Below are 50,947 nucleotides of genomic sequence, written 5' to 3'. Positions count from 1 at the left end.
GCTTACAAGGTGCTGCCAGCCAACTGGACAGGTAGCTGTTATATAGCTCATGGAGTTCCTCATCTTTCCATAACTGCCACACTGCCCAAAGGAAAGATTAGAAATGCCTGAGACACCTCTGTTGAGTCACGAGAAAAGACCCTGCGGCGACTGACTACGGCATTGGAGGGCAATATGAAGAATCCCCTCACAACCGAGAAGGGTTGTAGGGTGCTCTATAGTGGGAATAGCGCCACTGGTTTCCAGATCAGCCATGGCATGCATAGGCCGCTATACTATAAGGCTGCAGATGGTACTTGAGAAGGTGGCCTTAGAGTTAGAGGACTCGGTTAGTGATTTAGGGTCAGCAGTAAAAACATTAAATAAAGAGGTACAGCAGCTCAGGACGTTTTCCCTCCAAAGCAGGCTGGCTGTGGACTATCTCTTGGCATCCCAAGGAGGGGTTTGTGCCCTTGTCGGGCCCCGATGTTGTGTATATGTAAATGATAGCAGTTATGAGATCTATGAAAAGGTGGTACAGGCTGAGGCCCATGCCCGAGCCGGAGCACAGGTTGCCTATACTGCCCCAGAGAACGATTGGTTGCAAACCTTGTTTTCAGGCTGGGGTTTGTCGTCTTGGCTTGGTGGTTTATTTAGCCTGCTATTGAAAATTCTCTTTCCTGTATTGCTTGTATTACTGGTATTATGCTGTGCAATATCATGTGTTAGGGCCCTTTTGCAAAAGTTAATAAGTCATTCTCTTCAGGGCTATCACAAAGTGCTTATGCAAAGAAATTGTATTGTAAAGAAATAAGTAGCCCAAGTGAGAAAACTCAGAGCCAAGGTTGTTGAGTGTTCTCAAAGGGGGGAGTTGTTGGGGACACTGGGGCATGGCCACTAGGTAACTCGAGGGGATGGAAGACCACGAGTGTCAATGAAGCCCCCTCGCACTAGGCCCAAGTGTCCTTGGCCCCCCCTCCCGCCTGGAGGCACTCGCAGCAGCTCTGCGTACTAGGCCCAAGTGTCCTTGGCCCCCCCGCCTGGAGGCACACACAGCAGTTCTGCTGAGGATCTGCAACAATATGCTGCAGAGTCAGATTGCCTGAAACTAAGCAAGGCCAAACAGGGCAGATATGGAAGAACAATGCTGAATAAAGCAGCTTTGTGTATAGTTTAACAAATGATACAGAGAACCAGGGAACTAGCTGGAAACTGGATTGGCTGGCTATATGGATACTTGGGGCAGCTTGCTATTGGATAAGTATGCTGGGAAAAAGGATGTATAAAAGCCTGTGTAACTTCCTGCTCTGTGTGCAGGATTTGAGATTTTATTCTCCCTGCACCTTTTTGCAGCTGCAAATAAACTTTTCTGCTTCTCCACCCCGTTGTGATTATTGGGTGTAGCACACCGGGTAACGAACCACTCAAGCTGTTGTTCAGCCTCTCGGCACTGGGTGCCGGCAACAAAATGAAACATTTCAATTCACCCCAAATTATTAATTTTTGTTTACCATTGCAGGATGGGTTTTTTCATTCTGATTCAGTACAAAAAATAAAAATGGAATTTCTCACAAAAAGGACATTCTTGTTCCTGACCCACTCCAGTGCAAAGCACCAATTCCTTCTCCATGTTACTAGACATATCCAGCACACGAGCCACATAGACAGAAACATCTAAAGACCTGTGACTGAAGTTCCGAGCCCACATCTCTAGCTACTCCTTTGCACCTCCTTCAGTGAGACAGCCATGGAATCCTTTCCAGTAACTACACTGCGTGCAGATCTGGTCACCCCTTAGCAAAAAATATTTATTTGAATTGGAAAACGTACAGAAAAAAGCAACAAAATTGGGCAAAAAAAGTGATTAGGGGTATGGAATGGCTTCCATATGTGGAGTGATTAATAAGACTGGGACTTTTCAGCTTGGAAAAGAGACAGCTAAGGGGGGATATGATAAAGGTCTGTAAAATCATGACTGGCATGGAGAAAGTAAATAAGGACGTGTTATTTATTCCTTCTGGTAACACAAGAACTCGGAGTCACCCAATGAAAGCACGTTTAAAACAATCAAAAGGAAGTATTTCTTCACACAATGCACAGTCAACCTGTGGAATTCTTTGCCAGAGGATGCTGTAAAGGTCAAGGCTATAATAGGGTTCAGAAAAGAACTAGATGAGTATGGGGAGAATAGGTCCATCAATGGCTATTAGCCAGGATGGGCTCGGATGGTGTCCCTAGCCTTTGTTTGCCAGAAGCTAAGCATAGTTCTTAATGAATTGATTTGGTTCCCCTGTGAAATAAATGGAAAGATTCCTAGTCACTTCAAAGGGTTTTGGACCAATCCCTAAGTGACTTGGTCAGTCACCCAGAGTGAAATTTACTTCACTCCAGCAACTGGGCTCTCTGTAGATAAAGCACGGGGATTAGGAAGGTGAAACACACTCCCATAGGACTGCAACATTAGAAGGCTGAATGCAGCCCATTTGTACTTGTTGGCAGTGCTGGGTTCCCGCATCCATGGTGCACTGAGGCCGCTTCCCCCCAGGTTTGGGGTTAAGTCAGGATGGGGGTTGCACTGGCTCTCCAGGCTGTGGGTGGGTTTCACCCAGGGGGGCAGAGCAGGAACTAGCACCCAGGGGATCCTTCGTCCTGTGCTCAGGTCGATACAGCAGAATTCCTCCTGAACAGAGCACAGACTCAGCTTCCAAGCCCAAGGGACAGGGAGATGGAGAACTCGTTAGGTACTGCACTGCTTGAAAGTGCTAGAAACTCCACAGTAGTTACAGGCTCCCTAGGAGATCAAGTCGGTCCAGAAGTTACCATGTTAGTGAAGGTGTCAGAGTAGCAGCCGTGTCAGTCTGTATCTGCAAAAAGAAAAGGAGTACCTGTGGCACCTTAGAGACGAACAAATTTATTTGAGCATAAGCTTTCGTGAGCTACAGCTCAGCTGTAGCTCACGATGAGCTGTAGCTCACGAAAGCTTATGCTCAAATAAATTTGTTCGTCTCTGAGGTGCCACAAGTACTCCTTTTCTTGTTAGTGCAGTCTTTCACTTTTATCCTGAGCTGTAAATTGTCTCAACTGAGCGTCCGGGTCCATCTGTGCTCAGGATTTTACCTCTAATGACTTTAATCAGCGGGTGAATGCCCCCTTTGTACTGCAGCTAGTGCGGTGAGTGTGAAAGAGCAAAGATTGAAATCAGTTAGCCAGCGTTATCCTATGACAATCCTGGTAGGAAATACCAGCCTTTGTTATAGAAACACTAATGTTTGGATGTTTTTACCATATGTTCTGGTTACGAATGAACAGCTGCACTAGGGGACAGACGGATGTGGGGTGGCAGGAACACAGAATACAACAATTATTTCAATGTAGTTTGGGGAGAAGGTGGAGTCCCCCACACCTGCCCCTCAAGTCCCCTCCGCTCCTCCCGGATTGAATTGGCCTCGTTAGCACTGACCCCCCCCCCACTTGGTAAGGCAACTCCCATCCTTTCATGTGCTGTCTATTTATACCTGCCTACTGTATTTTTGACTCCATGCATCTGATGAAGTGGGTCATAACCCAACGGAAGCTTATGCCCAAATAAATGTGTTAGTCTCTAAGGTGCCACAAGGACTCCTCGGTTTTTTTGCTGATACAGACTAACACGGCTACCACTCTGAAATCTGCTCCTCCTGCAGCTCCAGGGGTTCTTCACACCTCCCCCTCCCATCTCTGGGGCTGCAAGAAGAGAGGAAGAGGGGCTTGCAGAGGTCATAGAGCTCAAAGGTTGGGTAGACAGGAGTCTTCCCGGGTCATAGAGATAAGCCAGAAGGCTGGGTAGATGGGAGTGCTCCAGGTCACAGGGGCTAGGAGGACTGTGGCTGGAGAAGCCTATTTTTCCACTCCCAGTGGGCTGTTCTCCCCGTGTCTCAGTGACACCGTCTGACTCAGGATCCCCAGAGTCCTCCTGGATCATAGAGGACAGTGGCGAACAGGCTGCACAATGCCTGGGGGGGACAATGAGATCAGCTTCTCTACCTCGCTCAATGAATGCTCTCTGTGGATTGACAGTGCACAGGCTGAGACCCAAAGCCATCTCCAGGGTCACAGAGACGGCACTGTCTGAGAGTAGAGAGGCTGATCTCAGGGTTCGCGGTGGTATCTTCACCCCCCTCCCCCAGTACCAGGTTTACCATGGCTCCAGGCCCACGCTCCAAAGGGGCCCCGGCCTGACCTGCTCTTCTTCGCCTCCCCCCACCCCTGGGGCTTCTGCTGCAGGCCACGCGCCGCTGGCAGCCAAGCTCCCCCCTTGGGGGAGGAGCCGGAGATGAGGTGTGGGCGGGGCCATGGCAAAGGGGGTGGAATCAGGGAGTACCCCCTCCAGCCCCCTGCTGTGAGCCGCTCAGGGCAGGGGGGTGGGAGCACCCCCATGACCCCAGCCCACACCCCCAGCCCCCTGCCCTGACTCCTGCACCCCCCTCACACACCCCCATCCCTGACTCCTGCACCCTCCTCACACATCCCCACCCCCACCCTGAGCACCAGACAGGAGCTCCTGCACCCTCCCCCGACATTCCCACCTGCACCCCTCACACCTAATGGGAGCTGCCCCAGGTAAGCGCTCCACACCCCAACCTCCTGCCCCAACCTGAGCCCCCTCCCTCACCCTAACTCCTGGCCAGACCCTGCACCCCAAACCCAGCCCGCTCCTGCACCCTAACCCCCTCCCAGACCCTGCACCCCAGCCCTGACTCCTGCACCCCCCCCCCACATACCCAGCCCTCCCACACCCCATACCCTGACTCCTGCACACACATCCCCATCCCCACACCTCGCACCAAACAGGAGCTCCTGCACTCCCCCGCCCCCCGACATTCCCACCTGCACCCCTCACACCTAATGGGAGCTGCCCCAGGTAAGCGCTCCACACCCCAAGCCTGAGCCCCCTCCCTCATTCTAGTTCCTGGCTGGACCCTGCACCCCAACCCCCAGCCTGCTTCTGCACCCTAACTCCCTCCCAGATCCTGCACCCTGCTCTCTGATCCCCCTTCTGCACCCTAAGTCCTGGCCAGACCCCACACCCCAATGTTTTTTTACATTTTTTTTTATAAAGGGCTCTTATCCAAAGCGCTTTACACTAGTTAGCTAATGGTACAAACAATATTTGGAAAGATCATAAGTGGTCCGCCGAGGCCCGCAGCGATTTTCAAGTGGTCTGTGGAAAAATAAGTTAGCCTACAAAAGCAATCGAGGTACTGCACTTTATTTTCATTGACTTGCTATTACTTTTAGGAGGAGGATGAAGAAAGAAAGAATGTAAAACGGGGGCAGGGGAGAGATAAGAGAGAATGTTCTTTTTCTTGGCGGGGTCCTAAGTAGGAGCCCCCAGAATGAAGCTGAGCACAAGGCCGGGGGGCCCCACTAACTCTAAATCCACCACTGGCTGTCACGCCACCTGGGCTGGGGATACTGTGTCAGCTGATCCCCACAGTCTTCAACCTACCTGGGCACTACAGCAGACATGGCCCTGCCCACTAGCGCCTCTCCACTCCCTAGCCCACCCACCACTTGCTTCCCCACCCCCACCCCCGGTTGACTGAGTGTCCGGTTAGCAGTGCTGACTGGAAACTAGGAGTCCGGTTATAGGAGTAACCACATTAGCCACCTGATCTCTTAGTTCTCTAACACCTTCAGTTGGCACCTTGCAGGGGAGGGGCCCAGGCCATCAGTTGCCAGGAGACAGGGTGTCAGCCATTCTCTGTGCAGACAGCATCACACCTGCCTAGGGCTCTGCAACAATCACACACCCTTATCCCACCACCTAGATACTTAAGAAATGCATAGGGGAAACTGAGGCACCCACACACTATTCAGAGAAAACATTCAGAACTTTCCCACTTTGTCACACTGGAGGAGGGGCAGCTCAGTGCAGAGAGAGACAAAGAGAATGGGCTAGAACCAGGGAGAAGGTAGGTACCCGCTCTATGTGGGCAGGGGCGGTGGGGTGGGATCCTGTTTACCTCCTCCCCAGCCCTGCTGTGCTTGCAGTTTACTCCCGGCCCCTCCCTTGCTCCACGGACCAACCCTAGCTCCCACCCTGCTGAGCTTTTGCCTCCGGCCCCTGCCTTGCTCCAGTCAGCAGGGACTAATCCTCCCCCCATGACCCACTGTGCTCATCTTGCCCCTGGCCCCTGCCTCGCTCCAGCTGGGGACCAATCCTTCCCCCCCTCCCATGCCCCTCTGTGCTCTTGCCCCTGGCCCCTGCTTCACTCCAGCTGGGGACCAATCCTCCCTCCCCCCCCCATGCCCCGCTCTCAGGGTGGATAAAAATCAATGATTGATTTTTTTATTTAAATCAGATTTTTTTGATAAAATGCTTTTTGAGGAAAAAAAACCTATCTAAAGATAGTTTTAATTAAGATATCTTTGAGCCATAATGTATCTCATCATGGAATAGAGATTATAAATTCTAATTCTATCGTATGAGTACATTATTCATGTAATGTTTAAGAAAAGTTGTGTAAATGAGTTCTAATAGTTCAAGGATTAGGGACCCAAACGTATGGGGTTCCACAGGCTTCTGTATAGATTATGTAGGTCAATCTTTCTATCTACCCAATGGGACTCAGTGCTCAGTCTAGAAGATACCATCAGAGATGCTTAGTTTTGCAGTTCTCAAAGTGTGGATTTGTGTCTCCAGAAGTAACATGCTTGTTAACAGCAAAAATGTTTTAAAATAAATAAATAATATAGAGAGGTGAGAAATAACAGACCTCAACTCTATTGTCCCTCTGCAAATTTGTGTACACAGAGTCAATCTCTTACCTCTCTCTAAAAGTGAAAAGTTTAAAAAAGTTCAATGAATAGACGATTGTTGGGGGCGGAATAGATCTGGACCAGGACAAGAAGGCTGGAGATAAATGTGAGAAGTGAGGGATATATGCTTTTTTGTTAAAATATTATATGTTTTCTGTTGAAGAAAAAAAATCCAGAATACTTAACGTTGTTCTTTTAGTTAAATAAAATAATTTAAATGTCTGTCTGGTGATGTCCTCCTCCTAATACAGCCTTGCAAGAAAATCCTCCAAATATTAATGATTAACCTGTTGAACGGGAGATAGTTCACCTCCCAGTGACTTCACAAATATCTGCTTCAATTACCTTTGGAAAATGAAATAACCAAACAATCATTCATTGTCTGAGATAGCTGTAAAACTCACTTGAAAAGTTTTCAAAATAAATCACTGTTTACAAATGTAGAGCGTGCCTTCTAAAAATGAAATCTGCATCTACCTCTGAGTTGTGAAGAATATGTATTAAGGTTGTAACAACCAACAAGAATCTACTTTTATGTAGAAACCATGATTAAATTGAGTCTTCCTGAGTAGTGATTTAAATCAAATCCACCCTGCACGCTGTGCTCTTGCCCCTGGCCCCTTCATTCCCAAGGGGGCCCCACAAATAGGTTTGGCGCTGGCACAAAAAGTCAAGCCGGCCCTGCCCACCCCATCTCAGGAACACAGTCTGAGCCGGGTGTCTGGGTCCCAGACCTGTAGCCAGGGTCGGATTCTCTCCCTATTGAATGAGGCTGGGGGGAAAGTGAAGATTGGGGCCCCATCACCAGCATCAATAAATATCACCTGCCCTCGGTCACAGTCCAGACAAACCCGGATCCTGCTGGGGACCTGGCTCAGGGGCAGGGGGGTCACAGGGGAGGTGAGAGCCCGGAACTGACCCCACCACCGCCGCACAGCCCAGATCCCCTCCTCGGGGCTACAGCTGATCCCTCCCTTCCTCCTCACAGATTCTCTGGCCACCCCCACAGCCCAGAATCGCCCATCCCCCACTTCCACCTCCCAGCAATGTCTCCCTGAGGTGAATCCCTCACAGCCCAGCACACAGGGATCAGAGTCAAATCTTCCAGGGTTTTTGGGCAGATGCTGGCGTGTGTCTCCCCATCTCACACTTTTCCCATCCTTAGACAGGATGAGGATGGGATGAGCCGTGTCCAGATCCAGAGTCACCTTCACTGGGGAGAGAGAATCAGAGTGTTAGGGGCAGAGCTCAGCCCTGGGGGAGACTGGAGCCATTTCTCACACTCCCCAGCAGCCCCGTTCTGGTTGGGACAGGCCTGGATCCCAGGGAGCTGCCTCTGTCCTGGGCACCTGAGACTGAGCAGAGATGTCACTGCAGTTCTTCAGCCTGTTTAATAGGAGCCACTTTATTGGTTTCTCATTTCCTTGCAGGGGTCCCCTGCTGGGGCTGCTCCACTCCCAGCATCAGAGACACAGCAAGGAAGGTATCAAGAAGGTTTTAGCGAGAAAGGAGCAGAGGAGGCAGGCACCAGGCCAGCTATAAACCCCACAGCAGAGGGAAACTATAAACCCCTAATGCAGCCTCCACTCCCAGGCCAGGGAACAGAGAGGAAGGTGCAGCATTGGGGAAGAGCCGCTTAACACCAGTGAGTAGGAGGTGGTATTGGGTGGGGGAGCCCCATCCCCAGCCCAGAGAGAAGGGAGGAGCTGAGCCTCGGAGGGAGAGCGTCTCCCCAATCCAGGAAGCAGTGAGCAGCTCCAATGGGAGAGCCCTGCCCTACCCAGAGGAAAGGCAGGATGTTGGAGAAGAGTGATGGGGAGACCTCTTGCACCAGGGTAGAGCAGAGGGATGTGTCAGCCCTCAGGGCAAAGAGCTCTGTTCAGGTGCTGCTCCATGCCACTGTTTCTATTCATCTGTTTGGGCATGAACGGAGCATCAAAGTCAGTGTCACGAGTGTTTGTGTGACTTCAGCATGGGATTTCCTCCCTGTTTAATGTGTTTATTTATGGGGCTGAGTGTGTCGTGGGCGGTGTCGGTTTGATTGGTAACTTTAGCTACAATCCCATGAAGATGTTTTCACTGGAATTTTCTCATAATTTAAAGACAATCTCCACCTGCAAACTCACCCTGTCTGTGTGCTCCAAGGGGTTCCCCTCTTGATGTCTCCAGTGCAGACAGCAGAGTGTCTGGTGGTGGAAAGGAGAAAAGAGACGAGATTTCAGGCTTTCATATTTATAACAGCATCCCCACTCTGAACTCCTAGACAGTTTTCATCATGACAGAGAAACAGACAGAGAGGCCCAGAGACACACTCACATATTTAATATAAATTAATCTGAAACCTTCTCTTTCCTCTCTCATTCAGGTATCTCTCAGCAATGGAACCAACATCCTTGCAGCCTCACAACCATCCAAAGACACATAATCCATGAAACAGATTTACTTTCTCCTCATCAACCCCTCCCACCCTTCAGATTCCAGCTGGTTTGCTTGCTGCCTTTTGTCGTAACCTAGACCCAGATCATGCAAAGACTTTGGCATAAAAGTAACTTTATCCACTTTGGTCCCTTTGACACTAACAGGATGTTGAGAGTTTGAAAAATCCTGGTTCTAATTGTGAGCTGTTGGGTCTGTTTACTCAGCATTTATACTGACTGACTTGGCTTTGGCCTGATTAGCAGTTTGCTTGACATAAGGGAATCGTTGCCTTAAGTGATCCTCTTATCAAGTGATGTGTTCCTAAGTTACTATGTGGGACAAAGAGGAATTTGGACCACACAATATGCTTAAGGAGAACAGACACCCAAAATGTACTGCCTGGAGCGGTAAGCAAAGTCCAAAAATCCCTATGTGGAGGAAAGGGTCAAAGTGAGCTATGCATAATTAGCGGTAATAAACCAATGAGAAAAGAGAATAACATGAATATATCTTGGAGCACAAAGCCCTGCCAATAAAAAAGTTCATGGAGGTGAATTGTGTGAGTTATATAAGATATGAATATTAAATAACACTCAAAGGTGATTGGAAAAGAACTAATAAATATGTAATTTGGATGTGTAGAATATGTCAGACATTTTAAGGGATAGTCAGAGTTTCATAGGAGAAATCCCCTGTGACCCGCCTATGCCCCAGGAGAAGGGAACTGGACAGCACTTCTTTCTATATGCGATGGCAAGTAGCAAATATCCCAATGGCTGTTGATGGGGCAGTAGATGGGGAGGGCTCTGAGTTATAGAGAATTCTTTGCCGGGTGTGTCTGGCTGTTGGGTCTTACCAAAATGCTCAGTGTCCAACTGACCACCATATTTGGGGTCGGGAAGGAATTTTCCCTGATGTCAGATTGGCAGAGAGCCTGGGGGGTTTTCGCCTTCCTCTGCGGTGTGGGGCATGGATCATTAGCAGATATTAAACTAGAATAAATGGTGCATTCTCTGTATCTTGCAGTTGTTAGACCATGATTTGAGGACTTCAGTAACTCAGCCAAAGGTAAGGGGTCAAGTGTAGGAATGGGTGGGTGAAGTTCTAAGGCCTGCAATGAGCAGGAGGTCAGACTAGATGATCATGATGGTCCCTTCTGTCCTTAAAGTCTATGAGTAATTTCTTACTTTAACAGTAATTATCATTGCAAGGCAGGCTTTTGGTAGAAATAAAGGTTTGAATTAATCAACCTGAATGTCTTGCACCCAAAGTGTGTGGCATTCTCACCCAACAATTAAATAGATCCATCATATAATTATGAACCAATTGGCCAGAGCCATTCTCCTCCCCCAGTCTCAGAGGCTCATCCCAATTTCCCCTCCTAGATCCCTTCTCGGTACCTTTGAACTTCCTCAGAGTCTCCATTACAGCAATAGTTTTCTGGGAGAAACCACTGAGTCTCACTTCCAGTTCAGTAGAAATCTCCATTGCCTGCGGGAACTTCCCCTTCTCACATCTAGGCAGAAACAATGTCACATGGTTTTATTTCATGTAGTGACTCATAAGTTCTGACTATTGAGTCGCTGCTCTAATGGGTCTGGAGTTACAATTCATCTACATCTCCCAGCCTCGGAGCAGGTGCAACACAGCCCATGGCCATGAAACATTCCCACTTAAGGTCCCATTAATATTCTTCAGCTCTTGCCTGGAGAGACCAGCTCTGGAGATAAGAAGGGAATTGAGTCTCCATGCCAATTCACTCCTTGGCCTCCATGCTCTGAGGGACAGGAGGTTCCCATGCAAAGCGCTGTAGAAATCTGTCCACTAGGAACTACACTGAGACACCAACTCCCCCTTCCCCCCGCATCATTCCATACAGATATCAGGGGGGAAAGTCTTGTGACCACTGCTGCCCTGGGCTGAAAGGTGACCAGTGCCCCAGCAGTGACAGGCCCATATTCCATCCCCACAATCCTGAGGCAGCCAGTCCCCCAGGGATGTGACATCGCTAGGAAATACTTGAGGTCAGTCTTTCCCACTGAATGGAGAACTCCCGAGTCTTCTTTAAAAGGGTGAGAACCTGAGGATGAAGTTGATCAGAGAGATTTGTATTCAAAATATGAACTTTCCTCACACATTTGGCTGCAGAGCCCTGTGGAGATGTGGCTCAGAGCTTGGAGCTGGTTATTCTCAGCATTGTGAATTGTGAGGGGGAGTGAGGGAGAGCCACGTACCTGCTCAAGGTGGTTCTGACATCCTAGAGGAGAGAGAGAAAAGAATCTCAGTCCCATCTGACACACACAGGGGATCCTAGGGAAGGGATTTAGCAAGTACGAGGAAAAGAGCCCCTGCCCTGACCCAGAGCCATGAATTAGCTGAGCTAATCAGGCTTTTCCATCTCTAATATCTCTGTGTCTGTAACTCTGTAAAGAACAATAGTCCTTCACATGCCAGGAATGCACACGCCAAGTTACACCGAGATCTCTGACTGCTGGACCCCATCGCTTATGATTCAGGAGCCCTCCCTTCCCTGTGTGGGGATCTGGGATGTTTCTCACTCAGTCTCACCTGCAGGAATTCATTCGCTGGCTTCTGACCCTTCCCCTCCATCTCACTGATCAGATCACTGAGATGGGAAATCTGCTTGGAAAGCTTACTGACATTTTCATTCTGTATCTTCACAATCTCCTCATCCAGCTTGTCCAGCTGGGCCAGCAGGAGTCCCTCTTGTTCCTCCAGGAACCACCGCAGTTTCTGAAATTCAGACACAATCTTCTGCCTCTTTGTTTCTGTCTGTTTCTAGAATAAATAAGGAAAGGGCTGGTCAGGAACATGGATGAAGCCTGAGGGCCTTTCATACAGTCTTACAAGAGAGAGTTTCTTTACAATCACTAAGACATCGGCGTAGGGACCAGGACATGAGCCATCAGGCCTATTGCTCAGAGCTGCAGTTGGAAGTCAGGAACTACAGCCACAGTCAGACCTGAATCAAAGTCAGGATCTCACCAAGGGCTGAGGATGGAGTCAAGACCAGGAGTCATGCCAAAGCCTGAGCCAGAATCAGTGTCTGGAGTCACACGGGGGATCGGGACCGGAGTCGGAGTCAGGCACCCTCGCGAAGGGTCAAGCTGGAGTCAGATAGCAGTACTGCAGGTCAAACCTGAGTAAGGAACAATGCCAGGGCCAAGCCAGAGTCAGGGGCCAGTCCAGCAGCAGATCAGGAGTTCACTCAGTTGTTTGGACAACTTTCCATGACTCCTGCTGGCGTAATTCATGCATCCGAATGTCTGCTCCAATCAGGAGCTTCGTAGGCAGATCTTCTGGTGGGCCAGAGTTCCACTAGCCCCCCCCCCGCCCCCCGCTGGCTCTGGAGAGCGGTCGGGTTGTGGTGACCATCTGGGACCTGTGGACTCGGGTTCAAAATCGGGGGTTCAAAATCTTTCACATTGTGGCACTTGACTCTACGTTCTCATCACACGGGAGAGGATTTTCTTACAGCTTCCCATTTGGCCCCAATGTCTCTTAAAGGGATGTCTCCATATCTGATGTGGTTTGGACACTGTGTCCGATGGCTTCAGAGGGTACATCTACACAGCAGCCGGCCTCCAAGCCCAGGGCAACACTCAGGCTCTTGCAGCTCACGCTGCTGCACCCACAACAGCTGTTTAGACATTGGGCCTCCGGCTGGAGCTACTGGGATATAATCAGTGCAGTGTGGGAGAAGTTTTGTAAACGTCACAAGGAACAGTAATTACCTCATTAATTAAAACACATCTTAGATGCTGCAGAAGATGCTACTGTCTTTCTCTGGGGAGAGAACGTTTGTGATACACACACTTGTGTACACACACACACACACACACACACACAGAGTATCCCATGATCATGGAGAAACACATACACAAACCACATTCACCAAGGCCACAGAGAAATCAACCAAGAAACAACCCTCCCAGCTCCATGTCCCGGCAGGTGAAGAATAACAGGCACCTACCAGATACTCCTGGCCTCTCTTCTCTCCAGCCTCTTTCAATCCCAGCAGCTTTTCTCTCTCTTCCCTCAGAGTCTGCAAATGGGCCTGGATTTTGTCCTGACAAACAGAAATGATTTGGTGGGTTCATTTTGAGGCTGGCTGACTATTTGTAGGGGGCGTTTTTCCACCTAAAACGCAAGATATGTCAGTCTTCCTAGCTAGACTAGGTGGGGGAGGTAACATCTTCTATTGGCCCCACTCCTGTTGGTGAGGGAGGCAAGCCTGCGAGCTTACACAGAGCTCAGCTCTGGGGAACGTACTCTTTCCTAGACCTGAGCTCTGCCAAGCTCGAAGGCTTGTCATTCGCCCACAGAAGCTGGCCATGAGCGGATATTACTTCACCTACCTTGTCTTTCTAATATCCCGGGACCAACATGGTTACAACAACACTGTGTACAACAGTGGGCTCTTCTAGATGTAGAACATCAGCGACACCAAGGAAATGAAACTTTATTTGTGGAAACTGGGAGTGTTTTATATTCAGAGTTGAGTTATTACATCCACTTTTGCCATCGATTTAAACTGGCAGGAAACTGGTGTCACATGGTGGTAAATCTATAAAGCTGTTTTTGAGCAGATTTAAGAAACAGTGATATCAATCCCAGAAGCCTCCGGGGCAGCCATATAAGCTGGGATGCTCAAAGGAACCTGTTGGGGACACTGGGGCATGGCCACTAGGTAACTCGAGGGGATGGAAGACCACGAGTGTCGATGAAGCCCCCTCCCACTAGGCCCAGGTGTCCTTGGCCCCCCTCCCACCTGGAGGCACTCGCAACAGCTCTGCGTACTAGGCCCAAGTGTCCTTGGCCCCCCCGCCTGGAGGCACACACAGCAGTTATGCTGAGAATCTGCAACAATATGCTGCAGAGTCAGACTGCCTGAAACTAAGCAAGGCCACACATGGGAGATATGGAAGAACAATGCTGAATAAAGCAGCTTTATGTATGGTTTAACAGATGGTACAGAGAACCAGGGAACTAGCTGGGAACTGATTGGCTGGCTATATGGATACTTAGGGCAGCTTGCTATTGGATAAGTATGCTGGGAAAAAGGATGTATAAAAGCCTGTGTAACTTCCTGCTCTGTGTGCAGGATTTGAGATTCAAATCTCCCTGGACCTTTTTGAAGCTTCAAATAAACTTTTCTGCTTCTCCACCCCGTTGTGATTATTGGGTGTAGCACACCGGGTAACGAACCAACTCAAGCTGTTGTTCAGCCTCTCGGCACTGGGTGCCGGCAACAAACCCAACTCCATTGGCTTTCAGCCCTGAAGCCTGGGGATTGGACTGGTTGGACAGCACTGATCTAAGGCCTAGGGCAAACCCCATTAGATGTGTTGATTTGTGTTAGGAACAGCTGGGGTTTGCTCTAGTGCTGTCCTAGCCCCTTTCCCTGGCAATGGCCTCTGGGTAGCGACCCCACCGTCCCCAGCAAAGGTCCCGGAAGCGGTGGATTCTGAGAGATTTGCATAAGCTGCAGCATGGGACTAACAGAACCACTCTGGCTAGTCCTTGCCCACATACTCAACAGAACAGGTCAGACTGACACCGGTCAGCTCCAGCCTGGGGTTAGTTTTGCTGCAACCCAGTGTAATCCCAGTGGTACTTGGCATGGACCTGAGCTGTCTGGAACCCTTTCGTGTGTGGACTGAAGGTGCTCGGGGTCCACACGGTGTTTAGCCCAGTGATCTGCTTTAGTGCAGGCTGGCAGCATCTGAGTTTAACCCCTCATGGAGCAACACGGGAGTTCAGAATCCCAGTGGGAAATCTCCTCTCCCTGCTGGGCCTGGGGCCTTTCTCAAGGAGTCTTTCCCTGCTAATGGCCGCACTTCATCACTGCTCAGTGCTGCTGGGGGGGCACTGTAGCCCAGTGGTTAGGATGCTGGACTGGGCCTTGGAAAAGCGGGATTTATACCCAGCTCTGCCACTGACCTACTGAGTGATCTTGGACAAGGCACTTCCCCTCACTCTGCCTCGGTTTCCCCTCCCACCCTTTGTCTCTCTTGTCCAGTTAGACTGTAAATGGCTCAGGGCAGGGATTGTCCCGCACTGGGGTTTGTGCAGGGACTCCCACAATCGAGGTCAGCACTCATCTGGGGTCTGTAGGGGCTGATGGGATGCAAATAACAATAATAAACTCTGTGATAAATCAGTAATAACAGCCATAGCTTGTAACTCCCGCTTCTCCAGCCTGAATGCAGCACTGTCACATAGACCGACCGGCAGCTCTTGTGAGTCAAACCTCACTGATCATTTAACAGCTTCCAGGCTACAGAAAGTTCCCTTAGTTCACTGGTGGGAGCTGGGTTTGAAAAGATTCAGCTGCTTAAAGAAAACTTTCCCACATCAGACAAATTTAAAATCCTCCTCTGTTCCCTTTCTCGTCAGGCTGGAGTCTCATTAATTTGTACAGCCTCTTTCATGCAGTGAAGGCTACACACAGCTGAATAACACAATTACACCTGTCTCAGGCAACTTGTGATGCCAGTAACCTGTAATTAAAAGCCTAAGTTATTACCCATTAGACTGGACAGCAACTCGGTACCTTGTACTCCTGGGCAGCTTCCTGTATGGGGACCGCCATGTGAGCGCGGTGAGCCCGGGACTCTCTGCAGATCACACAGATGGGGGTTTGATCCTCTTCACAGAACAGTTTCAGAGCCTCCTGGTGTTCCCCACACACCCCGTCCCCTCTTGCTCCTTTCGCTGCCTGTAAACTCAGCCGTTTGGCGATTTCTACGACATTTGCCAGCTGCCTGTTGGGCCTGAGGTTTCTCTGTTGCACAGTTTCTCTGCACTGAGGGCAGGAGGCGGCTGTATCGGATCCCACCCAGCACTGGGCGATGCAGGCTCGGCAGAAATTGTGCCCACACTCCAGAGTGACAGGTTCTCTGAAATACTCTAGACAGACGGGACATGTCGCTTCCTCCTGGAGACTTTCCACAGGGTTCTCTGCAGCCATGGCTCCCTCTGGGCAGTGTAACAGGGTAACTTATGTTTCAATTTCCTGAGTTCACACTATGCCTCACCTGCAGCAACAACTGGGTGTTTCCCTTCCTGGAACTGACTCGTGCTGTTGGCTAAGCAGGAATGAGCCCATTGTGAATTTCAGCCCTGGAGGCTTCAGTGAAAAATGTGCCACTAGGGCTTTGGTCCTGCAATCAGTCCTTTAGCTTGTGTGGGACTTGACAGGGGCATCCGTGGTGCTGAGCCTGCAGAAGCAGGGGAAAAGATCTTACTCTTTATCAGAAAAGATAAAGGAGAATGTTTGTTTTTATATTTAGGTTCTTAGACCTTAGCTGGAGAACTCAGGCCAGAAAACATAAACTGTTCCTTTTGTTTCTGAGTGATGAGGTTTCACTCTGGTCACGTTCTCGACCTTTTCTACTCTGCCATGTGACCAAGAAGCTTCCCATTTTATTCAAACGGGAGCTGAGATTCTCATGGTATCACAGGATTCTAGGAGCTGGGGATTTTTAGGAAACACACCGCGTACTGAAAGACTCGAGATGAAATCATGAGAATTTGTGGCAACCCCAGAATGATTTGATGTGGAAAAGAAATGGCTCTATTTCTGACTATTGAAGGTCCTTCTCTGCCTCCCATCCCTGTACCATATGTTTAGCCTCACAAGACTGCTGTGAGGTGGGGAAGTGCTGTGACCCCATTTCAAAGAGAGGAACACCCGGCGCAGAGCAGAGAAGTGACTGCCTGGAGCCGCGCAGGAAGACTGTTACAGAGCAGGGAATTGAACCTGGGTCTTCCAAGTGAAGAGTTAAACCACCGGACCAGACTTTCTGTCTGCATTAGGAGCCTGGGAAAGGAGGTGTCATGGTGTATGGAAACCTCCTTTTGGGGCAGGGTGTGGTTGTGATGCTACCACTGTTACAATCTACCCAACTATCCCTAGGCTGAGAGCTGCATGACCAGTGGCCGGGGGAGGTGACTGCCGGGATTGGGGGCCCTGAGCCCTCCCTGCTCCCCCGGGTCCTGGCCCAGGGCCCAGTCAGGGGTGAGTGCGGTCACCCCCCAGTCAGCAGGGGTCCCACCGCAACATGCTGATCTTCCTCGGGTGGGAGATACCACTCGCACCACCTCCCTGGGCCACTTCCTCCCGTGTCCCCTGAAGCCGGCGTCCGTATGTCATCGGGGTCTCTGAGCTCTTCAGTGAGGATAGCTCCCTAGGCTTCCGAGTCCACTCCTGGGCAGGATCCTCAGCCACATGTCCTCCCTCCTCGGTGGTCAGCCTTGGATGAGCTGGGCTGCTCCCTTTTATACTGAGGCAGCACTTGGCACATGCCCAGCATGGTCTGAGGGGTGAGACTTCCACCATCCATAGTGCTGGGTTAACTCTTTCTTGCCTAGTGGGGGGTATGCCCGCCCCATCACAGGAGGATAAAGACAAAGATACATGCAGGGAAAATCAACAAAGTTTGTCTAATAAACCTCTCACTGACCCTCCCACAATCACTGGGCCAGCCCTGTGCAGAGTCAGGGGATCACAGTGGACAGGAATCGAGTACATGGTGAGATTGAAAATAGATGATTTTCTCAGGCCTGTTCTACAATGCTCAGGCTGCCTCTGAATGCAGTCACAGTCTGTGTTCAGGGCCCAGCTGACCACAGCCCTTCCCCTCTCCTGGTCTGTTTGTGTTCCCAAGAGAAACTTCTCCACCTGTGACCGCTGCTTCTAATCAGATCCCTTGGGAGGACGAGATGAGAAACAGAGAAACAAACATCTCTCCCTCGCCCACAATCTCTGCCAGTCCCTGCTCCTCATCTGGTGGGGAAATAGAGTAAAAAAGAGTCTGTTTGGATTCTAAGCTGGTGACATTGCTTCCTCCCCAGCAGCTCCCACAGCTGGTTGGCTCAAGTTTAATAACCGAAACCCCACCTATGTGGGCAGTGGCTGAAAGTCCCCGTGTGGCTGTTCAGGGCCCTGTGGGGAATGTGCCGGGATCTTGGCCTGGTCCCTAGCAGGGCAGGTCTCCCTGTCACACATAAACGTAACCAGCAACTTCTGTGCTGATTGGCCCCTTTGTCAGCAGTGTCGGGGGGAAGCCAAGGGCTCAGTGGAGTGAGGAGCTCCTCTTGCCCCCAGGCAGGGGTGGCAGGGTTGTATAATTTTTGGTGAGGCCCAGAATGGGTCCAGTTTCCTTCCCCGCCCCCACCCACCTAAGGCTCTGGGAGGGAGTTTGGGTACTCGGTGTGGGCACGGGGCTGGGACAAAGAGTTGGGGTGTGGGAGGGGGCGTGGGGCTGGGCCATGGATGAGGAGTTTGGGGTGCAGCAGGCAGGCTGTCCCGGGGCTGGGGGCCAGAGAGGACTCCCCACAGCCCTCTTCCCACCAGCAGCAGCGAGCTCTGGGAAGCGGTCCCCCTCCTCTCCCATCCTGGCACGACACTCACCCAAGGCCCCAGACTGCTGCTCAGGAGGTCCAGCCAGGATAAGACCCCCACCCAGAGTCAACTTGGAATCACCTGCCGGGCGGGTGGAGCTGCCATGCGCCTTCTCCCTCTGCAGGTGTAGCAGCCACCTCAGCCTGGCCCTGGCGCTGCTCCCCTGTAGCCAACAGCAGCAGTGGCCGGCCAGGGAGCGCAGCCTGGAGGTGCAGGGGGCAAGCACCCACTGCCCGGGGCAGGCAGTGACACTCGGGGGAAGTGCGCAGGGATGGCAGGCAGGGCCGGTGGAGAGACCTGGCCCCGAATGAGGGTGAAGCCGCCCTGCCCCGGCCCTGAGTTTGCTGGAGCCCGGGCACCACAGGCCCCAATAACTCAGCACCCCTGCCCCCCAGGCCAGGCTGGGGCCTTTTGCCTGAGGGCAGCATATGTGAGGGCAGCTGGCATTGGGTCTCCTGCGTTGCCCAGGTAAACAGAGAACTGCAGACCCCAAGGGGCTCAGGCAGCGGCTGCAGGGGAGGGCGAGGTGCGTCTGGGAGCCTGGAAGAAGCCACCTGAGAAGAGGAAATTCAAGTGTGGTGGAGAAGCCGTGATAGCTAGTGAAGCTTCTGGGGATGTAGCCAGTTCCCTGGAAACGATGTGGCAGGAACTGAACAACGTGGCTCACGGAGATCGTGTAGCAACTGAGGTGAGTAAAGCAGAGCCACACCTGTGACTACCCCAGCCCAGCTGTTCTCTGGCTGCTGTTGGCTGAAGGATTTTCTTTAAGGGGAAGGAAATCGCTGCTGCTCTGTTGCTGCTGAATGTATTTCTTCAGCGGTGTAGTGAGCCATCAAACACGTTCATCCTGCTGCTGAGTCAGGTACCTGGATCTTTCTCTCGTATTTCAAAGCAGAGCAGTTATAATAGTAATAAAAAAAATCACAAATAGCAGGATACAATATATAACTCCTCTGACTGTAGGATGCAGAGTGCCCAGCTGGTTAGAGAAGTGCCACAGCAGCGTGGTGTAATTTTGTAAATTTGTAGCGTAGAGCTGCCCTGAGATAGGCAGTTGGGGATGGCCCCTTTGCACCTTTCTGAGTAAATGGTGGCTCTGTTGATGGCTGTCAGATCTTATGTCACTCCACAAATGTAGGCTAAAGATTAATACAAAGTCTAGGTGAAATGTTACTCTTTATTTAGCTTCTTTAATCAGGTGGATTTTTACACGTCCACAAAACTGGAGCCCAGCTGTGGGACTTGTCACTAAAATTTCACCACAACATTAATCAATATATTGAAATAGCTACATAGAACCACAACTCTGCATGGAGCTTTTCAGAATTGATGCTGCAGTGATCGATCCACCGGGGGACCCACCAAATCAACCCCTGGTCACTCTACCAGAATGAGATGAGTCAGGGGACTCAACCGGAGAGTTTCTCCTGTCGACCCAGTGCGGTGTGGACCCCACGGTAAGTAGATCGAAGCTCCTTTAACTTAACAACTTGCGTAGCTTAGATCGACTTTTCCTTGTAATGTAAACCTGCCCTCAGAGACAAGATCTTGTCTCCATCCCCCGTTGATACACAGATTGCTGGATTCTGCTGCTCGCCCACAACGCGTGGGCATTCTGACACCTCCTTCAGATCCTTGCTTGAAACACTCCTCTGCCAGGATGCCTACAAAAAACCTTTGCAGTGGTGAGGCAGCTGGTGTGCTGAGAGCACGGCTGATCATGCTGCCCAGGGCTGTCTCATTGTGTTCCTTGGTTCCCGCCATGTCTGTGTGATGGGCTGTACCTCTGTGTTCTCCGCTTTTGCAGGATTATGATAAAGGTTGTACAAAGTCTGCCTTGTGAGATATCATTTGAAATGAAGGTCTGGTCTACACCACAGAGTTAGGTCAACACAAGGCAGCTTACAGTGCTGTGTTGACACAACCAATTTGGGGCGGGATGTGGGGGGGGGGGGGAAAATCCCATGTCTGCCCTCAAAAGTCACAGGTGGGAAATTAAAGGGATATAGACAAGAAGCATGTTTTATATGTTTCATTGACCTTAAGTAAATGCAGGCTTACAAGGAGCAGAGAGGGAACTTTCATAACCAGACCACACGGCAAAAACATCCACAAATTTGAAGTGTTGTTCTGAAACGGACTAAAGTGGAGACACTGTCCATGAATTAAGGGGTGGAATTGCAGTCTCACTTTCAGAAACATTTTATACATCTCTATCTCCTTCTCCCTCTCACGTTCCCTTTCCTGTTCACTTTTCTTTCATTTCATCCAGTTTTCCACAGCGTTTTCTCTAGCACTCGTTCTCCATCAGTTTAGTTCTCTGAGGGTATGTCTACACTACCCGCTGGATCGGTGGGCAGCGATCGATCCAGCAAGGGTCGATTTATTGCATTTAGTGTAGACGCGATAAATCGACCCCCAGTGCTCTCCTGTCGACTCCTATACTCCAATCCCGCGAGAGTCACAGGCGGAGTCGACGGGGGAGCGGCAGCAATCGACTCACCACCGTGAAGATGCCGCAGTAAGTGGATCTAAGTACGTCGACTTCAGCTACATTATTCTCGTAGCTGAAGTTGTGTATCTTAGATCAATCCCCCCTCAAGTGTAGACCAGGCCTGAGTCTCCCTAACTCTTGTCTAATCCGTGTCACAGATCATTCCAACGCAGGTGCCCAGTTCTCTCTGCTGAATGTATCCCCTCCCCTCTCGGTGCCTCATGAGATTTTCCCTTCTCAGGATTTTTTCGCCTTCACTTTTCTCATTTCAGACTCCCCACTCTTTCCCCGGGCTTCTCTCCTTACTCCCATTTTACTTTATCTTCACCTTTTCCCACTTCATTTCTTCTCTCCCTTCTGGTGAAACCTGCCCTGTACCTGACTCTCCCCTCTCCACAGCCACCTCTTCTTCATCCAGCTGACATCTCCCCACCCCCAACTCCCCAGTCCCTGGGTCTCCGTCCCCCAGGCTCCCTGCTGGTGCAGAGCCTCCAGCTTCTCCCCAAACACTAATTAATTAATTAATTCTGTGTCCCTGCCACCCCACATCTGCCTGTCCCCAGCCCAGCTGTTAATTCTGCCCCCCAACCCCCATAGCACTTCTGTCCCCAGCTCAATGCTCCTATTTTGCTCTGTTTAGGTATTTGGATGCTGTAGATTCAGATGAGTAAATTCACAGAATAAAGTTTATTTCCATCTTCTGGTCTTGGACTTTGTCACAAGGGTACTAGATCTGTACGGCTCTGCCCTGAAAGGCTAGACAGACCCACCAGCAAATGCCTTGAGGGGGCTTGAAGAAAAGCAGCTGGGTAACTCTAAGCAAAAGCTCTAAAGGCAAAGTTTGAGGAATGAGTAAATAAAATCAAAGCATCAAGCGACGCTTTCCCCTGGCCACACTATTCTCCTTCCGAAAGAAATCTGTTAGCAACCTCCAGCTGCCAGGGAAGAGAGAGAAATGTGCCTGAAGGTAGCCAGCTCACATCATCAACTGCAGTAATATTATGGGCTGGCACCTGGCCGCACCATGGTGCTGCAGCAGCGTTTCTTTCCCAAACCAAATTATCCCTTTTTCTTTAAGTTCACATTCACAGTCTGAGTGGCTAGAAACCTGATCCACCACCTGAGGGCAGAGGGAAGGGTCAGGGGTACAAATCTGGAGTCATTTGGTCAAGGGGTGTGTGACATACAGCCCCTCTCAACACGAGCTGTTTCTAAAACGCTGTGAACTAGGTGTGGAATACCAGCAAAATCCTGTCCATGGCCGGTTGAGGGTTTGAGGACTTCGATAGCTCAGTCACAGGTGAGAGGTTTATCGCAGGAGTGGGTGGGTGAGATTCTGTGGCCTGCGTTGTGCAGGAGGTCAGACTAGATGATCATAATGGTCCCTTCTGACCCTAAAGTCTAAGAGTCTATGAGACTCGCCCAACACACCCCGGAGACTGCCCTGGGCTGGGAGGCAGAAAAACACAAATTAATCTAACAGATTTATTTGAGCGTAAGTTTTCGTGAGCTACAGCTCACTACTGTAGCTCACGAAAGCTTATGCGCAAAGTAAATTTATTAGTCTCTAAGGTGCCACAAGTACTCCTTTTCTTTTTGCGAATACAGACTAACACGGCTGCTACTCTGAAACCACAAATTAATCTGTTCTGTTGCGGCTGACCCCTGTTAATATGTCTGTGTATTTCTCAATCACTGAACCACAAGGCCTTTTGAAACGAACCTACCCGATCAGTTAGCTACACCTGCTAGAATTTTAGGCTTGGTGCATGGCCAAGCCGCACAACACTGATATAAGGGTGAGTTGTTTCAAGCTTGGAGCATGGCATAGACACCCAGCCCTGAGACTGGCTTGACCGCTGAGAGCAGGTGAGTTCAGTGCATGGAAAAAGCACAGCCCTGAGACTGGGGGCAGGGGAGGTAGCTGAGAATAGGTCGGCTCCGTGTGTGTCACAGGCACACAGCACTGCGAGCAGGCAGGGAAAGCTGACAGCAGGCCAGCTGAGCATGCACACAGCTGGGGCATGAGGTAGCACTGACTGGGACTGAGGAGATGCAAACATGTCTAGTATACAGCAGTGTGGGGACTGGGGTGGGAGCTGGCACACTGCGCATGGCACAGACACACAGCGCTGACAAAAGGAGAATCAGGTGAGATTGGGGCGTCTGATGAGAATGGGAAAGCTCAGTGCATGACACAGATTGTGCCTTGGTTTCCCCATCTAAACTATGTGGGCTCTTCTAGGGTAGAGCCAACCTACCTTTGGCTTGCTTGGAGGTCAATAAATAAGTTTATCCTATACAGGGCTCTGGCAGGGGTTCCACAATTGCCCCCCGTGAGGGGCGGACGCTGTGAGGTGCATCAGAAAGGAGGACACTGCAGGGTTGTGCTTGGCGAGATGAATTTTGGCTGATCTTCATGGGGCCTTGATTCCCGGTGGCGAGGAAGGGAAATGAAGTCGTGTTGGAACATTGTATCCTGCTGCAAAGCCGGCCTCGTAACCAGCCACATCCCCAGCAGAGTTCCAGTCTCTGTGCTTTTCCCACCACGGTTAAGTTCCCAGGTTCTGGTCCCAGGTGGCCGCTTCTCCCTCAGTCTGTGCTCAGATCACCCTCCTGCAGCCAGGAGAGACAAGCGCCTTGGAGACTCTGTGTAACCCTTTACTAGGGTGAACAGATGTCCTGATTTTATAAGGACAGTCCCGATATTTGGGGCTTTTTCTTATATAGGCACCTATTACCCTCCACCCCCTGTCCTGATTTTTCACTTGCTATCTGGTCACCCTACCCTTTACCCTGAACAGGACAGGGGACCCCAGTGCCAGCTCCCCTCACACGCTGTCCTGGGCCACTGGCCCTCTGCCCTGACCTGGGATGAATCTCTCTAAAGGGGAGAGAGAAGCTCCATCTGCACGCTCCATTGAACTCCTGGCCTCTCTGCTGAGCCTCACGTGGAGGGGGACGACCAGTGCAGACTTTGCTGGTTACCTCGGTGTGTGATGGAGATGCCTATGCCCCAGGAACCAGGGTGAGATCCCAGCACATTCCATGCAGGCCCCAGAGCAGCCGCCCAATGGAACTTCGGCCACTGGCCCCATGGACAGGATGTGGGTTATTAAACTGAAACAGACCAGCCGGAGAGAAGCATCTTTACTTGACCCCCAACCCCCAGGGCTTTGATGCTCACTTTGTTCGCGAATACCCCGGAGCTGCAACAGGCGTACCAGGAGGCCAGGGAGGCAAGCAGTCGCTCTGACGCTGTGCCACGGACGTGCCGCTTTTACGAGGAGCTGCACGCTATCCTCTGCAGCGCACCTCCCCCCCACCCCATGGAGACATCAGGGGAGTCTGAGTCATGGGCCGAGGAAGAGGCAGATGAGAATGGGAGACAGGCGAGCGGGGATCCATTGTTGGATTCAGGGTTTAAATTCAGTTGGAGCTGTCTGGAGCGGAGCTCTAGTCAAAATTTTCAACCGCCCTGGAGGTTTTATAGCATGTTGGAGGGGGCCATGGGAGGCTCCAGGAAATAATCGACAGGAATTTAAACCCTGATCAGATTAAACTCTGTGGCCTAATCTACAATGGAACGAAACGAAGAAAGAAATAATGCTGCCTTCCTTCTGGGGTTTACATACCCTACCCCTGAGGTTTAAAGACGCTTTCCCCGATCACAAAGGTACGTTCTTTATTTGTGTCCAAATTTAAAAGAGAAATGTTACACTCCTAGCAAATGGCGACAGGAATGCCTCCGTCTGTCATAATGCGCTGCCCCTGGACCAGAGCATGAGGAAAGGTAGAGAGGTAGGACAACAACTGGGCTAGGTGAACCCGTCATCACAATTTGCTACTCCTGGGCCAGGAGATGGGGAAAGGTGGAGGATGGGGAAAAGGGGACAGGTAGCACATTGTACAAGCAGCAGTTTGTAATGTTACATTGGCCAGGAGTGGGGCAGCAGGCAGCCCTCATGACAAGGGGGATGGTGGATATGAGGGGGAGTTGCCTAGGTGGGTTAATTCAGCCCTACACATAACCAGAGGAACCTAGGACTACCCAGGAAGTGTGCGGCAGATCCAGGTCTCCTGGGCTAGCACGCTACCCCCTGGACCCACCCTTTCACTCTACAGGGATACTTGGGACAAGTAGCTATACACAGGGATTCAAAGATATAACAGATTTAAATCCCCTAGCATCAGGGCACGAGCCAGTGACTAACTGAGGGGGTCGGAGGTGTGAGGAGTACAGATGTATTAAGGGGGGTCTAGTCGGCTTTGGCTTGACCACCCCAGGCCCGCCAACGCTGATGGAAATAAATGATCAACGCATAGGTCATCTTTCCCTCAAAAGCCAGCAGGTTCCAGGTCTGGTGCCCGTCCCTGGAGGACTCTGGGGCAGTTCTAGAGACCAGCCTTCGGTGAGGCTTGGAGTCTCCTCCAGCCCCCTGACGTCTGGGGGAACAAACAGCCGAACTGCCCACAGTACATATTTAACCAGCTCAATAACCAAAACACGGAAAAATGAAAGAACGTTAATAACCTGGCTGAGTACAGTAACTGGTGATTTAAACCACCCCAAATACATTAACAGCACCTTCTAAGTGCTACATAACACTCCAGGAAGGTGGCAGAACTGTGTAGCCAGCAATACCGCCGTAATAGGGCATCCTTAACCTTAAATACTAAGTGATGTGTTTTGGTTCCAGCCCAAGAGCTGATAGAGGGAGGGTCAGATCGCACCCTGATTGAAGTGAATATCGCCATTAGAGCCGTCGGTTCCATGAAGGCAGCCTGCCCAAATGATGGCTGATTAGGTAATCTCCCACGTCACACAGTAAGTTCCAAAAAGGCTGGTTGTCGTATGACTGTTCAGTGCAAACATAGGTGAAAACAACAGGATTTCTCAAGGTTCAATGTACAGACCCTAACCTCTGAAATCCCGGCACGCGTGATAGCGAGGTTGTTTGACATAGGAACTTGAGCAACGACTTGATAGGCGCTACGCTCGTGAGCTCTCATGCACAGGCGCCAACGCTGTCATTTCCAGCAGGGGGCTCACCCTTGCCCCATGCTGCATCCTCCCCTGAGCACTCGCCACCCTCGCTCTGCCCTCTCCCTCCCTGCGTACTGTGGAACAGCTGATCGTGGCAGGCGCTGGGAGGGAGGGGGAGGAGCTGATCCAGCCCCAGAGGAAGCACCCACAGAGTTAGCACCTAACTCACATGTAGAGCAGTGGTTATCAAACCGTGGGTCACGACCCAGAACTGAGTCACGGAATGGAAAGGACTGGGTCACGGTGGCTCTGGTCAGCACCGCCAACCGGGCTGTTAAAAGTCCCGTCGGCAGTGCTGCCCGGCTAAGGCAGGCTCGTCCCTCCCTGTTCCGAGACCGCCCTGCGCCCTGGAAGCGACCAGCAGCAGGTCCGGCTCCTCCGTTGGGGAGGGGGTGCCAGGGGGCTCCATGCACCGCCCTGCCCCGAGCACCGGCTCCGCACTCCCATTGGCTGGTTCCCGGCCAATGGGAGCTGGGGAGGGCGATGCCTGCGGGCAAGAACCGCACGAAGCCGCTTGCGTACCTCCGCCTTGGAGCTGAACCTGCTGCAGGCCACTTCTGGGGCGCAGCGCGGTCCGAGGTGCCAGGACAGGCGGGAAGCCTGCCTCCCCACTCCGGCTGTGCCGCTGACCGGGAGCCGCCGGAGGTAAGCCTGAGGCACGCCCCAGCCCCGTGCCCCAATCCTCTGCCCCAGCCCTAAGCCCCCCCAAATCCGGAGCCCCCTCCTGCACCCCAAACCCTTCATCCCTGGCCCCATCCCAGAGCCTGAACCCCCAGCCCAGAGCCCTGACCCCCCCCCGCACCCCAACCCGCTGCCCCAGCCCAGAGCCCCCTCCCACATCCTGAACCCCGCATTCCCAGCCCCAGCCCATAGCCCTCACCCCCGCACCTCAACCCTCCCCCAGCCCTGAGCCCCTCCTACATCCCAAACCGCTCATCCCCAGCTCCGTTGGGTCGTGGGCATCAACAATTTTCTTCAACTGGGTCGCCAGAAAAAGAATTTGAAAACCACCGACCTAGAGTAGCATGTGCAGTCCTGGTCACACCATTTGAAAAAGGCTATTGCAATATTAGAGAGGGTTCAGAGAAGGGCAATGAGAATGATGAAGGGCCTGGAAAGACTCTTTTGGTAAGAAAGATTCAAAAGAATGGGACTGTTTACCTTAGAAAGGAGATGAATAAGAGGGGATAGGATAAAAGGGTATAAAATAATGAATGGGACAGAGAAGACTGGAAACGTCTTTTCTGCCTGTCTCATAACACAAGAACAAGAGGACAGTCAATGAAATGGAAAGGGATCAAATTCAAAACCCATAAGAAATACTTTTACACAAAACATGTAATTAAACTGTGGAACTCATTGCCACATGGAGTTTTTGTGGCCACTAACTTAGCAAGATTCAAAAAAGGGATGGGATATTGATGATATGAATAACTAGAAACCCCAGAGTTATAATAGTTAAGTTAATGCAAATAAACATTTTTTGGAAGGAATAAATTGGTCAAGGCTTAAAATGATCTCTAACTATTAGGGATTAGTAACACTCTTATATAGTGTTTTCCCTCAAAGCGCTTTACAAAGGAGGTACAGGAAGGGTCTTGACCTTAAACCTGAATCTGAGCCTGGGTTTATTCTGTGGTGTAGAAAGAAAGCTGCCAAACCCGCTCCCAGCAAGCCTCTATTGGCTTCTTTGTGTATGTAATTGCCTATTCATTTCTTTAAGTCGCCTGTTGCTTGTTTGGGGGCTCTGCTGGGGGGTGGGGACGCGTGGCTTCTGGGGTGTTGTGTGTGTGTTGATGGTTTTTTGTTTGTTTGTTTGTTTTTAAATTCCCGCCAGAGAGGGTGATTGGCTCCCGGTTGGGCAATCTGCTTTACAAGGCTGCTTGCTGGGTCTGGCAGGAAAGGAAATTTACCCTGTTACACTGTCTGCAAGGAGCCATGGCTGCAGCCGTGAATCCTTTGAAGAACCTCCGAGAGGAAGCTACTTGCTCCATCTGTCTGAGTTTTTTTAAGGATCCAGTGTCCTTAGATTGCGGGCACAATTTCTGCCAAGCCTGCATCACCCAGTGCTGGGAGGGACCAGATACAGACACCTGCTGCCCTCAGTGCAGAGAGACCTTTCCCCAGAGGACCCTCAGGCCGAACAGACAGCTGGGGAACTTTGCAGAAATCGCCAAGCAGCTGAGTTTCCAAACAGCGGCAGCAGCAGGAGGAGGAGATTTGTGCAATGTGCACCAGGAGCCTTTCAAACTCTTCTGTAGCCAGGACCAAATGCTCATCTGTGTGATCTGCAGGGAGTCCCAGGCTCACCGCGCTCACAGGGTGGTCCCCACAGAGGAGGCTGCCCGGGAGCACAAGGTAGGCCACAGCTGGGCCCGGGGCTGGGAGGGGAGCCGCCCTGCCCCCCCCCAGTGCACCCCTATTTCCTGCGCCTGTGTGTGGGTGGCACTCCCCTTCCCCCTGTGGGGCCTGGCCCAGGCCCCACCATGGCCCCCCGAACTTTCCTCTGCACTCCCCTAGAGGGGCACGCTCCGCAGTTTGGGGACCACTGGTCTAAACAGGCAAGGTGGACAAAGTGCAGGAGAGGGAGCGGCGGTACAGGGAGGCAAAGGCTGGGGATTCACAAAAGTACTTAGGTGCCTAAACCCCAGAGTGAGGTGTGTAAATCTGGGGTTTAGGCACCTAAAATACCAGTTTTAGGCTCCACTGCAATCCCCAGAGCTACTGCCAAGCCCTGTAGAAGCCCAAACTCACTCAGTGCCTGTGTGTTCAGGGTACAAGTTCTCTCAGTGCCTTGGTTTCTGCCTCTGGGCATGTGCACAGCTGCCCCTCTAGAGGCTTTTGGCTGCCTATTTCCTGCCAACCCATGAGCTGGGTGAGGACAGGTGTTCGCCTGTCTCTCCCACCTGCAGGGCCTGATCTGCTGGGCACCCTCACAGACAAAGGAATGGGAGGGACAGAGAGGCACGGAAGGGGCAATGACTTGACCAAACTCACAAAACAGCTCAGTAGCAGAACCAAGAATTAAACCTTGGCCTCCCAATGCCCATCCTAGTTCTCTAGCCACTAGACCACACCACCTCTCATCACTCCTGCAACGCACTGCTTTACAATCGCATTATAAACCTCTGAGCACCGCTGAGTTTCGACAGAGCTGGTGCTTGGCGTAGTGCCCAGCTTGAGCATTTCCTATCTAATGACCGCTGGCAGCTTCCTGGAAGCAGCGGTAAGGTAACCTTGTCAGCAGCATTCTCAGTGGGTTCGTTTCCTGCTACTTTCTGAAGCATAAGATGCACTGAAAGATTTCTGCTTTAAAAAAACAAGGTTAATCTGCTTAATTTTTTTCTCAAGGTAAAACCAGGATGACAAATTCCTGTTTTCCCTGGCTTGCTGAAGGCTGGTCACTTTGCTGCTCCTGAAGCAGAGCGGGGAGTCAGGGGAGGCACAGCCCTGCATGGCCCTGCCCACCCACCACCCACAGGTGCCCTCTTTCTTCCCGCCAGTATGCTGCATCTCTTCCCCCCTGGCCAGGCTGGAGTTAGCGGGGGCCTGCCCTGCGGCCCAGGACTGCGGGCCGCTGGGGCCGGTGCTCATGCCACCCGGCGCTCCTGGGGCTGGGGATGCTGAGGGCTGCACTGCCTGGTGCTCTGGGGCGGAGGGGCTGGCTGTCATCGTGGGGGGCTCTGGTGGGGGCCTCAGGCTGAAAGGGCTGGACTGGCAGACAGCCTCCCCGAGCCAGTGATTCTCATCCCGCCCATGCATACTTTGGAGTTTTGCTTTGGGTTTATGCGTCCATTTGAACCACAAACTCGATGCAGCATTCTAGGGCCCATGAAGCCCAAGTGGACTGGAACCTTAAAAAGCCTGTTGGACAGAGCAATCCCCTCGGGGCAGAATCCGCTGTGCTGTACGCCACTCTAGCTGTAAGGACGAAGTGGGCTGTATTAGTGCCACAATAAGATTAAAGGAAGAAAATGGCTGATTCCCAGGACCACGTTGAGTCTCAGTACTGGAGCACCTCGGAAGTGCTTCTTTTCCCCCATGCCAATATTTATGAACCTTGGGAGTGTTGTATTTTAACCAGGAGTCCCTTTCTCCCAAGTTTCAGAGTAACAGCCGTGTTAGTCTGTATTCGTAAAAAGAAAAAAGAAAAGGAGTACTTGTGGCACCTTAGAGACTAACCAGTTTATTTGAGCATGAGCTTTCGTGAGCTACAGCTCACTTCATCGGATGCATACGATATGCTATGCATCCGATGAAGTGAGCTGTAGCTCACGAAAGCTCATGCTCAAATAAACTGGTTAGTCTCTAAGGTGCCACAAGTACTCCTTTTCTTTTTTCTTTTTTCTCCCAAGTGTTCATTAGGCTCCACAGTTTAATATACACTTTTTTAAAAAGTGTTTTAAACAACTCTTACCAAAACTCCCTTCCCTGTAAGTTGCTCGGCTTTAACTCTCTGACATCCAGATCTCTTCATATACTGTTCCCTGTCATTGTGTGGGAGCAGGACACTCTAGTCTACACTGCTGGAAAATGGATACAACTTCAACCCAGTGCCCTGCAGCACTTGGAGGATTTGCTGGAGGCAAAGGGCTGTCTGGACCAGGGGCTCTCAAACTGAGGGTTGGGACCCCTCAGGGGGTCGTGAGGTTATTACCTGGGGGGTCACGAGCTGTTAGCCTCCACCCCAAACCCTTCTTTGCCTCCAGCATTAATAATTGTGTTAAATATATCAAAAAGTGTTTTTTAATTTATAAGGGTGGTTCGCACTCAGAGGCTTGCTCTGTGAAAGGGGTCACCAGTACAAAAGTTTGAGAACCACTGGTCTAGACAAAGTCCCTAATCCTCTACATCAAGTCTGGTGCCCCCAAGGCCTCTCTGTTCCCTGGCAGCATGACACATACAGCATAGAAGGAAAGCAAGCAGGGCTGAGACTGGAGACTGAGATGCCCAGCTGCCATGAAATGAATGGAGCTGTGTTTTTAAATCCTTTGTGTGGCTCTGCAACATCTCACCTTGGGTGAATTACAGAATAAGATCCTCGGACCATATTTTCAAAAGCACCAACTGACTTTAGAGCCAAAGTCCCATTTTCAAAGGAGATTTAGGTCTGAATCCCCAAAGGGACTTGGGTGTTGTGATGCTCAGCATTGCAATACCTAACTTTTAGGCATCTAGAAAGTCACTAAGGACATAAGAACCGCTGCACTGGGTCAGAGCAAAGGTCCATCTAGCCTAGTATCCTGTCTTCTGATGGTCGCCAATGCCAGGTGCTTCTGAGGGAATGAACAGAACAGGGCAATTATCAAATGATCCATCCATTGTCATCTGGTCCCAGCATCTGGCAGTCAGAGGCTTAGGGATCTCTGGAGCCTGGGGTTGCATCCCTGACCATCTTGGCTAATAGCTATTGATGGACCTATGCTCCATGAACTCATCTAATTCTTTTTTGAACCCACTTATACTTTTGGCCTTCACAACATGCCTGGCAATGTGTTCCATGGACTGATTGTGTGTTGTGTGAAGTACTTCCTTTTGTTTGTTTTTTAAACCTGCTGCCTATTAATTTCCCCTGGTTCCTGGTATGTGAAGGGGTACATAAACTTCCCTATTCGCTTTCTCTACACCATCCAAGATTTTATAGACCTTTCACATCTCCACCCCAATCCCAGTTGTCTCTTTTCCAAGCTGAACACTCCGTCTTTTTAATCTCTCCTCATATGGAGGCTGTTCCATACCCCTAATAATTTTTGTTCCTTTCGCTGTACGTTTTCCTATTCAAATATATCTTGTTTGAAATGGGGCCAATAGAACCGCATGATGTATTCAAGATGTACCATGGATTTATATAGTGTCTGTCTTCTTATCTATCACTTTCCTAATGGTTATTAAAATTCTGTTAGCTTTTATGAACAGATGTTTTCAGAGATGATTCCAAAATCTTTCATGAGTGGTAAGAGCTCCTTAGACCCCGTCATTTTATATGTATAGTTGGGATTATGATTTCCAATATGCATTACTTTGCATTTATCAACAGTGAAATTCAGCTGCCACTTTGTTGCCCAGTCACCCATTTTTGTGAGATCCCTTTGTAACTGTCCGCAGTCTGCTTTGACTCCATTACTCTGAGTAATTTTGTATCGTCTGCAGACTTTGCCACCTCACTGTTTACCTCCTATTCCTGATCATTGATGACTATATTAAACAGCACTGGTCCCAGTATGGATCCTTGGGGGACCCTGGTATTTACCTCTCTCCATTGTGAAAACTGACCATTTATTCCGATCCTTTGTGTCCTATATTTTGACCGGTTACTGATCCATGAGATAAACAGTCATGGGGTAAGAGAGAAGGTTAATTTCCTTAAGAGACTTCAGTGTGGGACCTTGTCAAAGGCTTTCTGAAAGTCTAAGTACACTATATCCAGTGGATCATCCTTGTTGACACCCTCAGAATTCTAATAGATTGGTGAGGCAGGATTTCCTTTCACAAGAGCCGTGTTGATTCTTCCCCCAACAAATCATGTTCATCTGTGTCTGACAATTTTGTTCGTTACTATCGTTTCAACCAATTTGCCTGGTGCTGAAGTTAGGCTTTGGACGACATAGGCTGTATTGCAGACAAACTTACGTCGCTCAGGGCTGTGAATATTTCATCTCCCTGAGTGACCTATGCATTCATGTGCACAGTGCTATGTCAGCAGGAAAGCTTCTCCCGCCACCATAGCTTCTGCTGTTCATGGAGGTGGGTTTATTATGCTCCCGTCCGCATAGAGCGTCTCCACCACATGCCCTGCAGCGGCACAGATGTATGGGTACAGCTGCAGCGCTGTACTTATCAACAAGCCCTTAGGCTTACTGGCCTGTAATTGACAGGATTACAACGGGAGACGCTGCTGAGAGGGGCTGATGAGGGGAAGAGATTTGAACTGGAGTCTCCCACCTCTCAAGAGGCAATTGTGACATTGCCATGAGCACCGTCTGTGGGACAGCCTGAGGGGGACATGAAATGTATATACATTGCGTCTGTGCGGCAGACTCCTCAGCTCCTGAGCCTCCCAAGCATTGTCTTTCTTGTCTCAGGAACAAATTCAAACCCGACTGAACACCCTGAAGCAAGAGAGAGAAGAACTTCTGGAGTGGAAACAGGCTGGAGAGAAGCAAAGCCAGGAATATCTGGTAGGTTCCCATTGTTATGGTCCAGCAGTTGCATCAATCAGAGTTGGTATCTCTCTGTGTGGGGAGAGTGTCAAGCTTGCTCTATACTCAGCAGTGCCTGTCTTAGCTATGGCTACATCTACACGGCACAGCCCTGGGGGCAACCTGTAAGGACTGTGTAGTGACACAGCACAGTGAAAAGCAGGCTGTGTCCATGCTGTGGTGTGTAGCTACAGGGGTGAATGAAAGGCTCCAGCAGGGGGAGGCAGCAGACCGGCCGGAGCCTTTCCCCACTTCTGGAGCCTTTTCCTGGGGTGGGGAAAGGCTCCAGCGCTGGGGAAGCAGCGGGACACTGCAGTGTAGATGGGGGAGGCCCTGCTTGGAGGCGTATAGAGCCCTGTGTGTAGGGTTTATACCCAGAGGGTTCAGGCATATCGTGACTCTACTTGCTTAAGCCATGCCTCGCCATCTACACTGCTATTTATGCCCATGTTAGCAGGGGCATATAGTGTACGTCCTCTACACACCGCTGTAACATCTGTGTAGTACAGATGTACCTCAAATCACTTTTTAATGTAATGTCTTTATACTGGTGTAAGCCCCTGACCTGCAAACATTTTAAACCTAATTTAATTTGACTCTAGTGTGGTGTGTAGGGTTCACCTTGTCCAGTTAAACTGAGATAAAATGTGCTAACTAGGAGCAAGGTCGAGCTTAGATCAGGGTTAGCTGTGATGTATTAGGTAACCTCAAGCACTTTGCCTCTTGTAGACTCACCCTTTCAGGGTGTGATCCTGTTGGTCTTTGTTATTCATCCCTCTGGGCTGATTCCTCCACTGGCTTCCAGTTTCAGCTCTAAGCACTGATCTTATTCCCCACACATCAGTGGGTCCAAATCGAGCTACAAACAGTGATTTGAGGGGAAATTTTTTCAAAGGCACGTATGGTGATTAGGTGCCTAATTCACATTAACAGTCAATAGCACTTACAAAACAGCCAGTGGGTACCTATCTCTGAAATCCTCCCCCTGAATCTCCATCTATAACCACCAGACACAACTGGTTTCCTCTGGGACAATGTAATTAACAAAATGCCAGATGAAACATGTAAGAGCTGGAGAAAATGCATTTTGCACAGTATATGTTGTAACTGGTGTTTTGTGTGGGTAACCAGCAAAACTTTCCTTCCGTCTTCTCCACAACTCTCTGCCAATGTATTTCTGATTCTGTGTTAGACCCCCCCCCCCCCTTCCAACCTTTCTGCTATTGGAACAATCTAGATGATCAGCAGAATACTAAGCCACTCAGACCTGAAGACTCATCATTCTTGAGATATTGGGTGACATTTTCAAAAGTGCTTAAGTGATTTTGGAGCCTAAGGGTTACAATTTTGCAAGTGGTTAAGGGCCAGATTCTCACAGGTATTTAGGGGTTTAAAATGCAGAGAGAGGCCTAGTGAGATTTTTCAAAAGCAACTAAGTAGCACCTGACGTCCTCTGGCTTTAAGATTAAACTCGATAAGTTTATGGAGGAGATGGTATGATGGGATAACATGGTTTTGGTAATTAAATATTCATGGTAAATAGGCCCAATGGCCTGTGATGGGTTATTAGATGGGGTAAGATCTGAGTTACCCGGGAAAGAATTTTCTGTAGTATCTGGCTGATGAATCTTGCCCATATGCTCAGGGTTTAGCTGATTGCCGTATTTGGGGTCGGGAAGGAATTTTCCTCCAGGGCAGATTGGAAGGCCCTGGAGGTTTTTTGCCTTCCTCTGTAGCATGGGGCACGGGTCACTTGCTGGAGGATTCTCTGCTCCTTGAAGTCTATAAACTACGATTTGAGGACTTCAATAGCACAGATATAGGTGTGAGGTTTTTTTGTAGGAGTGGTGGGTGAAATTCTGTGGCCTGCGTTGTGCAGGAGGTCAGACTTGATGATCATAATGGTCCCATCTGACCTAAATATCTATGAATCTAGTCAAGGCGTCTTAGGCACCTAAGTGATATTGAAAATCCCTCTAGGGGCTTATATGCCTCTTTAGACACCTAAATATCTTTTAAAAGCAGCTCCTTATACCTTTTTTTAAATGGGTTTCAGCTCCTAAATGATTTTGCTGTTTCTGAAAATTTACCCTCAGTTCTATTTTCAAAAGTCACTTTCAAGGAAACTTCAGCTCCTCAGCACCAAAAGTCACTTTGAAAATGGGAACTGGAGGCGTAAGTCCCCAAGACACTTGGGAACATGTTAGTCTCAGCTGGCCTGAATGAACATCAGGCATGTTCTCCTGAAATCTCAAGCGTGTGTTTGTAGCAGGGTGAAATGAAAAGAGGGCTCTAAGAACTGTTCCCTGACTCTCCCCCTGGCCCTGATAGGCTTTCTCATTTGTGAGAACCGGACGCTGAACACTGGAACCTGCCCCGTCCCATGCTCCACCTCTTTCCCTCGAGGCTGCGCCCCCCACTCCCAGGGCCGGTGGAAGGATGTTTTGCGCCCTAGGCGAAACTTCCATCTTGCACCCCCCCTGCCCTGAGGCGCCCCCCCGCAGCAGCTCCCCACCGCCCCTTCCCCGCCCTGATGCGCGCCCCCCCCCCCCCCCCAGCCTCCCAGCAGCAGCTCCCCGTCTCCCCTCAGGGAGTCGTGCGGCAACTCCCCCCCCTCCCCTCGGCCCGGAGAGCCGTGCAGCAGCTCCCCGCCCCAGCTCACCTCTGCTCCGCCTTCTCCCTGAGCACGCTGCCGCCGTTCCACTTCTCCCGCCTCCCAGGCTTGCGGCGCCAACCAGCTGTTTGGAGCCGCTAGCGTGGGAGAGAGAGCGGCAGCGCGGGGTGGTGCTCAGGGGAGGAGGCGGAGCAGAGGTGAGCTGTGGCGGGGAGCGGTTCCCCTGCGCGGCGCTACTCTCCCCCTACCCCCCGTTACTTGCTGCAGGCGGCCCTCCCCGCGCCCCCCTGCCCCAGCTCACCTCCGCTCCCCCGCCTCCCCAGAGCGCGCTTTTGGCTGCCCCCAACCACTTGGCGCCCTAGGCAACCGCCTAGTTCGCCTAGTGGTTGCACGGCCCTGCCTACTCACTGTCACTTGCTGCTCTCTCCACCTCCCTCCCCCTGCCAGCTGAGCAGAGCTCTAGGGGTGTGGTGGAGGTGATTGGGGCGGGGGAGGGAGAGCCACGTTCTGGGGGTAGAGGGGTGATTGGGGCAGGACAGGGGAGCTGCCCATACTTTTCTCCCCCCGGAGCCATCCCTGGGTGCTCCTCCAGGCTCCCAGCAGCAGCTGCTGCTCTTCCCACCCCCTGGTGGTAGAAGCCAGTTACTGTGGGTAATCCGACTTCTAACGTCCAGTCAGCAGTGCTGACCGGACACTGCCAGGTTCCCTTTTTGACTGGACTTTCTGGTTGAAAACTGGACATCTGGCAACCCTAGTCCCTGACCTGTCCTTTCCCTGTTTGTCTCTTCATTACAGGGAAAGATAGAAGCTGAGAGGCAGAAGATTGTGTCTGAATTTGAGCAACTGCGGCAGTTGTTGGAGGAACAAGAGCAACTCCTGCTGGCCCAGCTGGAAGAGTTGGACAAGGAAATTGTGAAGATACAGGATGAAAATGTCACCAAACTGTCTGAGGAGATTTCCCGTCTCAGTGACTTGATCAGTGAGATAGAAGAGAAGTGTCAGCAGCCAACGAGTGAATTCCTGCAGGTGAGATAGTTAGAGACACCCAGATCCCTGCCCAGGGAAGGGAGAGATTCCGATTGATTAACTTCGGAGTTTACTAAGTTCTTGGAGAGCTCCCACTCCACAATGGAGACTGTCAGTGTGTCCTTTAGCAAAGCAAGGGAAAACAAAATGTGACATTTCTAATATTTCCCATGTGGAAACAGCTTTGCTGTTTTAAAGGCAGACATCTCAGGCCTTTTTGATACATCCTATGTAAGCCCCTTCGTTTTCAGTTTAAACCAATTTTGCCAAAAAATGTCTGGGTTTTATAAAAAAGTATTATTCAATTTTTTCTGATTTTCATCCTACTTTTGTATCATTCAAATATATATAAAAAACTTGTTTTATTAAGAAAATATAATACATTGCATGAGATCTCTGTATTCCGATAATACATCAGTCTGAGCGTATATGCAAAGCTGCCTGCTGAAGTAAGAACGTATTGTTCTGGAAGATGCACACAATAAACCAACAGGCACACGTAGAATCATAGAATATCAGGGTTGGAAGGGACCTCAGGAGGTCGTCTAGTCCAACCCCCTGCTCAAAGCAGGACCATCCCCAATTTTTGCCCCAGATCCCTAAATGGCCCCCTCAAGGAATGAACTCACAAGCCTGGGTTTAGCAGGCCAATGCTCAAACCACTGAGCATGCAAGCTCTGAAGTGCGTGTGCGTCTGAACCTACTGATAAATCTCACGCCCACCACGTACACATTTCAAACTGTTAGCAGACAATGGGTTAAAGATTAGACGCACTAAAATGGGAAGAAAATGAAAATCTATATCAGAATACATTTCAGAACACAAGGAAGTATTCAAAAGGGTTAAAGAAACAAAAATAGGAGAAAAGGATGAAGTTGAGTGTATGCGCTGCAAATGGTGTGGCCCAATTATCGAATGTGAATATTTATAGGCTAATCGTTCTAAGCAAAGCTTTTGATACGGTCTCCCACAGCATTCTTGCCAGCAAGTTAAAGAAGTATGGGCTGGATGAATGGACTATAAGGGGGATAGAAAGCTGACTAGATTGTCGGGCTCAAAAGGTAGTGATCGATGGCTCCATGTCTAGTTGACAGCCAGTGTCAAGCAGAGTGCCCCAAGGGTCGGTCCTGGGGCTGGTTTTGTTCAATATCTTCATTAATGATCTGGCGGATGGCGTGGACTGCATCCTCAGCAATTGCACCTGCAGATGACACTAAACTGGGAGGAGGAGTAGATACGCTGGAAGGTAGGGATAGGATACAGAGGGACCTAGACAAATTAGAGGATTGGGCCAAAAGAAATCTGATGAGGTTCAACAAGGACAAGAGCAGAGTCCTGCACTTAGGACAGAAGAATCCCGTGCACTTCTACAGACTAGGGACCGAATGGCTAGACAGCAGTTCTGCAGAAGAGGACCTAGGGGTTACAGTGGACGAGAAGCTGGATACGGGTCAACAGCATGCCCTTGTTGTGAAGAAGTCTAACGGCATTTTGGGCTGTATAAGTAGGGGCATTGGCAGCAGATTGAGGGACATGATCATTCCCATCTATTCGGCATTGGTGAGACCTCATCTGGAGTACTGTGTCCTTGTAGTGTGAGGGCCAGAACTGAAGGATGTGGAAAAATTGGAAAGAGTCCAGCGGAGGGCAACAAAAATGATTGGGGGGCTGGAGCACATGACTTATGAGGAGAGGCTGAGGGAACTGGGATTATTTAGTCTGCAGAAGAGAAGAATGGGGGAGGATTTTTGATAGCTGCTTTCAACTACCTGAAAGGGGGTTCCAAAGAGGATAGATCTAGACTGTTCTCAATGGTTCCAGATGACAGAACAAGGAGTAATGGTCTCAAGTTGCAGTGGGGGAAGTTTAGGTTGGAGATAGGAAAAAAATTTTCACTAGGAGGGTGGTGAGGCACTGGAATGGGTTACCTAGGGAGGTGGTGGAATCTCCTTCCTGAGAGGTTTTTAGGGTCAGATTTGACAAAGCCCTGGCTGGGATGATTTACTTGGGGATTGGTCCTGCTTTGAGCAGGGGGTTGGACTAGATGACCTCCTGAGGTCCCTTCCAACCCTGATATTCTATGATTCTACACCAGTAAACTGTTTGTTCAGATGAAACGTTTTATTTGGGGATTACAGATATATTGTTTTCTTAAACTCAGGGGGGGCATTGTGCTTTGAGTTCTGTTTTAGTTCTGCAGAAAACCACAGGGATGAACAGAATTCAAAGCATTAATCTACTGAATACTTTTTCTCCCTGTCTTTCCATCCACCAAAACAAACCCTGATATTTACCCAGAAAACTTAATAGTTTTCTGCACTGATTTCACCTGTTTTTATTGTGGTAATAAACACTGATAAAATCCCAGGAAAAATTAACTAAAATAAAAACTGAAAATGAAGGGCCCTAACGATATGAAAGCAATAAAAGGCACAACTCCACTTTCTAGGAAGTGGGAGATTAGGAAAGCAAAGTTCTTAATAGGCCCTGCAAAGAAATGGGAATGAATCCAGCTTCCAGAATTGCTGAGCAGAATTGCATACATGGAGCTTTTAGACTGAGAAAGGCAAACGCTCTGGACACAGCAGTTGCATGTGGCAGTCAGGGATTCATGTGTCTGATCAGTCTGTTTGAGCAAATGCCATTGGCACAGACAAAATAGAATTTAGAAGGAGAAAGCACACACCGTGATTGAGGGTTTAGGGGTCCCATTCCATCGAAATCTGTGAATGGACTTTTGAAGTTGCTAACTGCAGAGAACTGGATCTCGAGCTCAACTAGGGATGGCAAAGCAAGTCCCCTGCAGAGCAGGAGCGGTCCCCATCTTGTTACACGTGGGACTGAACTCTCTTTCTCTTTTCTAGGACATCAAAAGTACCTGGAGCAGGTATGTGACTCCTTCCCACTCCCCCTCACGCGTCGTGATGCTAGAAGGGGATTGTCCCCCCAGGGTCAGATTTTGCAGGGCATTTAGTCACCTGAGGCGTAGCTAGGCACTTGGTGGGGTTTTCCAAAGCAGCTAAGCGAGCTAGGCACCTCCCATTGTGGTCAATGGCAGTTGGGAGCCTGACTTGGTTAGGTGCTTTTGAAAATCCCAGGATGCATCTTTAAAAATCAGGTCTTAAGTGACTTGCCCAAGGTCATGCAGGGAGGCTGTGGCAGAGCAGGAGTGGAACATAGGTTTCCAGAGTCCTACAGCAACCCCTTAACCACTGGAGCACCCTTTCCCATGAGATTAGGCCCTTCTCTCTGAGGGGCAGCCTGTGGACCCCTTACCCTCTTTAACTCCCATTGGAGGAGCTAGGCATTTAAAAACTCCAGCGAGGAGATGAATTGTCTCACCAGTGGGAGTTAGAGGCTCTCATTGAGCCCCCAAGAGAGCAGTCTCTGGTAGCTCATTCTCAAGAAAGAAAAGATTTAGGGTGTTTCCCCCTTCCCCCCCAGGTGTGAGAAGGTGAAGTTCGAGAAACCAATGGCTGTGCCACAGGATGTGAGCGAGAGAGTTGGCGTCTCTTCCCAAAGAAATGTTTGTCTACAGGAGGCTCTGAAGAAATTCAAAGGTAACTTAATAGTTATTTGGGCTCATGATATGGTGATGGCACATTGAGATGTGCCTCTGACTGTGGAAGGAGATGGACTCTGGGCTATTAGTTCTCAGCTCGTCCCAGCTAGACGTCTTTGTGGGTGGGATGGGGAGGGCTCAGGGCTGATGCCAGTTCGCCAGGCCTCCACTTGGATTGTCTCAGACCCAACCATGGGTGTCAAAATTGGCCACTCAGAATTTCAGAGAGACACAATCACCAGATGTTTTAGAAAATGCTGAATTTAACCTCCATGGCTGGGATTTTCCAAGGGACCTAAGGGATTTAGGCCCCATCTCTCTCTGACTGTCAATGATAATTGGCCACCACGTGGCCTCAGCCCTTCTGAAAATCCCAGAATCTGTACCTCAAGTTCCTCCATCTTGAAAAAGGAGGAAATAATGGCCAACCTACCTTGTTGTGCTAATTAGTGAATGCCACCGAGTGCTTTGAGATCGTTGGAGTAAGGCAGGAGATGGAGAGGTGCAAGATATATTTTGGACGATGATTTCACTTTAGTTTGGTCTACTGGAAAGGTCTCTCCATTCCAATCTGCCTCTCGTTCTACGGTCTTTTCCTTTGGGCTGTCTCTCAGAATTACAGCACGGTTCCATGCCGTGCTGCGACAGCCGTGTCAGCCCCAGGATATTAGACAGGGTGGGGGAGGTCATAGCTTTTATTGGACCAACTCCTGCTGGGGAGAGACAAACTTTTGAGCTACACGGACCTGAAGAAGAGCTCTGAGTAAGCTCCAAAGCTTGTCTTTCTCAATCACGGTTACATTAATTAGCAGTAGGAATGTCACCAGAGTCAAGACAACATGAAATCACCTCTCTTCCAGTCCTTCCTTTCTCTTGAGACCCGGCCCTATGAACTGAGCTCAAATGCAGAGAGAAAGGGTATGGGCTAGATTCACAAAAGGACTTGGGGTGGGCGGGGGTCTACTTGCCATTTTAGGCACCTAAATCCCAGAATCAGACTACACTGGGATTCACAAAGACCCCCCACTCAGCTGCAACCAAACCTTGTAGGTGCCTAAAATCACTCAGCACTTCTATTTTTGAGGTAAAAGTCCCCTAGGCACCTATGTTTCTGCTTCTGTGCATGCACTCTGCAGTTCCAGTCCAGCTGCCAAGACACCTAAGCCCCAGAGAGATACATGAACTGGGGAAAGAAAGGGGTTCCTCCTCCTAACTCACCTACAGGGACCCAATCTGAGATGCCTGCTCTGAGCACACTTACTGACTCAGGCTTTATATGCGAACTTACCCAAAAGAACCAGGCTCTAGGGAAAGAGGAGCTCCCTTATAATGTATAGCTCTGTGATTAGGGTACTGACCTGGGATGTGGGAGATCCCCAGTTCCAATCCTCTGTCCCCCCGAGGGGAAGAAGGGATTCCAACAGGGGTCTGATATAGGCCTCTCTGTTGCCCCTTTTGAATCTGATCCATAATTGAGCAGCGGGACAAGCTTCTGGGTCTCCAACGTCCCAAGAGCGTGCTCTAACCACCTGGGACGTTCTCATGATTTCTCTCTGCCTCTGGCCCAATGAATTATTGATTATCCCCAGTGGAACCTCTCTCACAGGAGAGCATGTGGGCACCCCGCATCAGACAATCCTGCAGCCCAGAGATTAGGGCGCTCCTTGAGAGGCGGTAGATCCCATTTCAAATCCCTGCTCCCTCTGCGGCACAGGATTGACTTGAACCAGGGGTCTCCCAAAGGCCAGCTGAGTGCTCTAACCACAGGGCTAAAAGTTATGAGCTAGGTGGGTTTCCTTCCCCCTCTCCCCAGGCTTCTTACAAAAAAATGGCACAGGTGCCGGACATCAAGAGAGGGCTCGCAGCTGAGAATCCCATGCCGAGGGAGGTGCCTACGGTGCTGCCCAGATTCGGTCGCCGAACTCCCTGAGAGGGCCGGGGCTTAGCACACCCCCACACCTTGGCATTTCCCACTGGCTGGCGTAAGCAGGGAGTCGCCTAGCATGCTGGCTTTTATGAAGCTCATTCCAAGGCGCATCTCTCTCCCCATTCATGGTGCAGATTGCCTGGGTGTCTGACTCTGGTTTTGTAAATCACAGTGACTTTCTAGGTGCCTAAGCGTTGGGTGTTCTGATGCTAAGCGTCACCTTGCCTAAGTTTGTTTGTGAATCCAGCCCCATTTTCATGAGGCTATTTTCCCACAAGAAAGGGGGAAATCACCTCTCCTCTGATCTTTTCTTCCTCTAGAGACCCTGCCCTATCAACTGAACTTTCTGATCTCAAAGGCAGAGAAAGAAGGTAAGTTTTAATAAGGATATTTTCCTCCAACAATTATTAATTAAAATCTCAGGATTAATTTTTTAGAAGACACTTCTGAATTCAAACGAGAGGTTTCCACCAATACAGAGCCATGGATTCCAAGGTTAGAAGGAACCATTATATCATAACGGCCAGACTGGGTCAGACCAAAGGTCCGTCTAGCCCAGTATCCTGTCTTCCGACAGTGGCCAATGCCAGGTGCCCCAGAGGGAATGAACAGAACAGGGAATCATCCAGCCCATCGCCGATTCCCATTTATGTGCACGTTCATACATCACTACTATTTACAATTGGAAAGTAGGGTACATTTTTAGGTCCAATAATCAGCCTTTAGGGCACACTCAGGTCACATTTTTCTGCTTCTCTCGGCAATTATAAGGACTAGAAATTTGCTCTATTTTTATTTTTTATATGAAAGACAAGCTTCACTGCTGGAAAACATCATTAACACAGAGTGCAGGTTGACCATCAGTGCCTTGTACTCTCCCAGAACGTGAAAGGAACCCATATTCCAACCTCTGAAAACTGGGAAATAAAGAGTTAAGGAAGCGTCTCCCACTAGTTCCTGTGCTATACTTCCCTCTCACCCTAGCGTCAGGAGCATGGACTCATGTGCTGGGCTCCATCCATCCCCAGCTGGTGGAAGGTCCCTTGGTGGGAGACCATGCTAAGGCCAGCACTGAACAAGGCAGAGAATCAGGACTGCAGCGGCAGTCAAAAAAGCAAACAGAATGTTGGGAATCGTTAGGAAAGGGATGGATAATAAGACAGAAAATATCATATTGCCTGTATATAAATCCCTGGTACGCCCACATCTTGAATACTGCGAGCAGATGTGGTTGCCCTATCTCAAAAAAGATATATTGGAAAAAGTTCAGAAAAGGGCAACAAAAACTATTAGGGGTATGGAACAGCTGCCATATGTGGAGAGATTAATGAGATTGGGATTTTTCAGCTTGGAAAAGGGACGACTAAGGGGGGATGTGATAGAGGTCTATAAAATCATGACGAGTGTGGAGAAAGTAAATAAGGAAGTGTTTACTTCTTCTCATAACATAAAAACGAGGGGTCACCAAATGAAATTTCAGAGTAGCAGCCATGTTAGTCTGTATCCGCAAAAAGAAAAGGAGTACTTTTAGCACCTTAGAGACTAACAAATTTATTTGAGCGTAAGCTACAGTTCACTTTGAGCTGTAGCTTATGCTCAAATAAATTTGTTAGTCTCTAAGGTGCTAAAAGTACTCCTTTTCTTTTTTCAAATTAAATTAATAGGCAACAGGTTTAAAACAAACAAAAGGAAGTATTTCTTCACACAACGTACAGTCAACCTGTGGAACTCCTTGCCAGAGGATGTTGTGAAGGCCAAGACTATAACAGGGTTCAAAAAAGAACTAGATAAATTCATGAAGAATCAGTCCATGAATGGCTATTAGCCAGGTTAGGCAGGGATGGTGTCCCTAGCCTCTGTTTGCCAGAAGCTGGGAATGGCAACAGGGGCTGGATCACTGGATGATGGCCTGTTCTGTTCATTCCCTCTGAAGCACCTGGCACTGGCTGCTGTTGGAAGACAGGACACGAATAGCCAGTGATGGATAAATTCATTGAAGATAGGTCCATCAGTTCAAGGAGTATTGTCTCTCCCTGGGGGCTGGTGCTTCCTGTGGTACTGGGAACTGTCCCTTTAAGTGGTTTGGCTTCCCAGACAGGAAGGAGGAGCATAGCAGAAGCTCTGTGATACAGAACCCTGGATAAAGAGGGTTTCATTCAAACATCATGCTCCCAGCAGGATTACTGAACACCACACTTGCAACCGTGTTGTGTCCCCATCCTTGTCCCATGAGCACCACTGCAGGCTGGGGAAGGGGCTCTCTTCGGATCTCATAGTTACCTATCTGGCCCCCCACAACAGCATCTGAATACCTGGCATCTTTTATGCCCATTTGAGAAAAAGGGAAGCTGGACTGCAGAGAGAGGAAGGGACATGCCTGAGGTCACACAGCATGTCAGTAGCAGAGTGAGGAATAAAGCCTAGGAGTCCTGGCTTCTAACCTCTAGACCATGCTCCCTCCCCAAAATGAGTGTAGTGCATTGGATGACTGTTACACATCCCTCGGGTGTGGACATTTAGTGCCACCAAGAAGTCGAATTCCCAGTTCACCAGATAGCCCAGTGTCTCTCCAGCAGGGCTGCTCGCTACTTTCTCCTGGTCCAAGTGGGTGGAGGGGTTCTCACCCCATGTGCTGTACTCTTGGGCTGGGGACTTTCCACCAGGAGATGAGGGAGGAATAGGGCAGCATGGAAATGCATGAAAAGCTGAAGCTGGTGCCTGCTGCCTCCCCTGCTCTGTTCTGTTGCTGGATGTGGAGCACCCCCAGCAAGGGAGAGGGATCGGGGGAGGAGACCGAGATCCCCTCTGCCACGGATCCACAGGATTCGTGCTGCAGCCCCCGCTTTGGAACAGTCTCTGGGAGGAGCCCCTTCGATGCTCCAGACCCCCACCATCAGCCCCCTCTTCCTCCAGGGTAAGCCACGTGGCTTCACCGACTCCTTAGGCTGGACCTCTGGGCCTTCAGCTCTCCTGCCTCACAACATGAGCTGTGCTCAGTGCGTCCAGCTGAGACAGACCCCTGCGGGAGCCCTCTGTGATCTTAGGGAGCAGCACAGCTCTGCAAGCACCTGCAGTGACACTCAGCCACCGCTGTCACTGTCAAGCCCCTGGGTTATTAGTCCCCTGCTCTGCACCACAGCACAGGAAGACCTTGGTTAGCTCAGAGAAATGAAGGTTACAGTATAGTCCATTCTGGGGAGCCGGTGCCCAGCCCCGCAGTGCAAACCCCGTGGTTCAAGCTCTGTCTCTCTGTCCATCTGATCTGCTTTCTCAGACTCCCAGGTGTGCCCCCCACCATAGGTGCCGATTCTGTAGGTGCTCCGGTGCTGGAGCACCCATGGAAAAAAAATAGTGGGTGCTCAGCACCCACCAGCAGCCCCGTGGATCAGATCCTCCCCCTCCTCCCCTCCCACCCGCTGGTGGCCCTGCCAATCAGCTCCTTCCCCTCCCTCCCAGTGCCTCCTACCCACCGCGATCAACAGGCAGGGGAGGAGCAGGGGCAGGAAGAGGCGGGGTAGGGTGGAGACTTGGGGGAAGGGGTGGAGTGAGGGTGGGGCCTGGGGCAGAGCGAGGGTCAAGCACCCCCCAGGAAGTCAGCTCCTCTGCCCCCTACTGCTTCCTGCAGCCAACATGTAACTTCCGCTTTGCCCCTCTCCCACCTTGAGTCCCTTGTTCCCGAGCCGGGGCGATGCAGCTCAGCCACAGAGGCGGGGAAGGCCGTAGCTCTCCGGGTTGCTGATTGTTATGTTTCTATGTCCGGGCAATTGGATTTGCCATTGTCTGCTGAGGACCTCAGGCCCCAGATAGTGACGTGGGCAGCTTAGCCTGCCCTGAGAGCAAACACTCCCGTATCATCCACTGGGTAAAAACGCTGCATATTGGGAAACTGAGGCACATATAGGCGTCATAAAAAAATCCCAGTGTCTCACACCCTCCTAACAATACCTCCTTGATGCCTGGCGGGAACGATGGGGAATTTCCTGCTCAGCTTCCGCCAACAGGCAGCTCCCCAGGACTGACACTCAGGGCCCACCCCAGCCAGCCTGGGGCTACTGGGGAGCATGAGAAATGGTCCTAGCCTCCCCCAGGGCTGAGCTCTGCCTGTAAGGGTCTGTCTGCACGGCAGAGTGAACTCTGGGGCTCAGTACCCAGGTTAGCCTGGACTGGGTGCAAGGAGCCATGCTGCTGAGCCTGACCTCACTTACTGGGTCCTCACGGGTGCTGCTGAGGCTCTGGGACTCTGGGAGCACATCCCCTGGCTGACCAGCTATTCTGAGTTTCTTTCCCAGTGATTCGTGGGGTACCCGGTCTGTCTTTCACGGGGGAATTGAGGGAAGGCACTGGAGGGCTATTTTCCCTCAGGTCAAGCTGGCAGTGGCATTCGGGGGGAGGCTTTTCACCTTCCTCTGCAGCATGTGGATGCGGGTGACGTGCCAAGATTATCTGGGGGTATCTCACGAAATCATTTCCCTGCATTGCTGGGGCCTCGGGCACTGGTGACCCTCGGTGCCTCCTCTTCTCTGCCTGTGGCACATCATAGCACGGTCGGCTGTAGGCTGTCATGCTTTGGGCTAATGTTGGTTGCTGGGTTAGGTGGGTGCTGGGTGGGGTTGGTGGCCTGTGATATATGGGGGTCAGATTAGATGACCTGATGGTCCCTTCTGGCCTCAGACTCTCTGACTCTCAGCACTGGAGTGGTTTAGCCTGCACAGAGGTGCCGACTTCCCCAGTTCCCAGGGGGGTACTTGACCCTTGCTCTGCCCCAGGCCCCGCCCCCACCCCTGCCCCATCTCTTCCTGCCCCACTCCATTCTGCCCCCTTCCCCTGCCTCTTTCTGCCCCCACTCCTCCCTCTTCCCCCCCCCCCCCCCCAGAACCTCCTGAACAATGGATCCGTGGCAGGAGGAAGGCGCTGGGAGGGAGGGGGAGGAGCTGATCGGCGGGTGGGAGGTGCTTTGGGTAGAGGGGGAGGAGCTAATCAGAAGGATCTGCCGGTGGGTGCTGGGCACCACTATTTTTTTTCTGTGGGTGCTTCAGCCCCGGAGCACCCACAGAGTCAATGCCTATGCTGGGTGGAAAGCACCCCTGAACTCAGATGAGGTGTTTATGCATCTGGACAGGAAGAGCATTAGAGTTAGCAGCCGAGTAAGCGCCTGGGTTAACTCTGCAGTGAGGACAGACCTTAACACTCTCCTCCTCTCTCTCTCTCCCCTCATGCAGTGCAGGCCACTCCGGATCCAGACCTGGGAATTCCCTGTTCCGTCGTGTCCACAGATGAGAGTGTGATACAGAAATACCAAAACGTGGGATATGTAGGGACACAGAACAGGTTTCACCCTGCTGCCTGTGTGCTGGGCTATAAGGGCTTCACCTCAGGGAGATGTTACTGGAAAGTGGAGGTGGGGAACAAACATAATTGGGTTTTGGGCATTGCCAAAGAGTCTGTGATACATGAGGGAGCGAAAAGCCGTACACCGGAGGAGGGGATCTGGGCTTTGCAGAGTACAGGGAATGGGTACTCGGCCCTCACCTCCCCTGAGACTCCTCTGGCCCTACCTCGTAGCCCCAGTAACATTGGGGTTTATCTGGATTATGAAGGGGAGAAAGTTACATTTTATGACGTTACATCTTCTGGCAGAGAGCCAATCTTTACTTTCACATCTTCTTTCACTGGGAACATCATCCCCTTCTTTGGGAGCCGGCGTGTAGTATTTCTGAGTTCACTATCGTTTAGTGGTCACTGGTAGGCATTCCATTAATCCCTGTGACAGAGGAGCAGGGATCACTCAATATGAGATATCTAAAGTAGAGCAAAGACATAGGTAATATATAAATTACAGCTATCACACTTTGCCATTCTAATCACAGTCTCGTCAGCCTCAAGCATTCAAAAACTGTCAGGCCCCCCAGAATCATGAGATTGGCTGAAACTTCTTTTTAAATATTGTGTTATTTTCTTTGCCTTCTGGTTTCCCAGCTTTTGGGGTGTTCTTGTTTCCGATTTTCAGTCTTTGCTACACAAACACGAAGGCTGGAAATGTATCTGTAGTATAATCTGAGGTTGCCTTGCAAACTATCTACTCCAGCTGCTGGGACTTTAAGAAAAACACCAAGTGCTGCGAGACTCACAATAAAATGATGAGAGAGGACAAGACTGACTTGCTTAGCATTATACTGGTGAATGGAGTTTCTCGACCCTCTTACATGCCTGTCTCTGTAACTCTGTGATCCTCCAGGCACACAAAAACTGGCCAACCAGCAGCCACCAGGAGCCACTCTCAGGGTCACAGCAGAGCCGGCCTGTCTTAGGGCAGGTCTACACTTAAAATACTGCAGCAGAGCAAATGCACCGGTGCTGCTCCGCCGCTGTAATGCTTAAGTGAAAACGCTCCTATGCCGACAGGAGAGCTTCTGCCATCAGTGTAGTTAATCCACTTCTGAGAGAGGCGGTAGCTATGTCCAGGGGAGAAGCTCTCCCGTCAACGTACCGCTGTCTACATGAGGAGTTCAGTCGGTACGACTGCGTTCACTGAGGGGTGTGGATTTTTCACAGCCCTGAGCGATATGGTTCTGCCAATGGAAGTTTATAGTGTAGATCTGGCCTAAGTTCTGACTCACTTTGGGTCATCCATCAAAGTCCTCTGCTCTTTACTTGTGAATATGAAAACCATAGTGGTGTTTCCCTCTCCCTCCAATTCCCTAGCTCAATGCTCCTATTTTGCTCTGTTTAGTTATTTGGATGCTGTAGATTCAGAGGAGTAAATTCACAGAATAAAGTTTATTTCTATCTTCTGGTCTTGGACTTTGTCACAAGGGTACTAGATCTGTACGGCTCTGCCCTGAAAGGCTAGACAGACCCACCAGCAAATGCCTTGAAGGGGCTTGAAGAAAAGCAGCTGGATAACTTTAAGCGAGAGCTCTAAAAGCAAAATTTGAGGAAAGAGTAAATAAAATCAAAGAATCAAGTGATGCTTTCCCCGGGCAAGAAAAGAAGCAACAGCATCCTCGCTGTGAAAGAAATCTGTTGGCAACTTCCAGCTGCCGAGGAACAGAAGGAAACTGGCAATAAAGTAGCCAGCTCACATTATCAACTGCAGTAATATTATGGGCTGGCACCTGGCCGCACCATGGTGCTGCAGCAGCGTTTCTTTCCCAAACCAAATTATCCCTTTTTCTTTAAATTCACATTTGCAGTCTGAGTGGCTAGAAACCTGATCCACCACCTGAGGGCAGAGGGAAGGGTCAGGGGTACAAATCTGGAGTCATTTGGTCGAGGGGTGTTTGAGATGCAGCCCCTCCCAACACAAGCTGTTTCCAGAACTGAGCTAGGCCTGGAATACCAGCAGAATCCTGGCCAGGGCTGGGTGAGGGAGACTCCCAGCACACCCTGGAGCCGGCCCTGGGCTGGAAGGAGAAGAACTCAATCTCTTCTGCGGCGGTTTCTCAGCAGGTTGTCTTGGCTGAAGCATCGCACCCTGGGAGAGGTACCTGTGCTTTGCAGATGTGGTAAGAGGCTGTAGAAGGTGAACTCAGGGTATGTCTACACTACGAAATTAGGTCGAATTTATAGAAGTCGGGTTTTTAGAAATCGTTTTTATATATTTGAGTGTGTGTGTCCCCACAGAAAATGCTCTAAGTGCATTAACTCGGCGGAGTGCTTCCACAGTACCGAGGCAAGCGTTGACTTCCGGAGCGTTGCACTGTGGGTAGCTATCCCACAGTTCCCGCAGTCTCCGCTGCCCATTGGAATTCTGGGTTGAGATCCCAATGCCTGATGGGGCTAAAACATTGTCGTGGGTGGTTCTGGGTACATATCGTCAGGCCCCCGTTCCCTCCCTCCCTCCGTGAAAGCAGCAGCAGACAATAGTTTCGCTCCTTTTTTCTTGAGTTACCTGTGCAGACGCCATACCACGGCAAGCATGGAGCCCGCTCAGGTAACCGTCACCGTATGTCTCCTGGGTGCTGGCAGACGTGGTACTGCATTGCTACACAGCAGCAGCAACCCATTGCCTTGTGGCAGCAGACGGTACAGTAGGACTGGTAGCCATCATCGTCATGTCCGAGGTGCTCCTGGTCACCTCTGTGAGGTCGATCCGGAGTGCCTGGGCAGACATGGGTGCAGGGACTAAATTTGGAGTGACTTGACCAGATCATTCTCTTTAGTCCTGCAGTCAGTCCTATTGAACCGTCTTATGGTGAGCAGGCAGGCGATACGGATTGCTAGCAGTCGTATTGCAACGTCTTCTGCCAAGCAGCCATGAGATGTGGATGGCTTGCAGTCCTTCTGCACCATCTGCTGCCAGCCAAAGATGTAAAAGATAGATGGAGTGGATCAAAACAAGAAATAGACCAGATTTGTTTTGTACTCATTTGCTTCCCCCCCCTCCCCCGTCTAGGGGACTCATTCCTCTAGGTCACACGGCAGTCACTCACAGAGAAGGTGCAGTGAG

General features: G+C 50.4%; 2 protein-coding genes across 2 annotated transcripts; one reads left to right on the top strand and one right to left on the bottom strand.

Moving 5' to 3' along the window:
- Positions 1-7,475: 7,475 nt before the first annotated feature.
- Positions 7,476-16,198, bottom strand: LOC141998539 (zinc finger protein RFP-like). The gene is made up of 7 exons (XM_074971402.1): positions 15,776-16,198; positions 13,193-13,288; positions 11,767-11,997; positions 11,433-11,455; positions 10,599-10,714; positions 8,907-8,966; positions 7,476-7,993 (listed from the first exon to the last, which is right to left on the bottom strand). The coding sequence occupies exons 1-7, from the start codon at positions 16,190-16,192 to the stop codon at positions 7,476-7,478; spliced, it is 1,461 nt and encodes a 486-aa protein (XP_074827503.1). The 5' UTR covers positions 16,193-16,198.
- An 11,879-nt stretch (positions 16,199-28,077) lies between these two features.
- Positions 28,078-49,237, top strand: LOC141998462 (zinc finger protein RFP-like). Its single transcript, XM_074971313.1, has 7 exons — positions 28,078-28,527; positions 33,252-33,347; positions 36,778-37,008; positions 39,874-39,896; positions 40,454-40,569; positions 42,819-42,869; positions 47,718-49,237. The coding sequence occupies exons 1-7, from the start codon at positions 28,108-28,110 to the stop codon at positions 48,242-48,244; spliced, it is 1,464 nt and encodes a 487-aa protein (XP_074827414.1). The 5' UTR covers positions 28,078-28,107; the 3' UTR covers positions 48,245-49,237.
- Positions 49,238-50,947: the final 1,710 nt, after the last annotated feature.

Source organism: Natator depressus, chromosome 14, assembly GCF_965152275.1.
Source record: "Natator depressus isolate rNatDep1 chromosome 14, rNatDep2.hap1, whole genome shotgun sequence".
Taxonomy (NCBI): Eukaryota; Metazoa; Chordata; order Testudines; family Cheloniidae; genus Natator; species Natator depressus.
The sequence above is the reverse complement of the archived record's forward strand: the minus strand, read 5'-3'. Positions and strand labels throughout refer to the sequence as shown.

Coding starts and splice junctions, on each gene's coding strand:
- LOC141998539 (XM_074971402.1), bottom strand. CDS start 16,192: ATGGCTGCAGAGAACCCTGTGGAAAGTCTCCAGGAGGAAGCGACATGT. Junction 11,998..13,192: donor AGAGAGGCCAGGAGTATCTG/GTAGGTGCCTGT, acceptor TATTTATTCTAG/AAACAGACAGAAACAAAGAG. Junction 8,967..10,598: donor GACTCTGAGGAAGTTCAAAG/GTACCGAGAAGG, acceptor TTCCACCACCAG/ACACTCTGCTGTCTGCACTG.
- LOC141998462 (XM_074971313.1), top strand. CDS start 28,108: ATGGCTGCAGCCGTGAATCCTTTGAAGAACCTCCGAGAGGAAGCTACT. Junction 37,009..39,873: donor CAACGAGTGAATTCCTGCAG/GTGAGATAGTTA, acceptor TCTCTTTTCTAG/GACATCAAAAGTACCTGGAG. Junction 40,570..42,818: donor GGCTCTGAAGAAATTCAAAG/GTAACTTAATAG, acceptor TTCTTCCTCTAG/AGACCCTGCCCTATCAACTG.